Below are 60948 nucleotides of genomic sequence, written 5' to 3'. Positions count from 1 at the left end.
AGAGACGTAAGTGTCTGCCCGAGGCCACGGTGGGCGCTGACTTCGTAAAGAGCACAGCATGGGTACTTCAGTCTCCAAAAGCGGAATAGGGTGCTGTGACCTCGTGAGGTTCGAAGTGGTAGCGCAGCTGTCGGAGCTGCCTGGCTGGTGTCCACCGGGCCCGTGCCGAGAGAGGGGTGGAGCACACTGGGGCACTGTTCCGAAGGAGCCCCAGATGTAGGCCTGGTGCTAAGGCAGGCCGGGTGACAGCTGCGCTACCCAGCCTGGCGAGGGGCTCAAAGCTCTTCCTCGCTATTTACTCTGCTGGACTTAAGGGTGACGGATGCCAGCACAACCCCGTCTTGCCCTCTCTGCCTCCACTTCTAGCACCGGAGCGGGCCGGCACGCTTGCTCGCTCTCTACGGAGATCACCGCGGGCGAACCAGCAGACTGCGCCTGCGCGGCCCCACCCCTCCCCTTGCCCCGCCCCTCCCCTTTGCCCCGCCCCATCACCCCCTTACACCGCCGCTAGGGGTAGCGGCGGTGGCTGTGGCCTGAGAACTTGGCCGCTTCGAGGGCGCAGGAGCTGTTCGGAGTGGGAACTAGGGCTGGCAAGAGGGTGGGAGAGCTGGCGGGCGAGAAGGGCGGCGCCGGAGGAGGGCGGCGCGTGGCTGACTCATCCCCCTGGAAAGGCAGACTGACAGACCCAAGCCCTGGCCGAACCCGCCCGCCCCGCTTCTCTCTGCTGGGAGGCGCCCGCCCGCCCTCTCTCGGAGCTCTCCCGGCCCAAGCGCCTCAGACAAAGTTTTTCTTTTCCGAGGGACCCGAGGCGCAGCGAGTCTTCTGGAAGGGAACGGGGATCGGAAGAGGAGGCAAGCGTCGTGCGGGCCCGGGCAGTGCATGGTTCCCGGCGCTTCGGCTGCCCATCTGGAGGACATCGGGGCGGGGTCGACTGAGCCCGGCTCCTTCTTCTGGCCTTAGCCTCCCCAGCAATCGCCCTCCCGGACTGCAGCGGGGGTCCCCGCGCCCCAACCCGCCATGTCCCGGCTGCTGCCGCTGCTGAGAAGCCGGACCAGGGGCAGCCTGAGGCCGGGCCCGGCCGCCGCCTCACCTCGCCTGCCGTCCTGGTGCTGCTGCGGGCGGGGGCTTCTGGCGTTCGCGGTCCCCGGACGCTCCCCCGTCGGCCACCGGGGGCTGGGCACCCATCCCAAGAAGGAACCCATAGAGGCGCTGAACACGGCGCAGGGCGCGCGCGACTTCATCTACAGCCTGCACTCCACCGAGAGGAGCTGCTTGCTCAAGGAGCTGCACCGCTTCGAGTCCATTGCCATCGCCCAAGGTAAGGGGGGTGGGGGTGCGAGGGGTGAGCCTGGGAGGCCTGGCGCNCTGCCGTCCTGGTGCTGCTGCGGGCGGGGGCTTCTGGCGTTCGCGGTCCCCGGACGCTCCCCCGTCGGCCACCGGGGGCTGGGCACCCATCCCAAGAAGGAACCCATAGAGGCGCTGAACACGGCGCAGGGCGCGCGCGACTTCATCTACAGCCTGCACTCCACCGAGAGGAGCTGCCTGCTCAAGGAGCTGCACCGCTTCGAGTCCATTGCCATCGCCCAAGGTAAGGGGGGTGGGGGTGCGAGGGCTGAGCCTGGGAGGCCTGGCGCCCTCCTCTGCCCCGCTTGCCCTGGGATGCCTTGCAGCCCCGGAACGCCCCGCAGCCCCTCGGCCTGGGACCCTCGTGGCTGCCCCACCCGCCAGTTCCCCTTGCCCGCCTGGCCCCGCGCCTGGGACGTCCGAGGGGGTAACTTTCCGTCTCCTGAGTGTTCCGGGGGCAGGTAGGACTGGCGCCGATCGAGCCAGGCACCCAAGGCCAACGCTAGGCTGGCTGCTGGTTCTTCCCCGAGCCCCAGCCCTCATTGCCAACTGATACTGTTTTGATTTGCTGTGTGCCTCTCCTCCCCAGCCCTCTTGTCCATAAGTCCTCGATGCTTTCTCGTGAACGTGCAGCCATGCAGGTGCCATGCCTGCGTCCTCTAAAAGTGCTGCAGACCCGAGAGGCAGGAAGAAACTTTCTTGAATGGTTATGAAACGAAGGCGTATGGACACCCCTAAGAAGGAATGTTGCTTTATGGGCGGAGATGCTCTCCGCCGATTGTTTGTACGCAGCCGGGTTGTATTAATTTGAGCAAGGAAAAAGATTAGATCAAACCAGCAACTGCAGATACATACTTGTAAACCCATATAAGTTCGGTGCTTCGCTAGTTAAACTCCAGTTTTTGTTGTTTCCCCAGAGGTTGAAAGAATCAAGTAAACAAGGTTATTTTCTGCGAAACTGAGGCTCTACAAGAAAAAGCAAACTTCTGCTTGAAAGTAATCTGGAGCGGTGAAAGCAAACCTATTTTTAAGCCAACATGTTAAAATGGGATATTTTTAAAACCTGTGTAGGTCAGAATTTGAGTCCAGCTGAAAAAGCTAAAAATTCATGAAATCAAAAGGATGAAAGGAGCAAAGGATAAAATCATTCAGTCTTAAAATATTTTTACCTTTTAAATACGGTAATACAGAAAAAATACATTGTTACCATTTTATATTACATTCTGATGTGTTTGAAAATTATAAGTCTACTTCCCCCTAAAGTTTGTAGGTACCATTCTATAGATTCCTTAAGTTTAGAGCACATTGATTTGGAACATGGCCTTTGATTTGCCCCAGGGTCTCGAAGGTTTTCCTTTGACCTGTGCACAGGATGGAGGAGTTACCTGCCTCATATTAGCATGACTTACCTATACTATGGATACTGCAGGAACGTGTTAGTTGTACCTTTTAACCACTTTTCCCCCTCAGTTCAGGGAATTGTGGAGCAATTGAAAGTATTTGATGATTTGAGACATCATCTACCCACAGTGTTTTTACAGGAAAACTGTGACATTGCAGTGAGCTTGCTTATTAAATGTGTAACCATGTTATATGAAGTTCTAATTGAATGCTAGCATGTTTTGTAAGCTATGTGTACTCAGAATGTGGTTTTTAAAATATTCAGTTCTGAAAATGAGCTCCTTGAAAAACAATATAGACACTCATATGCTGAAGCATTAATTTTAGGAATCTTTCTCTTTGGGCAACACTATTTGANTTTTAACCACTTTTCCCCCTCAGTTCAGGGAATTGTGGAGCAATTGAAAGTATTTGATGATTTGAGACATCATCTACCCACAGTGTTTTTACAGGAAAACTGTGACATTGCAGTGAGCTTACTTATTAAATGTGTAACCATGTTATATGAAGTTCTAATTGAATGCTAGCATGTTTTGTAAGCTATGTGTACTCAGAATGTGGTTTTTAAAATATTCTGAAAATGAGCTCCTTGAAAAACAATATAGACACTCATATGCTGAAGCATTAATTTTAGGAATCTTTCTCTTTGGGCAACACTATTTGAAAACACATTTGACTTTTCCTAAGTAATTTCTCGGAAATGCATTATCATTGTTGCAAGACTGGAGAGCCCTATTAATATAATTTTAAGACAATTCTTGAAGAAGCACTCATGGGTAAGTTTTATGTCATACCTATTACACATTACAATAGAGATGCTGCCTACACTTTCCAATGAAGGTACTGTTTTTGCATTTAACATGGTTTTAAGTTTTTAAAATGCTAGAAAGGACCTATAAACTAGTCAGTGGAGATCAGTTAGCATCAATTATACTTAATAAGTATGTAAGTTATGTGAGAGAGAAGTTAGTAATTTGTCTTCATTCAAAATAGAGAGGCAAGGATATAGGAAGCAATGTGGTGGTCAGGTGCTTATCTCCTGTTTATAAACTAAAGATCTTCAAAGTTTAAATCAACTATTTTTGCCAATGTTGGTGACTAAATTGTTGCCCTTTGACTCAAATGACATTTAAATGATGCTACTGCTTTAATTTTTAGGACAGTCTTAGTGTTCCTTATTGTTGTCAATATCAACATGTAGTTACTATGGAGATAATGAATTCTCACCAATAAATTACCTTATTCATTAACTAAGATAAAGAGGGTTTTATTATGTTGCAAATGAATACAACTCATTCCATTGCTGAAATCAACATTTCTTTTCCCAGAAGAATGAAAAATTCCTGTTTTTTATATTGTTGCTTTTTGAATATTTTTAAATACCTGACTCGTATTATATGTGTGTCCTTAGTGCATTTTCTAATGAAATAAGTTCTGATAAAAGGTCTTTTTCTTATTTTAGGAAATCTTATGTGTTCTTGGGAAGGTTGCTTATTGATCTAATGAAGTCTTTTGGACTTGGTGGAATTTATGGAATGTTTTCATTGGAAACATTACAGGAAAAAAATCATTCATGCTTTGGTATGTCAGTGGAGTCTACTGCTGAAATTTGGTACTTTTGCCCTTATCTTTCTTATGTGTTCATCAGTAGGCATGTGATATAGTCTGTGACAAGATAATAGAATTGATTCTATTATAGAATCAGTTTATAATAGATAAGGCCTTCCTACTTTGTGGGATGTTTTATTATGTGAGTTTTCACTTACAAACTGATTTCTCGCCAATTTTAAAAAGTCAATGATGTGTTCTCAACTTACCTGTTCAACCTGATCTTTTTCCAGAAACAGTTCATATTCTCCTGATAGAACATTGTTGGTTCATTGTTTTTACAAGTAGGGCTGGCAATCAGTCATGATTACAGTTGTCTTTAATTTTAGCCAAGATTTTTAAAACAAACTTTTTAAAAATCCCCCACTTTTGTCTCCCACTTTTGCAATTATAATTTCTAACTGTTTTTAAAAACTGGTTCCAGGATCCCTGTGGATACCAAAATCTGTGGACATTCAAATCCCTTATATAAATGACATACTATTTGCATATGACCTATGCATACCATCCCTAAATACTTTAAATTCTCTCTAGATTAATTATATCTAATATCTAATATAATGTATTATATATATAATATATATATAATATCTAATCTAATATCTAATCTAATATAAATCTATATAAATTGTAAATAGTTTTTATACTGTATTGTTTAGGGAATAATAACAAGAACAAAAAGTCTGCACATCTTCAGTACAGGCGCAAACACCCTAGGCCTAACTTTTTTCCCCCGAATATTTTTGCTCTGTGGTTGGTTGAATCCCCAGATGCAGAACCCACGGATACACAGAGGGCCGAATGTATAGCAATTTGATTTTTGAAGGATGTGCAGTGGCATTACTCACTGTACTAGTTATACAGTGCTGCATTACAAATTGCCCCGTAATACAACAGCTTAAAACAAATATGTATTGTTTTATACTTTCTGAGGAGCAGGAATCCTGGAACAGCTTAGTGAGATGGTTCTGATTCAGGGTCTCTCACGAAGTCGGAAGGAAGCTTTTAGCTGGGGCTGTGGCATTTGAAGTCTGGACTGGGCCTGGGGCTGCATTCCCAGGAAAAGCCAGGAGGCGGAAGTCATTGGGGGAGCATCTTAGGGGCTGACTTCCGTACTTATTTAAGGTGTTGTAATTAATGTTTATTGGAGAATTACATAGAGAGATGAAAGTTGGCATTTGGGGAGACACAATAAAAAATTTGATTAGAAAAATAGGAGCTTCCTAGGTAATATTTATGTTAAATGTGTACTTAATGTATTTTAAAAATGGGATTCTTTTTACATATAACAAATAAGATGTATTGATATAGACAGAGCAGTTTTTTAAGTCAATGTTGGATCTTAATCAGTTTGCATTTTTTTCTTTTTCATTGTATAAGCGGTAATTGTATACATTTAGGTTTGCTTTTTACCATTTACCTTACATCCTAATAGACACATCATATAATTTTAAACTATAACCTTGTAGTTGTCCCCTTTAGTGATTATTCAAGGTAGGATGAGGAGTTTGTTTTGAAAACTTCCATATAGCATAGGGAGCCTTTGTCAAAGTGAAAGGCTGGAAGAGACGAGGCTGACGTAAAAGTGGATACCTAGAATGCTTAAAAACAAGATTCGTCATGGAGTTCTGATCTCCTGGGCATTTCGGACTTTTCAGGAGAGTATCTCCATTTTCCTCACCTTATTATCATTCAGAATTATGTGAGAAAGTAGCAACTGCTTTAAGCTATGAACTATTAACCTCTGGGATGAACTGGAGATAATTTTGGCTTTTGCGCAAATAGAGTAAGAAAGAGGGCAAGGAAAACATTTCCTACTCCAAACTAAGATATATAAGTAGGGATACTTAAGTGCCTTGGTTGAAATAGTAAAAAAGGAATAAGGGAAGTGTAGCCCTAGCTAGACGCAGCAGGAGGAGGGCAGGAAGGGCGAGAGATATCTGATAAGCTGAGTGTCTGTATCTTGGGCCTAGACGTGTTACATAGCTTTGCCATGACAAGTTATTTTACCAGAATAGAAATAAACTAATTATATCAGTATATTTTAACAAGCTTAATTCTGGATACTTTATTATTGGGTGTATTGGAGTGGCCCCTGTTACTACGGATTACTGCCAGTAGAGAACAGGTAACACAAATAAGATTTTTTCCATCATAAAATGGGTATATGCTGTTTAACAATCTTGAATAATCACTTACATATAACTTAGTATCTGGAGCTACATGCGATTTAACACAACCATTCTATTATATCTCTTGATTTTGTGGATCAGGGCTCAGCTGGATGATTCATCAGTTTCATGTGGTCTCTGTGGAAGTCACTCTGTAAACCTCAGCTGGAAGATGGACTGGTTACAGGGTCCAAGATGGCTTCACTCATGTCTGGCACTTTGGTAGAGATGGCTGGAAGGCTGGGCTCAACTGGAGTGGTTGACCAGAGTAGGCACGTGTGACCTCGCCAGCATAACAATCCTTGATGCTGTGGTACCTAGGGTAGACCAAGAGTCCCAGAGAAAATGTTCCAAGGGGCCTAGATAGAAGCTTATGGCTTTATTAGTTTCATATTGCTGTTACAACCTTATCACAGATTTAGTGGTTTAAAGAACACAAATTTATTCTCTTAGTGTTCTGGAGGTTTGGAGTCCAAAATGAGATTTAAGCAGCTAAGAGAAAAGCATCAGTAAGGTTCTGTCCTACTGGAGGCTCCATGGGAGAATCTGTTCCTTGTCTTTTTCAGCTTTTGTCCTTTGTTGGTTCCTGCCCACATCACTCTAATCTCTGCTTTTGATTGTCATACCATCCCCTTCATTGACCTTTTTTCCTCCCTCCCTCTTATGAAGACCTCAGTGATAATATTTAGGATAATGTATAATATCCTACCTGGATAATCTTACTCTCTCAAAATTCTTAATTTAGTCATACCTGCAAAGTCTCCCTTGCTGTGTAAGGTAACATATTCACAGGTTGGAGGATTAGGATGTGGACATATTTGGGGGCCATTGTTCAACTTACCACCTGACTTGTTATGACCTTGCTTTGGAAGTCCCAGAATGTCATTTCTGCTGCATGCTATTGGTTAAGCAAGTCACTAAGGCCAGTCTGGATTCAATTTGTGTTGTTTAAACCACTAAATCTGTGATAACCAGTTGTAACAGCAATATGAAACTAATAAAGCCATAAAGCTTCCCTGGATTCAAGGGAAGGAGAATTAGGAGGAGGTATTTCAGGTAGATGACCACACCTCATAGTTATAATTTGTTCTTTCTATCAGTACATTTGAAAAAATGAATCATACCTGTTAGAAATCTTGTATTACATCTTTCTCCATTAACGTGTGTACCACTAACATTAGGTTTTGGTTTGTTTTAAGCAATTTGAACATTAATTCTTGTGCTGAGTGCTAGAATGGTGATTCCTTTTGTATATTGAGATCTAAAAGGAAGATTTCTTCCTCCATATCAGTATTTCTCAACATCAGCACTTTTGACGTTTTGGGCTAGATAACTCTTTGTTGTGGGAACTGTCCCCACAGGGGCACCCTCCTACCCACCTCACCCCCAGTTCTGGAAACAAAATTATTTCCAGACATTGCAGGTGTTCTGTGGAGAAGACACGGGCTAAGGGGAAGAGGAGGAGGGTCATAAAGTTGTCCTGGTTGAGAGCCATTCCTTTCTATGAAGTGCTGTAGGCGGCTGCTGCTTCGATTCTCTGCCTCATCTCTCCTCCCTGTCAGCGTATTCTCTTTGCTTCTACCCGTTGCTTTATTTTACATTTACTTGTCTCTGGATAAGGGCAGAGGAGAAACCCCTTAAACCCCCCCCCCACTTGTCAAACTCCTCACCGCTCTATCAAATAGATGAGCCGTATTCTAAATATTAGACACTTAGAAAATATGGCTTCAATAAGTTAAACACTGCTGTAGTGTTTAATTCACCACTAATTTGGTCTTGTTCATTTCAGTAGTCACTTACTGCTAACCTTTTTACAGCAATCATGACAAGCAGATTTTTATGAACAAATTTGTGGATAAGAAAATTGAAATAATATAAAGTTTGCAACTACTTAAGAGGGCCATCCACATCTAAAGATAATGGATGATCTTGAATATTGGGAATGACCTGATATTGAACCATTAACAGTTTTAGTTTTTCCAGAAATAGTGATGAATTTGTGTAACCACACTTTTGTCTGTTTGTTTGTTGTGGGTTGGTTTTCTTTCTTCTTCTTTTTTTTTCTTTTTGGCAAGTCAGGGTAAATGTAATTGGAACAAATAGAGACTGAATCCTTAAGTGAAGCTTTTATTAGCATTTTTCTCAAGTCAGATGAATTAATTATGATGTAGATTTATAGGACTCTCCCCTTGTTTTTGACTCACAGGTTTATGTCTGTTTTAAGTTAGTGAAAACAACCACATCAGAAACAAGAAGGTAGAGCCCTGACCTGTGTGGCTCAGTTGGGCGTCATCCCGCAAAGTAAAAGATCATTGGTTTTATTCCAGGTCAGGGCACATGCCTGTGTTATGGGCCAGGTTCCCAGTTGGGGGCCTGCAAGAGGCAGCTGTTTCTCTCCCTCTCTTTCTCCCTCTCTTCCCTTCTCTCTACAAATAAAGAGTCTTAAAAAAGAAAACCAAAATGTTAGATGTGAAAATATGATAAAGTAATTACCTAAAACAATCCGGTAAATGAGAGATTGTCCAGACAAAGGACTTCACAGGTAACAAGATGTTATCCTCTTAAGCTTGGAAACCTTTACTTGGACAGCTTCTGGTGGAAGCATGTTTGAATGTACTGCACTTCTCTCTCCCTTTGTGAAAGTATAATGGGCATAATTTGGTTTCTACTAGATGTTGGAGTCCTTATGTACTGTATTTTATTACAGTGATTTGCTTTGGGGCTGCTTCTGTTTGTAGACATACTAGTCATCATGCCACGTGCCTCTGGAACACGGTGCCATTTCAGTTGGCAGGCTTTTTAGACTCTGTCATAGTAAAATGTGCTGGGCTTATAGTCCCCCTCGCCCTGCCCCCCGTGCCTTCAGACTGTTCTGCTCTGTTCTCATTCATCCCTTGTGGTTGTGGTAAACTCTTTTCTGCTGTGTAAGGAGTTCTGCTTCTTGGCATCTCTGTTGTTATTTCTAGTGTGTGCTCTTTGTCACTCTTCCATAGTGTGTGTTCTTTTTCTTTTATTCTCCTTTTGTTTTTGATCCCTCCATGCTTCTCAGTGGGATTTAGTCCTGATACACATTTCAAGGTCATAGAGACCACTACCCTCCTTTGCCCTTCCAGCTAGCTAATCGCATTGTTATTGATCTGTGACTCTTCAGAACCCACACTGAAGATCCTGTGAGTACTTCTGCTAATATCTGGATTGTGGCTGTTCAAAGGGTCATTTGACTGAGGTATTACTATGTTTGGATCTTGAAGTTCTGGGGAATTTTATATTAGAATGGTTTTCTTAGTTGGTTTAGTTTAGATTTTCCATTTTCTTTCTGGGCTTTAGGGTAGATTATTTAGTACACTGTATTATTAAAAACATTTGTACTTTAAAAAACAGCCTGGTATTTTTATAACGCAACTTCTGAATTTCTATTATAAGATGGCTCTTGTATTTTATTTATTTATTTATTTATTTTTAATTTTTAAGACTTTATTTATTTTATTTTTAGAGTGAGGGGAAGAGAAGGAGAAAGAGAGAGAGAGAAACATTAGTGTGTGGTTGTCTCTTGCATGCCCCCCACCAGGGACCTGGCCCACCACCCAGGCACGTGCTCCGACTGGGAAATGAACCCGTGACCCTTTGATTCACAGGCCAGTGCTCAACCACTGAGCCACACCAGCCAGGGCAGCAGAGTAGAGTTTTTTTAGTTTAGCTTTGTTTGACTCTAAAACCCATGTTTTTATTATTACACCTTTCTGGATATTTTTACCAGGTTTTTTTTAGCACATGCTGGGAAAAAAGGTTACACCTCAAACACTCGATGAAAGTCATGTATCTTATTGTATCTTTTGTATGTTTGTACAATATACAACAGTCAATACAAAAGCAAATGTGGTATTGCTACTTTAAAATAAGGGACATCAAAGTAAAGTCTTTGTGCAGAAAAGTTTGTAAGTTGTACGAGGAATTTGCAAAAGTCAGAAAACTAGTATTGGGGACTCTTAACTATCATAAATTTCTAACCTGTACTCTAATTTTTCTTCTTATTTTTGAATGAGTTTTATAAAAGATAGCTAACATACTCTTCATAGAAAAGCCTTCCAAACTTTGAAAATGTGTTTACTTAACAAATATTTATTACTCTTTCTATACTATAATGGACACTGTTGGGCATACATCAGAGAATTAACTTGGCATTATACTCTCATGAAGCTTACATTTTTGACGAAGGAAAGATAAAATAATTAAAGGTAGTCCTTGCAGTTAGAATGAATGGAATGACACTTACTTTAGATAAGAGAATCTGGGCAGGCCTTTGTGTAGGTACTATTTGAGCTGGAAATGAAAGACTGAGAAACCAGTCATTCGGATGCTGGGGGAAGAGCATTCTGAGAAGAAGGAAAAGCAAATACTGGGACCCTGAGATAGGAAGGGCCTTGGCAGGGTATGGGAATGGACAGAAAGCAAGTATGGGTGGCATTTAATGAGCAAAGTGGAGCGCAGAATGAGATGAGCAGGTAGACAGACGCCAGATTAGTCAGGATCTTTCTCAGTAAACTTTAGGAAAGCCACTTGAGGGTTTAAACACAAGAGTGTAATAAAGTAAAGAGCACTTTGGCTGCTAGTGGACTAATGAAGGGTGCCAATGCGTGAGCTGGGAGACCAGTTAGGAAGCTGTCACAGTGGTCCAGGCTGGGGTGATGGTGGACGAGGCTAGGTGGCTGCGGAGTCTGAGAAAAGGAGATGGATTCAGATATTTATTCAAGAGTGAGTTGATGGGATGTGCTGGTGGGTTAGAAATAGGCAGGTAGTTAAGGGGAAGAAAGTAGAACATGAGAACTTAAGGTTTTCAACTAGCGATTGAGTAAAAGATGGTCCTATCAACTGAGGGAGAAGTCTGAGGAAAAATAATTTGGGGGACAGAAATTAAAATTGTTAATTTTGGACATGTCAAGTTTAAGATACCTTTGTGAATGGACATTTCAAATAATTAGGGGTATGTTTATGTGTGTATTTATAACATAAATCTGAAACTCATAGGGGAAGTTCAGGCTGAAGCTGTTAAGTACGGGTGTCCACAATTGTCTATAGATGAAGAAGAAGGTCCAGGAGAGAACTCAGAAACACTAACGTTTATTGGAAGGGAAGAGGAAGAAGGACCAGAATTGGAAGGAGACTGAGGAGTTTCCACAAACTTCCTTTCCACAGGAAGGATAACAAGAATGGTGTGTTCCGGAAGCTAAGTGAAGAAGACGGAGAAATGATCCGATGCTTTAGATAAGTCAAGTAAGGGGAGGACCGTGGGGAAAGAGAAGGCGCATAAGATTTAATAACACAAAAGAGATTGATGTCTTTGTCGGAAGCACTTTTGTAAGAACTATGTCAGCTGAGGAGGGAGTGTCGATAGAGGAGGATTCAGCCCTTAGAGGGAGCTGTGGCTAGTAATGCTGCAGCAGCTTGGGCACCACTGAGATGATCTCTCTACTCACAGGTTAGAAGTCTGAACTTATTTAAAATACTCGTTACTAGTATATTCATTTTTTTACAGACAGTCCTGTATAGAATTCTAGTTCATTGAGAAAAATAAAATATCACAGGTAAGCATATCACACTCCTCTTTAGCAGCATTGTTAGGAAATATGCAGGCCCTTTAGCAGGTAAGATCTTTTTATTTTCTTCAGTAAGTAGCTTATAGAATCAAGAAGATGATTTGAAACTCCATTTTCCAAGTTACAGTATCTAAGAGCTGCAGGGTCACACTTTTTTCCAGGGTATAGGACTTTCATTGCTACAACTGAGATAGTCCCTGGCAAACTGGACAGTTGGCCACCCTACCTTACAGTATTTTTGACCTTCTCACAGATTAAAGCTTTTCACTCTTAGGAGAGATTGAAAAAAGGATCCAGGCACAATTTCACGTGCCCTCTGCACGACCGCTTTCCTGCTTCTGAAGGTCTGCACCAAACGGACGCTTTCTTAAGATTCTCTCTTCTACCACCTTCTGTGCCTGGTGGGGTCTCTAGTGAAAGAATCTGCAAGAAAGTGCGGACTCCCCCAGTTTCTGTGTATGCTAGTGCCTTCCCACCGGCCTGCCAGCCCGCACCCTGCCTTCACCTGTTCCCGTGCTGTCCTAGCTGTACCTTCTTAGGGTGTCTGGTTGCACTGACCCCAAGTAAGCAAGTGCTAACGTCCCCTCTGTCCTTGCAGGTGCTTGCCTCTCTTTTGATTTAGGCCAAGCTGTTTGCTCTGTGACTGCAGTTCTCTTATGGGTTGGGTTATAAATACGTCCTGAATTTGAATTTAGTTTGACTTAGTTTCATGCAAGGGTGGTAGCAGTGCTCCTTGTTGCTCTCCACATCCAACGGTGGAAACTCTGCTTCCCAAAGTTGAAAGTACATATGAAACCATCTGGGAATCTGTCTTACTGGAATGCAGGTTCTCTTTTGGCAGGTTTCTGACAGGGCCAGAGACTGCATTTCCGATGTTTCCAGTGGTTTCGATGCTTCAGGTCCAGGGACCGTGTTCTTCTGCGTAGCAAGGTTATAGAAGGTGGTTTTGTTTTGGTCTTAAGGTGGGAGAGAGGTAAGTCACAGATAAGGTCTGTCCAGAGGTATCCACCCATGCAATATGAAAAATAGAGACACTTACTGAAGAAGACACAAGATATAAGATACATTTTCCATAGGACAATGACGCCTTGGTCCCCTTCAAAGTCTGCACCTCGGGACCTCACACAGTTCTCCCAGTGTCCCTTCCACTGTTCAAAATACTCTGCAAGATCCTTTGTCAAAATTGCTATCGGCTGCCCTGTTGTATTTTCCTGAATCTCATCGATGGTCTAAAATCTCTTTCCTTTCAAAAGTGATTTTAGTTTGGAAAAAGCCAGGAGTAACAGAGTACCAAATCTGGGTGGTTGGGGAACTGAGTCACCTGGGTGATTTGATGTCCCCCCCCCAACAAATTCCGCACCAGATGTAATTCAGGGGCGGGTGATGAAGCTGCCCATAGCTGCAGCTGTCTGCGCTGTATTATCCCTTCAACTGACGAGGAGTATTGAGGTAGCACTCCTGTTCATTGTTTGGCCGGGAGGGGTGTACTCTTGATGGACAACACCTTCCCAATCAAAAAACACAGTTAACATGGTCTTGGTCTTGCTGTGACTTTGCCGTGTCTTCTTCGGGTGTGGAGAACCAGGCGACTTCTGTTGAAATGACTGGGCCTTTGTTTCTGGATCACAGCCGAGGACTGAGTTCATCTCCGTTTATGATGCTCTTGAGGAAATCTGGTTCATCAGTATGGTTTGAATCAAGTTGTTAGCAACTGCAGCACAGTGTTCCTTCTGCTCTGGTAGCAGAAGCCACAAAACGGATTTTGCTATAACATGTTTCATGCCAAACTCCTGTGTCAAAATCATGGACACAGCCGTTTTGGAATCCGCAGGTCAGCTTCTGCTTCTCCCACTGTCAGTCAGTGATCCTTGTTGACTGCGGCCCGTACACATTCACCATCCTCAGGTGTTCTGCTTGGTGCGGGCCTTCCAGAACATGGACTGCTCTCAGCAGATTCTTGACCATCTTTGAAGCTTTTGTGCCGCACTGTTATTTGTGCTGCACTCATTGCATTGTCGCCGAAAGTCCTCCGAATTATTCGAGTAGTTTCTGCAAAGGAATATTCAAGCTTAATGCGAAATTCGATGCAGATTCATTGCTCTACTCACTCAGTCATTTTGAATGTATCGGCCACACAGTACACATGCTCTCTCAACGGCACCCACCATCCCCGCTGACTAGTACAGTAAAGTCATTGTTCAGGCATGTGCATTCCAGTCCACTCTCCTTGGCTGCCAGGTTACACTGATATCACAAAACAGTTCTCGTTATGTTAACAACGGCTGGACTTTCTCTGGACAGACCTCATCGATAAGTTCGGGCATGTTTGAATTGTGAAAGGAAACAGGCAAACAGATAGGAGAGTGACAATGTAAGATGTACTTTTGGTGAGGTGGCAGAATTTTATGTTTGTGTGTGAGAAAGATCTTCTGGTTTAAAAGGCATTACCCATTTTTTTTCATCAGAGCCTTCTTAAAGACATTAGAAAAACTGTTAATAGATAACACTGATTTTATAGCTATACAATGAGAACTTTTTAGTGTAATTGTACTTTCTCCACTTAACTTTATGTTACTTTTTAAATTTTGAAATAATCTCAAATTTACAGAAAAGTTTTAAGGGTAGTACAGTAAGCCCTGCCCCCAACCTCCCCCCCACCCCCAGCCTCCAGACTTATGAGAATATGTTGCTAACACGATGCCCTGTTGTACCTGTCACGGGTTAAGTTCCTTGGGAAGCAGTCTCTGGGACATTGACTAGCATGCAAGACATTTGTCGGGGAGTGCGGTTGGAATCCTGACCTTAGGCAGAAAGGAGGGAAGCAGGTTTGGGCAGAGGTGGGAGTGAAGTGAGGCAATCTCAATGGAAGCCTCAGCTGACCCCGTTTCTAGAGACAGAATGACCCTTCAGTGTTGTCCTGGGTTGGGTTGGAAGTCTGGGCCTCTGCCTCTGTGGAAGTGAGCTATGGGACTCCTTTTCACAGAGGGGGATTGCCCCGGGCAGGGCAGGGTGCGAGCTTCGGGAGAGGCAGCATTCTTTGGCGGGGCAGCGTCCTTCAGCTGAGGCAAGCCTCCAAGGTGTGGCAGTGTCGAACTGCTGCCGTTTGAGAGGCTCCCCCTAGGCAGCCAGAGGAGCCTGGGAAGGTGATGGAAAGGGTGAAGATGTTCCGGAGGAGCTGACTCTGCTACAAACCTCACACTAAAGGACTCTCGGAGATACTGTATGACATTGAAAACACAGGGTAAAATGTGTGAGCCAACCCAGAGGCAGAAAGGAGTGTGGCAGTTCACCGGGGCCGGGGGAGGGGCCTGCTCCGTATTGTGACATGTGCTGGGAAGAGCACTGCGCTGCTGAAGCTGCTGCCTTGGATCGTTTTTTTTACGAAGAAATAATAAAACTTTAATCATCAGTGTTTCTAATATTTTAAATTATGGTATACTAAATAAACAGTTATACCAATTCAAAATTTCTTTATATTTCTAACTGTTAGTAGAGGAGTTTTTTTTTAAAAAGTTCAATGCACTGTAAAAGACACACTAGTTTTAGATGTACAGGATAATAATTTGATATTTGTATGTATTGCAAAATGATCTGATCGTGATGAGTCTGGTTAATACCTGTCACCATACATAGTTCCAGACTTTTTTTTCTTGTAAGAGGTTCTAATGTTTGAAAAAAAGTTTTAAAGGTCACAGAACAATTGCGATTTTCTCTATTTTGCACGGTTTCAGCTTGCATTGGCTTTTTAAGGGTCTCACCTCTCTGTGCGAAGTGAGGACTGCCTATACTCTAGCAGGATTCACCTCAAAATCTCACACACTTCTTATCTATGCAAATTTCATTTACTTTATTGCTTGAATACATTTTGATTTTAAAATATTTTTAGCAGGCAGATATCCCAAACCTGAGATTGCCATTGTGAAGCCCGTGAAGAAGGCGTCATCAGCAGAGGTCCCTGGTAGTTTTGGTAATAGTGCAATCTCAACAGTACCGAATGCTCCTTAGATGTGTATTGCAAGTAGCACAGCACCTATGTGACAGAACTTTGGACTTCTTGCTGGTTTGAAATAGCATGCTTTAGTTGTAATTTTTTTGCATCATTGTTTTAGATTGTCCACAGAATATTTTCTACTGTCTAATCCTAGACTCTGGATATGGTGGAATAATAATTGCATGTTTAATTAACTGAAGGATTAAATTTATGACATTACCAAAAGACAGTCATTTATATTTAATTATATTTAAATAGTGTATTTAATAACCCTGGCAAGGTACTTATAAGAAGCAACAAGGATTGTTAATTTCTTTAGGATGAATGAGTAGGAAAGAAGACCACACAGGAAAACCTTCAGAATATATATTGTAAAGAGAAACTGTGTTTAAGTAACTGAACTTCACAAAAATATATATTTTAGGAATATATTCTTGAATAATTTGAAAGTCTTATATGATTTTATTTTAAGGCCATTCATGAAAAATTTTTTTTAGATTTAATCCCCATACAGCTTGAGAGAAAGGAGAGAGGAAGGAAGGGAGGTAGATGGGTAGGTATAAAAATAACTATTTCTCTGTTCCTATTTTATTTTTTATTACTATTTAATATAGATACATTGCCTAAGAAGTATGACACAGTATATGAAAAGGAATCAGAACTTTTTTATGGACCAATTGGAATTTTAAAAGAATAAAGGGTAAATACAACTTAGTTTTCTTAGGCTTTATACAGGGAGGGAAAAAGTAGATTTACAGTTTGTATGAAGAAGACATGCAAGTTAAATAAATAATAAAACAAGAATAAACTCTATATTTTGTGTACTCATAACTGTAAACCTACTTTTGCCAACCCCTGTATATAGTGTTGAGCAAAAACCAAACTGTAAGAACTTCAGAGCACTGGAAGCATAATAGTGTGTGTCTACATGCATACATATATGTGTATGTATTAACATATGAGTACATGTCTGCAAAAACCTCCCTGTATACTTTGCCAGTTCTGATATAATTCTAAAATTAAATTTTTTAACCACAGTGTGTATGTAGAAGTTAAAAGTTTAATGCAAAGGCCTTTTGAAGAATAAAGTTTGAATTTTGAATTATTCTGAAGGTTGTTTAGTTAGCCCTCATTTTTAGGATAGTGTAGGGAAAAAAAGATATTTTTTTCCACTGGGAGGTAAGGTGCTGCTGAGCAATGGCTAAACTGATAGGAGGACTTACCAGTCAGTGATGGCCTCCCGAGACTCAGAATTCAGTTGTAGCTCTACTCACCACAGTGTGCTTCTCCATGCGTGTCTAGGTGGTGCGCCTGGTTTTACACCTGCTAGTTAGGCAGTAGACTCAGAATCGTAGAGCTAGAAGGGGAGACAGAGACCTAAATTCATTTTATGTACCATGCAAATGAGATCTTGAGGGTTTATACATTATAGTACTGTCTCTATACTTAATAAGTTAAAGAAACAAGATCTGTTTTTTAAAAGTAGTGCTGTTAGTTTAATCTTAGTCTTTTTAAGAAAGGAATAACACTGTATATAGTAATTACTTTTTTGTCTTCCTCTGGTGTGAAGGGAAGGAAGGAATATCGCCTCTGTGTTAAGATGTATATATAATTGTCCCAAGTGCACAGTTAGGCATAGAAAAGCAACCACTATTCAATAGTATGTTTGATTATCCAAAAAAACCCTCCATGAAATGACAGCTAGAAGAGACATATGAGTAAATTATTTTGCCTCTAGTGTTTACTTTTTCTTAAGTTAGAAGTAAACAATTAACAGTTTGGTGCATTAATGAGGTTAATGAAGATGGTTCATTGACCACTATCACCTTCCTCATCATTTGTGCTGGGCAACTTCTGTCCTCAACTGTTAAGCCACTGGCCCGTCTCAGCCCGGGATGGCGTAGTTGCCCTTAGGTAAGCTGGGCAGCTGTCTGGGTTGCAGAGAAGCCCCTGTGCGTGATAAGTGTCCCAGAAGGTTAATGAGGTGACAGTGTTATGGGATCTCTATAGATTCCTTTACCACATGATGCGCAGGAAACTTGAATGCTAAATAAAATTACAAAATTACACTCAATTTCTTTTTTGGGGTCTTAGAGCATATTTTAAAATAAATTTTAAAGTTGTTCTATAAATATAGTCTATTTTAAAAGACAAAACCTGTTGTTTGAAATTTACTAAGTTAAAAAGTTAAGTTCCTTGCTATTTCTATAGGGTATTTTCATTTTTCAATGTTGAGTATTAGTTTTTATATTTCTTAGAGATATTAACTCATTTATTTTAAAAAATATTGCTCTGTAGCTTCACAAACTCATTTTGGTGCATGTTTGATTTTTTGGCATTTAATATGATTTGCTTAAATTATTTTTCATACAGCATGGTTTGCACTTTAAATTTGTATTTTTTAATGCTATATGAGGTCTGTCCAGAAAGCATTCAGCCAAGTAATATGAAAAATAGAGACATTTCTTGAAGAAGATACAAAATACAAGAAACATTGAACACAGGACGATGATGCCTCAGTCCCCTTCAAAGTAGGCACCTGGGACCTCACACAGTTCTCCTAGTCACCATCAGCTGCCCCGTTGTGTTTTCCTGAATCTCATGGACAGTCTGAAATCTCTTCCCTTTTAAAGGTGATTTTATTTTGGGGAAAAGCCACAAATCACAGGGCACCAAATCTGTGGGTAGGTCTGAGTCACCTGGATGATTTGATGTTTTGCCAAAAAACTAATAGACGTGATGCGTGAGCGGGCACGTTGTTGTGATGAAGCTGCCCATCACCAGTTGCCCACAGCTGCGGCCTTCTGAGTCATCCAGATATTTCCACAGAGAAATGTTCAAGCTTCACACACAATCTGATACAGATTTGTTGCTCTATTCACTCAGTCATTTTGAATGTGGCAGCCACACTGTACATGTGCTCCCTCAACAGTGTCTACCACCCCCACTGACTAGTGCAGTGAAGTCATCAGTGTTCACACATGCACATTCCAGTCCACTCTCCTTGGCTGCCAGGTTCTATCGATGTCATGCGAACTGTTCTTGTTATATTAACAGTGCTTGGACTTTTTCTGGACAGACCTCATGTATTTATTGTAAATTTTATTTCATCCATCAGAACTTTGGTTTTATTTAAAGTCTAAATAGTTATTTACAATATTCAGAAATATAGCCCCCAAATTATTGCTTAAGTGCAGTAGTTTTATCTCTGTCCTTTTTATAACTCTCTTATTAGACTGAATAGTAATTCGTGTTGCCAAGTCTACACCTATATACTTTCTTGGGAAGCTGCTAGGGTAGGGCCTGCAGCAAATATTATTAGGTGGTCAACAGAATAGAAAGTAGATAATTGGTCACCTAAAGAGTATTTAGTTTTTTATAATTAAAGGTATAGTGTATGCATTGAACTGTTCGGTCATTCAGGGTGAGGTTGCTTTGGTACTTACTAAGTCTATTCTAAGTGATTTTGAATTTTCCCCTTGATTTGTAATCTTATATTGATGATTATGTCCATGGTAACAGACTGAAATAAGTTAGAATGTTTAGAATTATCATTGTCATGAACATGTAGTAGAAAACAAGACACTTTGTTTTTCAGATTTTTGTTTGTTTCAAGTTTGGATATATAACTTGAAAACTTGTAAAGTATGGTTACATTTAATGGAATGTTTAACAATGAAAATGACAAACTATAGCTTCTATGACACAATATACTAGGACTTGCTCTATATACCAAGGGCCTTAGTTGTGCTTTCTGGCATCACTGTACACGTTTTGTTTTATAATGGAAATTAAAATGTAGAAACGGTAGGTGTTCCATTTATATTTCTTCTATGTCAGTTGCTGAGAAGTTTTTATATTTCCAAGTGGAAATGTTTATTTAGCATTTTGTTGTTAGGTATAAACAAATTGTTGGGTTTTTTTTTTTTTTTTGCCTTTTCATGAATTGACTTTTTTATGTTTTAAACCTGGTTCTGGTAATACAGTATGCTTTGTCTTTCAGAGTACTTTATCTGATATTAATATAGTCATTCCAGCCTCTGTAAGCTTCCTGTTTCTATAGTATATCTTTCCCATCCATTTACTTTCAACCTATTAAAGTGTAATTCTTGCAGATATATATTTGGGTCTTGCTTTTTTATACATTTTGACAATCTCTGCCTTTTAATTAGAGTGTTTGGCTCATTAACATTGAATATAATTATTGATATGATTAGATACAGTTTTACTGTTTTACTATTTTGTTTCTGTTTGTCCCTGTGTTTTGTTTCTCTTTTCTCATTTCCTGTTTCTTTTGACTTAATGCGTTTTGGAATTCTCTTGAAATTATTTATTTGGCTTTTCAAGTATGTTTTCATTGCATTTTGTCTGTGTGGTTGTTCTTGGGATTACAAATATGCATTCTGAACTAGTAAGAGCTACTGTTGTACCACTTCATACATGTTGTAGAAATATTGCAACCAAATTACCACCTGGTCCGTTTGTAACCCTCTTTACCCTTTCCTCTGTGACGTCACATGTATTGTGTATTTGATGTATTACATCTGCATATGTTATAAGTGCCACTAGGCCACGTTGTAATTTTTTGCTATAAACAGGCAGGTTTACTTGAATTACTAGGTAAAACCCTGGCCAGTGTGACTCGGTTGGTTGGGACATGGTCCTGTGGACTGAGAGGTCATGGGTTCAATTCCCAGTCAGGACACATACTTAGGTTACAGGTTTGGTCCTGGTTGAGTGCATACAGGAGGCAACCAATCCATGTTTCTCTCCCTCTCTCTCTCCCTCTTTTCCCCCTCTCTAAAATCAATAAAATAAAATCTTTTAAATTACTAGGAAAAAGTACATTTTTTACATTTACCAATATTTACCACTTCTCATGCTCTTCATTCTTTTCTGAAGTTCCTACTTTCTAACTGGTTATCACCCCTCAGTCTAAAAAACTTTCTTTTGCATTTCCTGTTTTGCAGGTTGCCTGGCAACTCATCCTCATAGTTTTAGCTTATTTGTGATGTATTTTGCCTTCATTCTAGAAGAATAATTTTTCTGAATATATAATACTAGACTGACAGTTTTTTCCTTTCAGCATTTTCATATAATTGTTTTCCTGTATTTAATGTGTCATTTTTTTTCTGATTGCTTTCATGATTTTTTTTTACATTACTGGTTTTCTTCATATTTACTAGGAGTTCACTGAACTTCTTGCAGCTCTTAAAAGTTCTGTCTTCCACCAAATTTGGGAAATTTTTAGTCAGTACTCAAAAATTTGGTCCTTTCTCCTTGTCTTCTGGAATTCCAGTTACATGTGTGTTGACCTTTTGATATTTAGCCAAAGGTCGCTGAAAAATTCTGGTTCCTTATTTTTTAATCTTTGTATTTTTCAGACTGGGAAATTTTTACCAGTATATCATCGTGTTCCCTAACTTTTTCTTCTATCACCACCATTTTGATTTTAATCCTTATCAGTTCATTTTAAGTTTCAGATTATATATTTTTCAGTTCTCAAAATTAATTTGGTTCCTTTTTATAGTTTGTATTTGAGCATATTTTCATTTACATCTTGAGTATAATTTTAATTGCTACCTTAGAGTCTTCGTCTGTTCTTTCTAACATTTGAATCACTTTGGGTTGGTCCTTGTCTACTTTTATTTTTCCTGAAAATGGGTCATGTTTTCCTATTTCTTTGTGAAGTAATTTTATGTTACAGAGACTCTGGCTTCTGTTTTATTTTTTCAAGTATGAATTTTTAAAATTTGTTTTAGCAGGCAATTTATGGTTAGGTTCAGACTACAAACTGTCTCTTGGGCTGAAGCTCAAATCTTTGGTTATTTTATACTTAGCTAGGATTGGGGGGAGGTTTCCTGCGCATGTGTATTATTTATAGATCAGCCATATATTTGAATATATCTTCAAATGATCATTCACATTCAAAATGATCACTTTATAATTCAAATTATTTTGATAGATACTTTTCATAAAACATATTTTACATAAAATGTCCACTTTCTAGCAAGTGTTCCTTTCATATTTCCTCTTGTTACTTTTTAGGTTCTTTGTGAAGCAGGAGACAGAATCTGTACTTTGATTTTACATTCAACTCTGTGCCAGCGGTTTTCCTTTCTGCTCTATCTCCTTTACTTTATGTTTCTTTCTCCTAAAAAGTTACTTTTTCATTACCTTTAATTTTGTAATCCTTTTTCTGTGGTTGGGAAGAAAGATTAGGAACTTTTCTACATTATTTGCTTTGTTTCTCTTTACTGCTACACAGTATACATTTGCCTAGCCCTAACCCGTAGGAGTTACAAAGTTTCTGAAATATTTTGGTTCATATGTAGCAAAGTTGAAGAAGTGAAAGCAAGCAGGCTACATCCTCATTCTGTTGGGAAGGTCCTGCCTGTTGAATTCTTAGATGTTCCGAGATGTTCCAGTGAATTAACAGGGACTTCTGGTGGAGTCAGAACTGCAGTGGTGGTGAGAGTAACACAGCTGAGAAGTGGTTCTGGTCTGTAACCGCTGTTGCATGTTTACCTTCCCCGAAAGCTCCGTGCACCACAGTGCCATACTGCGTCCCTTGTGAAAAACCTGGGAAACTGTTTGCATACCCTCAATATAAATTTTGAGGTAATAGTGCCAGTCAAAGCATGGAGGGTATATTTTAATGAGATGTAAAATTCTACAAAAATTAGCTTATCTTTATTTGTTAACACGTCTAAAAGAGGAAAAACAAAACTTAAACTTGTATTCTTAGAACTTTGTGAGAAATACAGTAATCATTTAACTCTAGGTTTTAGTGTGTTCCGCATTGTAAAGCCATTGTGGTACTCCATGCTTTTTTAATAATGTTCACTACATTATTTTTTAATAACGCTCACAAGCTATAAACAGCTTATAAATGGTAGTTTATTTGCTTTTTGCTTTTTTAAAAACTAAATTCTTCAGTTTTTATGTTGTCATAGGTTATATATAAATATTTTAGAAAATGTACCCTTGGTTTGTGCTGTGCTTCCTTGGAAAACCTGGTCGTGTTAGATCTTTAGCGGAAAGCAGTCGTGCTGTGTGGGGTTATCGATGGAGGAAGAAGGCACCATAGGATTCTCTACTGTTTTCCCGTAGCTCGCTCTTGTACTTACACAGGTGAGGATGTGGTTGTTATTGTGAGGTTAGGTAGGTTGCTTTTTTGGTAATTATTATTAATTTTTAGATTTAATGGTAGCACTTGGAGATATTTATTTGGTATGTAGTTGGGAAAACTTTGTGTGTTTATTATGATATATATTACAAATAGTATATTGTTACTTGTTGAATAACACCCTATATTTTTAGCTCACTTTATTGTGTAGAATGTTCTATATTATCCAGTAATACAGGTTTCAAAACTCAAAATATTTAGTGTATTATCAAGGGAAATTCTTTAAGGAGCAGAACACAATCATTATGGTATTTTTAATGCATCACAATTTGAAGCATCACATTACTTCAAAAATAGTATTTTTCTATTTGTAATGGACATTTAGGCCTATTTGAATATTCTTTTTTTCCTTTGCTATCAGTGTTCATTCAAATAGAAATTTCTTAAGTCATCTAGGGTTGCCATCTTAAAGAATGGTAGCTGCATTTTTGAAGTTTTTAAAACTGTAATTAATGTAAACAGGCTTATTATACAGATGCAAGGACTTAAAAAAAAACTCCGAAAAGCGAATGATTTATTAAGGGTTATAGACTCAATGGCAGGCTCGTGCCTGAGCTCAGTTTTCTTCTCTAGCTGTGTATTTGATCCGTACCAAATGTTTTCTGTATGGATAATGTTGGCCCATTAACTGAACGATAATTTGTGAATAAACTTTGATATTTCCCCACTTTATAAATCTACTGGTATTTTCTTCATTGTAACAGAAAAAAAGAAATCATGCTACAGTAACTAATTCTTGCCCTGCACCCTTTTCTTCCCTTGTAGAAAAATTGGAAGCTCCACCACCCACCCCAGGACAACTGAGATATGGTAATGGTTCTATATTGTTCAGTATTGTGCATCTGTGTTTCAGACTTGGAATAGCTATTATCGTTCATTGATAGTACATCGGTAAATTAATTCTTTCCAGATAGAAGGGGTTATCTTATTTATTATGCCAGAGCAAAAACTTTATAAACTTGGTTTAAGACTTATCACAGTATTACAGCATTTCTAATATTGTTACCCACATTTATTATTGTTTAAATATTTTACCATCTCAAAATAGAATTATACTTGTCATAGAGATTTTCCTAATTTCCAGGAAAAAGGATATACTTACTTTAGTTTGGATTTAAGTTGGGCGATTGCCCAGCTAGAACTCCTAGGCTCAAGGCTAGGCAGGACTGCTCTCTGGTGGAGAAAACCTTTCCGCCTATGGTTCGTGGTGATGAAGAAAGTAGAGTTCATTTAACCCGGAGGAAGGGCCTTACGATGCTGCCGGCGTGCCGTCCTTGTCCTGTATGACAGGAACACGTGCTCCGAGGCTGACACTCAGCAGTGTGGAACAGTTAGGGAGCTTGGTATAGGGGCAGTGGAGGAAGAGAATTACTTATTAGTGCAGTGAGTTTTAGTAGGTTTTTAAGTTAAAGCCAAATATGAGATGTGATTTGCTGGTAACTGCTGAGTTATAGAAAAGTGTTTCCCAGAGGAAATTGAAGAAATTACAAATTGAAAGGAGATCATTACATACTAGAGAGCAAACATACAATTTTTTAAAAACATATTTAATAGTCAGTGCTTTTTTCTTTCAGAGGTAGAATATAATTTATATTAGAAATAAGTAACTGTCCCCAAATACCAAAGTAGTTTAAGAATTAAGACTTTGGATATCCTTTCCTGATTCTAATAGCTTGTATTCTTACATTCTGTATCCATAACACTCACTGTATAATACTATTATCATTTTTGGTCATATTGAAATGAACTATTTATGTGAGTGTGTTATCATAAGTGTCCTGAGGGCTGGTACAAGTCTCATTCATCTTTGTATCTCAGATGCCTAGTGGAGTAGTCAGTACGTTTATTTAACCTTTTGAAAAGTATGTTTTTCCTTTGGGTTGAAAATAAATTTTTGTAGGCCACATTTATCTAGGTATGAACATAAAAATTTGATATATTTTATAATTCAAAGTAAGAATAGCAACCTGCTTTGGTTTTATTGACCAAGTGTTTACTTACAGCAATTAATCTAATCTCAGTTTATTATTTATTTATTTGTTTTAGATTTTTAATTTATTTTTATTTAGAGGGGAAGGGAAGGAGAGAGTGAGAGAAATATCAGTGTTGGTTGCCTCTGGTGTGTCCCCTGTCAGGAACTGGCCTGCAACCTAGGCATGTGTCCTGACTGGGAATCGAACCGCTATTGTCTGGTTCGCAGGCCCGTGCTCAATCCACTGAGCTACACCAGCCAGGGCCTAATCTTAATTTAATAGCCTTAATACATAACTTTAAGATATTTGCAACTGGCCAGTTTTAGAGATGCCAACATGTTAAGTAATCCCAAAGATTTGTGGTTACTTTGTCATATTTGTATTGAGAAGACAGTTGAGAAGATGATTTGGGAGGTTTCTCTCCAGAGATATATTTAAGTGGTTTTTTCTTCACTCTAAGTCGTTTCATTCAGTACATTTAAAAAATTTCATTGTCCTCTTTTGACCTATCAAATTTGTATTATATTTTTTGGAAATCAATATTGTGTATATGTTTTGGCTACTTATAAAACTTCAAATGTTTAGTAGTTAAGCAACTAGACTTAGACAAAAAGTCAAAGAAATAAGACTAGACTCTTTAATAGAAGAATCCTGTTCATGATGTGCTATTTGATTTTTTATCATCTTTACAGGTTTTAAAATAATCTTTATAATTAAAAGATGTGCTTTTTATCTTAGACATTCTTGCTTGATAACAAGAAAAAATCTGAAATGACCTAGGATATATACTAATTTCCCTTGATCTTAGTCTCTGATAGTCATTGTGGGTAGAGGGGGTTTTTTTTGGTAGGTATTCTAGACTATTTATTAGCCTTTTCTGATTGTCTCATTATAGTAATACCAAACCTTCATCATTTCTGGATTATATTTTAATTATACTATCTGTGGGTGTTACTGCATAAAAAAAAACCCTGAAGTCACTGAAACTGAACCAGTTGGTTTACGGGACTTTATATTTTGGATATAGTATAAAACTAAGAGCTTTGGCCCTGGCTGGTGTAGCTCAGTGGATTGAGCACGGGCCTGTGAACCAAAGGATCGTGGTTCGATTCCCTGTCAGGGCACATGCCTGGATTGCCAGCCAGTTCCCAGCAAGGGACACACCAGAGGCAACCATACATTGATATTTCTCTCCCTCTCTCCTTCCCTTCTCCTCTAAAGATAAATGAATAAAAAAGAAGCAAGTTGCTCATACAAAATATTTTTAACCCCCCCCCAAAAAAAACCTAAGAGCTTTGAAGTTTATCTTTAAAAAAACCTCCTTAGTTGAACTGATACTGACTATACCTTGGCAGTTTCATAGATTAATTAGAATAAAGTCTTTTAACTATCCCTAGCTTTTAACCTGTTTCACAGTCAGCCTTCAATTCTCTCAATCTGGAATTCCCTTCCTTTCCAGATTAGTGGTCCTCAACCTACTTAGCTAGTATTTATTGAGCATCTACTATGCACTAGGCATTCTGCAATATGCTGAAGATGCAAACATGAATAGAACGAGATTTAAGTGTATGAAAATTTATAGGTATTCTTCCTAGCTACACTTCTATTGTCTCAGGTTATTCAGATTATGTACAAGACAGATGAGCTAAGGTATGCCTTTGGTAGGAAGAGGCCAAGTTATGTTTTGATATAAATACAATATTGTTTGTTTATAGTTTGTGAAAGTATTCAGGGATACTGGTGCATCATGAGGAGAAAAAAGACTTTGCACGTAGGCACCTAAAATATAGATGAGATAATCACATTTTCCTAACGTTTGTTTAAAAAAATCTTTAGTGAGCAAAAGTGACCAAATAGCTTCCCTGAAATTTGGTTCAGGGAATTTTTTATTATTTCTAATGTGGAGATGAATTTTATGATATGGGCCTAAGTATAAGAGAGAAACAGATTGATGTCAATGCCAATTAACATAGTATTCATAATATTTATTTACTTATTCTGCCATTAACTGTATGTACTTTGTGTGTGTGTTGCCAATAAGAAACAGAAAGGCCTAACACAACTGTTTTTACATGTTATGTGTTTTTACTTTTTCCCCCTCAGTATAGCTTCTACCGAGTAGCGAAACCACAGCAGGAGCAGAATCTATGGCTGTGGGGAGTGTGGAGCAAATTCCAGAGCTTATCAGATCCGTTTAGGAGGCTTTAATCATATGGTCTGTTTTGTCATTTTAAAATTATAGGAATCTTAAAATATATTTTTCTGTTTTTGATGTTTTTCAGTATTCATCCACAATGCGATACCTTTCGTAGGGTTTGGCTTTTTGGATAATGCCATTATGATTGTTGCAGTAAGTTCTATCTCTCACCCCTTCTGTTTTGAGTAAATAAAGAAACTTGTGTGCTCTAAATTTTTCTAATAATTTGCATATTGTAGCTGAAGTTTTAATTAGTATCATAATGAAGGAAGCCATTTTTTACTATATTTTATCTTAATTAGACTATAGCTCAATTTTAAAGCATCATATATATTAATCATTAAGACTTTTTGGTAAAGCATGGACAATAATAAACACATATATATTGCAATGGTCTACATTATCCTGTTCTAGTTCCAACATTCTTATTAGTAAAAAAGTATGTAAAATTTTCTGATGTTCTTTAATTGTATCAGCAGTTTATATCATATGTTATTTGATTAGTTCCTTGTTCAATTTTCCCATGCAAAAATGTTCTAAAGGGTGTTTTTATATAGTCTATCTATCCATTTAACCAGAAGATGTTCTAAATTTCAATTCAGAGCACTGTGGATATACACCTCTTCTGTCTTCTTTTCACTGTAATGTTGAAAAGAATTTTCCTTTTCTGTGGTCAATGTAAGAGTGTTCTTTAAAAGTGGTATTTAGTCTCAGGGATGGCTCATTTCTCTTTTTTACTGTTATGTGACACCTTTTGTTAATGGACCCCAGTATTGCGTTCAGATTCTAAAGTCAGAAATAAGCCCATGATTAAAATGCAACTGTTTTGAAACCACCCAGTGCTCTATCAGTTCTCTTAACGGACCCTAACTTTAATGAGATTTTGTAAACTCTAGCCCTTGTATGTGACCGGGTCCTCAATCCCGGTCCTCCCGCAAAGCTCTCCTTAGCTCCTCCTCCTGTCATTCCGCCCGCCTTTCTCCCCCACTTCCGGCCCCCCTCCTGCCCCCAATCCATCCTTAGTGGGTAGGCTAGTGAAGCTCACCTGAGCTCAGCGTTAAAAAAAACGTAGTGATTTTTGGATTCTTGAATATGAGGAAAATACATATGAGAGATGCAAAGTTTTGGGGTTGGTTTGTTTTTGGGGTTTTGGAGGTCACATGTATTACTACAAATGGAGGTAAATGGAGTATTTGGTTTCAAAATTGGGATAAGAGGATAATTTACATTGCATAGATTATAATGTTTGCTTAAAGAGTACCTAAAATTGGCTCATTCAAGAATGGTTTTCTTTGCTCTATAGTCTCATTTGTGTCCAGATTGATGGGAGTTGGTATCCAGGTAGGATAGGTATCCAGAAAGTCCAGCCTTCATCTGGCTCGGGAATCCGACAGGGTTCACGCAGCAGGGAGGGACCCCGACCCCGACACAGTCACAGAAAACACTCCAACATGTGCACAAGCTGAAGGTGTTCAGCACCCATTGGATAATTCCTTCACAGCCTAGTCTGGCAAAAGCCTCTAAAATATCTCAAAAGGCTAGTGTTCTGACTGATTTCAACATTTTCCTAATATGTATGTAAGAATCAAATTGGCCAATTTATGTATCTGTGAATGTGGAAAACTTAGCCAGTTAGAATTACACTGACTTTTCTGAAATTACTAAAATCTGAATTGGTTAGATTATTTAAATAGGTAATGTAAGACAGATCTAATTGCAATGAAAACTTTGTTATGATGAATTTATAAGCTATATTTAAGACTTGTGTTTCTTCAATACATTGTCTGAATTAAAGTCTGTGACAAATATGTGTTTTAATTTTATTTGACTCACTCAGTAATTTAGATTCTCTTTACTAACAGCTGCTAGCTTCCATGCTGCCATCTTAAAAATCTTTTTTTTTTTTACCTCAGCAGGGCAGAGCTTAGATATTCAAATGCCGAGAGACTGACCTCGCTACAGGGAAGTGCTGCCATGATATATTTTGCATAAAGAGGGGTTCAGGGAGATTTTAAAGGGAGATCAGAATTAGGGAACCGGTAGCTCTTTAGATCCCGAATAAAACCTTCACAGTGTGGTGTTATCATTTGCTCAAAAATAAATATCTAAAGTGACAGATGCTTGTGTTTAAATAGAGCTTCCAACAAAACAAACACCCACATTCTTGAGTCCAATTATTGTATTATTATTCACTACTTTGTGTGTCTCATTATTAGTGTGAGAGTGGACTATTTTTGCAGGCCCCAGATGGCCGCCTCCAATTCAGTGGTATTTGTTTTTCTAGTTTGCACTGAAATCCAGTTTCAGGGATTTATCACCAGGTTATCATTTATATAGTACTAAAATAAATATTTACATCGCTGGCTTCAATACCTGGTTGAGACTAATAGGTAGGGCAAAAATATTATCCTGTAGTAATTGCAAACCTAGTCCAGGGACAGAAGTTTTCCAGAGGCTTTATAGTACATTGCGGAGACCAAAATCCACAGACGCTGTAACTGTAGCATCTGTGCAAAGGGAAACAAGTGATCAGTACTATGACAAGAATTTTTACTTAAAACAAATACACAAACTGATTGCCCCTAACACCGGGGACGGCTGTCCGTTGTAAGACAGTGAGTTGGGAAGGTATTTGGCTCTGCTTCTCTATCATGCCGCGGACGGTCGGTATTTTCCTCTTTCTGAAGTGTACTCTCCGGGCTGCTGCTACCCTAGTTGTAGTAATAAAGACAAATTTCTATATAACTTCCAAGGATAGATTTGACCTTTATTGTTAACTGCTATTCATACTAAGCTTGTGCTTCTATAGTTTTTTTAAATTATATTTTTATGTTATGGGGATTTTTTTTTGTGGTTTAGTGGGGTTTGGGATTATTTTTCTTAAATTTAATTAGGACAGAATTTGTTAGAATTCTAGAGTAGATTAATTGTATTAGGGTGACAAACCGGGTATAACTTGAAGACAATAGTGTTTGATTTGTTTATAACTTCTAACTCATCTGTTACGTGAAATCTGAACTATGCAAAAAAGTCAAGGAGGGGATTGTCTGTTGCCTTCAAACTGACTTTGACTTTATATGAGGCTTTTTATGCTTTTAGAAGAACCTTCAGCTTCCTTAAATTTAATGAAATGATTAAGTGCTTAAATACTTTTTTAAACACATGCGTTGCACACAGATTCTTCTTGGGTCATTCCTAATGACTCATGGCTGTTAAAGACGCTGTATTTATTCTTCATACACTGCAGCTGTCAGGTGCTTCTCTTCAGTATTGAAGCTCCAGTGTTGTTTTGTTTTTGAGTCCCTCTATAAAGATACACGTCTTTATTCTTTGTGCCCGGTCTTTGTTTTTATTCTTCAGAAATCCCTTTCTTTGGGTACCTTTACAGCCTTGTAATTTTAAGTGCCCGGGAGACTTTGGTGCATCCGGTCTGTAGGAAATGGTCTTAAAGGGGTGGAACCAAAAGGCTTAGGGGAAAGAAAATTGAGGAAAGCTTAACTCAGCTTCTCTTCAGTTTCACAAATAATTGATTAACACAGTATTTCTACATACCAGATAGGGCATTCTTTTTTTTTGTCTTCCACAAATATCATTCAGATTTTAAAAGCACTTCAAGCATTAGTATTCAGGAGAACTTTCGAAAATTGTGTCCATTTATGGAAGCATTGCCCAAGGATTAGAATTGAACTAGCACTGTAGATCCTAGGATTTCTTCTTTAGTTTGTGTAATTACCCACCTGTATTTTGCCATGTGTGGAGAAATGAGATAGAAATGGAAAGTCTTAAATTCTCTTAGTAAATGAATGCAGTGGAAATACAGTGGAGCCTCATTTTTGCTGTGGCTCTATTGTATTTAATGGTATTGTCACTCATGAATGAGTCAGATTGGCTCACGACTTAAAGACTAAAGAGCTAAGTGTTATAGGGTAATTTTTGAAGTTAATGATGTTTTGGGTTCCTACAGACTGGTTTAGTCTGTTTTTTAAATTGTTTATAGCATAAGTAACAATAGTATAGATTAGCATTCAGAATTTAAAATTTAGGTGAGTTTGTTGTCGTTGTGCTGAAAGCGCTTTCAAGCAGCCTTCTCTGTGATAGGAAAACATAAACCCTAGATTCTCAATAAATTGCTTTGTATATGTGTTGCTATTTTTTATTTTTTGGAAACCTAATTTTAATAAAGAGAATATTTATGTTATTTCTGCATTAATGCATATACCTAATCATTAAATGAACCACTATATTATATGTGCATGTTTCTGCATATTTTTGTATATAATTTTGCTGCAGTAACGTGTTTGACTATTTTACCTGTTTCTATTAATGATTTACTATTCCTTTATCATCAGTAGAACTTTAATATTTTGAGATTGATTTCTTTGTGATCATTTCTCAGGGAACCCATATCGAGATGTCTATTGGAATTATTTTGGGAATTTCAACTATGGCAGGTATTTAATAATAGTAATATTATCATTGTACTGTCCGTATGTTTAAAAGCCATTTTAGTAGGTTAGGTTTAGAAGAGGATAACTTATTGGAATGAATTTACTCATAAAAGTGTCTACTAATTTGCCCTGGCCAGTGTGGCTCAGTCAGTTGGGTGTTGTCCTGCAAAGCGAAAGTTCACCAGTCAGAATCTGGTCAGGGCACGTGCCTGGGTTTACAACCTGGTCCCCAGCTGGGGCGTGTGCAAGAGCCAATGGTTAGGTGTTCCTCTCACACACCAGTGTTTCTCTCCCTCTCTTTCTCCTTCTTTTCCCCTCTCTAAAAATAAATAAAATCTTTTAAAAAATGTCTATTAGTTTATCGCCTAAATCCTATTCATTTAATTCTTAATTTTGTGTATGCAACACTCTGAGAAATTTTAGGAACTTTGTTAGTTAATGGGTAGCAATAATCTACTTTAATAACTATGTTTAAAAAAGTTTTTCTTTTAATTACTGGTTATCCTGAAACTTTTCTACCCTTTTTTTCCTCTATTAAATTATTTTCAAGTTGGGTAGGAAAATCAAAGAAGGAAATACATGATGGAAAATCTATTTTGGTTCTATCTTCATCTTTCCCCCCAGATAACACTCTATTCACGATTGTGAAATTTGGGGATGGTTCTGTGTTGTACGTATTGCGTGGGGCACATGAAGCCGATGAGTTAATGAAAGAGACATTTCTTCTTGGCTTTCTTGAATTTCAGAGCTGTGCATATAGCTTTACTGTTTTCCGGATATCTGAATTCCCTTTAACAAATATTGTCTGAAAGTTGTAACTACAAAATATTGTACATGTTTTATATTGAGTCCAAAATGAATACTGGCTGCCACGACAGAAAAAACCTGACTCCTTGATGGAGGCAGAACACTGTAATCTCAGAAGTGTGTTCTATTTTGAGTTCTTGAGATGAGAGCTGTCCAGTGAGTTACTTTGAATGCAGACAGTTGTTTCAGTTTGAGAGATGTGATAATGCTTCCAGACAAGTGATTTATTGATTACAAAGTAATGTATTATAATGATTTTAATGACTTCCATGTTGCAATTCACTTGTCATTTTCCACTTTTTTTAGCTGCTGCTTTGGGAAATCTTGTGTCAGATTTAGCTGGACTTGGGTAGGTCCATTCATTTCTTCATCTGTGCATGTGTGTACTTGCTGTCTTTCTCTTCTTCATTCTCCTATAATTAAGAAGGCTAAAAAAGAAACATTTATTTTTGTGTGTGTTTTAGAACTAAATTTTAAAATCTCTGTATCAGTAGTACTAAATCTTTGTCGGGCACCAAATATAGATGCCTAGGTTGTACCCCAGTCATACAGAATTAATATTTCTGGGGATGGGGCCCTGACATTTGTGTTTAATAATCTTCTCAAGCAATTCTGATATTAGCAAAATGTTTTCTAAAACCATCACAATGCAAGTAGAGTTAAGTATTTATATGTGTGTATTTACATACATTTCCAAGGCTGAGATAGGATTAGTAGTAAGAACTTCTATCATTATTTCAGTCCAAAGGTAAGAGATACAGCCCAAAGGTGAGGATGCTGGGAATGTTCTCTAGAGAAACTTTTACAGGGAGTAATGGCCAAAGCACACATGTATGTGTCTGGCTAGTGTTTGTCTTTTAACTTCATGCGGCAGGAACGATGAAACAAACCGAGGACTCTACTTAGAAAAGCCCAGTTCTCTCTTTCTACTTTTACACTCATTTCCAAGTGTCAAAAGGCCTGGGCTGCTTCCTGAGCCTGGGGAAGTCTGGGAAGTATAAACTGGACTAAATTGGCATTAATTACAGTGATAAATACACTGTTTTTTTACTCAGTCTTGGTTCTGTTCCTTCCTTCCCTGGCTCACTAGAGTGGGGAGTTTTGAAATGTAGACTCGGGGCCAACGGAAGTAAACTCAGCCCTGAGATGCAGGCAGACGCAGCTTTGTAAGTGCACTGCCCTGGGGTTAGGGCCAAGGCTGCGATTAAAACGGAAGTTTCTTTGCTTTAGGACCAAGGCGGAACATTTATATTCCTAGAATTTCTGGCATAGATCCGTAATGACATCACTCCTCAAACATTCCATTTCCCAGTTTCCAGCATTGAAGTTAATAATGTTACTAGAGCTGCTGCAATAGCTTTTTCTATATTTATTAGAAATAAATGATTAATAGATTTTAAGGCCACTTAGCTTTAGATTGCTTCATAAAGCAATTATTTTTGTTTATCGATAAAGATTTGGTTGGAAGACTTTATATTTGAGAACTGTTTCTTCTCTACCTTAAAAAAATTATTAACACATACCACAATTTATTGGTTCTTAGATACACATGTTTTTTTAGACTTAATATATCTGACATTGGCGGTTTTTTTCTTTTTTACAGTATATAAAATAAGATTGTATCCAATAAGTGATGGTAACTTGGAATTGATAAATACTTGAGATTGTCCTGAAAATTCTAGGCCATTTTTTCATCTATCTGATCAATTTTGGAAGTGTTTGCTTTCTGATAACAATGATTAATTTATACCATAAATGAAAAGGCTTTACTTTGAATTTAGATTAAATGCATAAATTGTAATTGTAAAAAATTTTATATACCTTGAATTGGTCTTTTTAAATTAATAGTAGAGAATAATTTCTCCAAGTCAATTAATTTACCTATGTACTAAATATAGTAATATGAAAATAGTTTTAAAGTGGATATATTTATGCACAATAAAAAATGAAAGTTTATGAAATTTTTTATAGCATTTCTAGAGTGCCAATTAATTACAGGTATAAAATTATTTTGTTTCTGTTTGTAATAATTAGCTTTCTACTGCCCGAGGATATTTTTGTGTCTCTTTAACAACCTGTGTTCTGCCCTCATGTGTTTTGAAGACTCGCAGGCTACGTTGAAGCTTTGGCTTCCAGGCTGGGCCTGTCAATCCCTGACCTCACACCAAAGCAAGTCGACATGTGGCAAACGCGGGTTAGTTCGCACTTGGTAAGTACTTCATGTGGCCATGCATTCGGGTGGCTGGGTCAAGTTCAGTCCCTTCTGAGGCAAAAATTTATTACCCTGGAGTTTTTAAACTGTCCAGGCCTTGGCAGTTTTCAGTGAAAAAGTAACTTTTTATTGACTTATTTTTTGTAAGTGTACTTGATTTTTAAAATTTCTTCATATACCTCAGTTAATCTTGAGGTATTAGTTTTATCTTAGTCATAAAGGGAATAATTAACTATAGTTCTCTTTGAGGGTGGTTTAGGTAGAGAACCAGACATTTAAACAAATTATAATTTAGTGGGACAGGTGCAGTAATAGAATTTTACCTGAGATGTAATAATAGCACAAGTAAAAGAATGAACACTTTGTGGGGAGAAATTTCTCTTGGTGAGGAGATTTCTTGGTGATTATTAGATCTAAGCTGATTTTCTTTATTATTGGTGAGATGTTTACTAGGCAAACAAGAGATCCCAAGTATGTTGACCAGCAGGTAGAAAAGCGTGTTAAAAGCAGGACGTGTTCAGAGAGGTGCAGAGATTGGGTGTTGCTGGGGTGTCGCATGCAGTGGCCGTGGGTAGAAGCGGCAGTACACACAGCACTGGAGCCGTGCCAGTGGGTCAGACACGAGAGACGTTTTCCCGTTGATGTATCACTGGTGCTAAGGAGCTTGCACCTCGCACCCAGGTGATGGAGCGCTGTTCTAAATAGGAAGGGAGGAAACTGGGTGGATCCCAGTGCCGCTGGTTAAGTCGAGAAGAGCAGGGGGCAGATGTTTGTAGGCGAGGAGGATGAGTTCTGTTTGGGGCATGTTGCATTTGAGATGCTAGTAGGACACTCAAATGGTGACACCTAGTAGGCATTTGGGTTAAAGGTCAAGACTTACGGAGGTCTGAAATAGAGAGAATGATGTTATCATTCATTCATTCAACAAATATGTGTTGTTTACTTATTGTATGCAGGTAGAGATCTAGGAGTCTTGAATATACTGGCTGGCAACACAAAATGGTTTTTTTCTGGTCAATCTTACTTTCTAGCAGCCTGAGGGGCGAGAAGGTATTTTAAAACCCCGACAGAAAAGATAATTAGTATATTAGAAGTTCACAGTGTTATGGAAATTAAAGGAAAAAGAAAGCTGGACCGAGTAAAAGGGTACAGGACGGACACAGACTGCAGCGTTACACAGGAGGGTCACTGCGGGCCTCAGTGAAAAGGCCCGCGGTGGTTAAAATCGCGTGAGAAGGTGATTGTGGAGGGCTATGGTGCTCTGCGTGCGGTGCCAGGACCAGTGGGATCAGCGTTACCTGGGAGCTTATTAGATGTGCGAATGCTTAGGCTCTGCCTTAGACCCATCTATCGCTGTATAAAAATTACATGGGAGTGTGTGTGTGTGTCCATACCTGCAATTTGTAGATAAAGCGAAGCGATAAAGTAGGTAGCTAACATCAGCCAGAGTCGTTCAGGGGTAAGGATGTTCTAACATTTTTGTCATTGGGCTTAACATTTTACTGCCTCCATTGGGACCAAGAGGTTATTTTCCTGGAGTCTTCTCATGTAAATGATAATTCTGTTTTCTTTCCATATTATAAGTAGGTCCCTCTTCTATAACAAAAACACTTCAGTTATTAAACTATTATTTATTTATGTATTTGTGTGTGTGTGTGTGTGTGTTGATAAAACTCCATAAGCATATTCCTTAGTTGTTGACTCTGCTTGTTTTGTGTTAGGGTCAAACTTCTGTTCGGTAACACGACATTTGGTGATGAACAGCCTGTAGTTGTGGTGGTTGAAGTTAGTGATCAGCCCTCTAGTTATGACATGAGCTAACTCTGAAGTTCTACAGAATATATGCCAACAATACACATGCAGCTTCTAACTGACATATGTTGCATTTAAAAACCTCATTTATAATTTCATTGTTTGAAACTCGGAAAATATTTTTTTGGCAAAACAATATCTCGGATGTACTTAAGTCCTTCGTTAACTCCAGTATACTACAATTAACTACAGGCTCTAGTATCATAAGATCTGAAAATAATACATGTAAGTCACTATTCTTAACAGTGGGAAAATATGTGTTAGGGCCTGAATCAGGAAGCCAGAAAAGGAAGTCCCATTTCTTTGCTCCTCCTCTGCCCCTTGACTTGATGCCAGTTGAGATACTGGGTTGGCGCTTGTTGGCTGACATTCCTCCAGTGCAGAGGAAGGAAGCCTTGGTTTTCATGGGTGGTAGTAGCAGACATTCGAACAGAAAGGGTGGGAAGTAGAAGGGGAGTTTGTTAGTAGTGGTCATTATATATACGGGGAAGCCAGGAATCTAAAATAGAATGTGACCTCTACAAGTATACATAAGTAACAACGTCATCTAAGGTCAAAATAAGCATCGAGGTGAGGTTTTTTCTTGTCTTCTGACATTAAAATATATGTACAATTTTTAATAAGTGTTTTCTAATTAAATATTTCTTTGATGTTATTTTTGTGGCCATATGTCCTGGTTGTGTTGAACTTTAAATATCATTTGTTCTAGAATTGTTTTTTAGCTTCTTTTTTAAAAAGACTTTATTTATTTTTGTTTGTAGAGAGAGGGGAATGGAGGGAGAAGGAGAGGGAGAGAAACATTGATGTGGGAGAGAGACATAGATGGCTTGCCTCTCACATGCCCCCAACTGGGGACCTAGCCCTCAACCCAGGAATGTGTCCCGACCAGGAATAGAACCAGCGACCTTTCAGTTCGCAGTCCGCCACTCAGTCCACTGAGTCACAGCAGCCAGGACTTTTTTATATTTAAGTTACTATGATCAAATGACATGCAGTCACAGTTGAATTTTGTAGCACATAGTAATTGTTTATAGTAAATACTTAAGCAAGGGTTCCTCTTACAGGGATAAAATAACTTTAAAAAAATGTTTTCTTTTGTTTCCTTAGGGCAAAGCTGTTGGGGTGACTATTGGCTGCATTCTAGGAATGTTCCCCTTGATTTTCTTCGGAGTAGGTGAAGAAGATGAAAAACTGGAAAAGAAAAATTAACCCTCTTACAGTATCTATAAAAAGATGTAAACTAATGTACCTCAATTATTAAATATGCTGTCACGACATTTAGGAATTAAGACAGTAACAGTGTATAGATACGGGATCAAATAATTTTAGCATGTATCATGGAAAACACTAACTTATTGTGGTTTGGTTTTCTTAGGACATCTTTTTAAAAAAAACTATTTAGTATCATTTTGTGTAAATTGTCAAAATGCCTTTTCATCAATGGCAATCAGTGTTTTATTTTTTCTTCTCTTTCTTTGTATATCCAGATACCATCTAAGTATCAGTCATTGGTGTACTGTACTGACTTGGAGTTTGCCTATTTGTTACTTAATGTGTACATGCATGAAAGCATTTTCTGTTGCTGTGTGCTGCATAGCTACGATTCAACCTGAAGATTTCTCCAAATTACTTACGATGTTTAACATCAGTTGAAGATTTTTTACTCTTTCTGGCAACATCAATTTTGTACTGTTTCACAGTAAACATTCACAGTTATATAATTTGTCATCATTTTTTACTCCCACATCTATTCCAGATGGATGTAGACTTTAAAATATTTTACGTTTTTATTACTTATTTTAATTTTCTAACCTTACTGTCTCAAGTGCCAGAGGTCAGTCAGAATGAGCAATTAATAATGTGGTCTCCCTACTTCCATAATACCATATATGTTAAGTATATTATTTTGAATTGATGTTTTTACTTCTAATTTCTCAATTTTACATAATTACATGGTGGTTTTTAACTCCTGAGAGGAAGAAAAATATTATTTTAGGGTCTTTTTAATGGTGATTGTGGAATTACAGGGAGCTAAGGGGTTTAGCATGACACTTGGAAATTAAGAGACTAAAAACATCTTTTTAGAGAAATAGAAAATGGGAACTGTCAAAAAGGTCTATGGTATAACAGGTAAAGTTGAAAGGATGTTCATAAGGTTAATGAGATGTCATTTCTATTGTTTGGGAAGGATCCCTCCCCCTACTCCGAAGTTTCTTGTCATCTGAGTCAGTGAGTCTGAGTCCTTCCGACCTAAAATCCTGGTGTTGGGTCTTGTTTAGAGAATTTTATTTCTGGATAACCTCTTTTGAGGTGAAACTAAATATTATGTATACATATGTGTATATATATACATATATATATCTTTTTGGTATATATAGTGTAATTGTCAAAAGTTACATGAGTTGAAATTCTTCTTTTTGGGGGTCTTTTTTCTTTTGGTATTTAAATCACATTCTAGGCTGAAGCTACTTATTTTCAGTCTTGTATATCTGACTTAAGTATAAGCATGTGGGAATCACAAAATTTGATTTTATGAGCACTTAAAGTTGTTACACATGCTAAAAAATTACTCTTACTTATAAGAGTAACTAAACAGATCATAGAGGAGAAAAACAAATTAAAATTACTACTTGGGACGCTGAGATTATTTATGTTGATAAATAGATGCAAAATAAAGAAAATTTCTAGGGTGGCGGTATTTACGTTCACCTTACTTTAAAATTTTATTTGCATGTATTGACTGAGCCCTTCTCAAAGGAGCTGATTTTCCCCACTAGGCAATTTGTGACAAATTCTCTTTGGTGCCCTTCAAAATAATTTAGTGCTAACCTTTAATCATGGATTTTTGAAGGAAAAAAATGAATCATACAATGTGAAAATAAATATATACTTCTTATATACAGATACATGACAGTCTCATTTGATCAAATTAGAATTATAGAGCTTGGTATCCTATTAAACAGGATGCCATACACACACCAAATTTTGTTTTTATTATTTCAGATGAGTGGACTAAAGTGCTTATTAAAATTTTTTATTTATGTTTCCATGCTCTTGTCCCTAACTTGACCTTTCTGTTTTCTGAAAAAGCATTTTATTGTGGTGCTTAAATTTTTTCTTATTAATTAAATCCCATATCCAGAAACCTTGCCTGCGAGTTGAGAAAGGGCTTTTGAGTGCTGGTTTTATTTTTCATTTTTCTGTTGAAAATAACTCAGCCCTACAAAATCTTTCAGTTTAGCTGAACAGCTATAATTATTTAAGGTGTCCAAACGTGTAACATAAAATCTTTTTATTGAAAGGTATTTTAATTTATGGACACAATGAAAATTTGCATCATTTAGGAAATGACTTTTCAAAAAATGGCACCTTTTTGTCTTTAACCTAAGATAAACATTTTTTTCATGATCTTACTCTACATTAGTATGGTGCTTTGCACAGAGTGATTTCTGAAAAATGGGTCCCTTTAAGATAATTACTTTATGGAATCTTTAGTTTGTTATTTGGCACAGAGAACCTTATTTCAGATTGAAACTGGAATTCTTGTTTCTCATACCAGCTATTTACTTACTGGGAGCACTAGAACTGGGGTTAAATGCAACGTAAGCTACTTTTTAGTACTGTTCACTTAAAATCCATGTTGTCGTGTGTTCTGATTTATTGACTGCCGGGTGCATGTAAATTGGGTGCATTTTGTTGCCACTGTATGTTAAATGGTGACCAATGTTTTTACAAAAGAGTTGAACAAAAAAGTCTTTTAAGAAATTTGGAATGTGGTTTTGATTTTGAGATTTGATTTTCTTCCTAATCTCAGAGATTCCTGGTTATCGTGTCACTAAAGGATGTGGGATTAGTAGATGCAGATTTGCTGCGGGGTTGCGGCAGCATTCCTGAGAGGGCGGAATGGAACTATTCATCACCTCATGAAATCCACACTTGCGGTGCAACATTACAGTTATGAGAAAAGAATGATTCCACATGGAGATAATTTATCTTTAAGAGGGTGTCAAAAAAAGCTTTAGAAAGATTGGCATAAATTACACTCTTGGGCATTTATATCGGTCATAGTCAAGCCTTCTATATAATAATGCCTCATTTACTCTGCTCCTTTTCTCCAGAAGGTGAGCTCTGAAGGTAATGGAAACTTATGTTTTACAACAAAAGTTTGTCCAAACCATTTCGAAGTAAATCTTTCTAATTTTAGAATTATATTTTCTTGCTGTCTTAAGAGTGTATTAAATGTAATGTAACCTTTTTCTTAGTGGCTAAGCATCATTTTCTTGGACCTGGGTATTGTGTTATAATGTAGTATCTTGGGAATCTGGATTTTATTTCTCATTTTTCTCCCCCTTTTTTTTTTGCTGCTCTCACTTCTGGCAACTGCTTTGTTTCTCTAATTTGCTGCTTCCGGCCTACTGTATGGTCTAGAAACTAGATAGCGAGTTTGACCACCAATTACTTAGGAAAGATTAATAAATTGACTATGGAGCCTGAGTGACATGGCAATGGTGATGATAAACAATGTTAGATCCCTTCTATTAAGCACTATTTGTTGCTGTGTACTGTGATGTTTTACACCCATGAGCACGTTTCATCACTTCAGTAACAGTGATGAGTTGGTGCTGTTATTATTCCTGTTTCATGCCGGGTCAGCTGAGACACGAAGAGGTTGATTTGTCCACCAGGCCACCACTAATGAGCGGGCTGGAATCGAGCTCTGCCCAAGTACAAAGCCCAAGTGCTTGACTCCTGTGCAATGGGGACATGAGTTGCATGGGCTTTGTAATGTCCCTTCTCTGGTAGGTTCCTTGTTACCTGCCCATCTGTGGAGTCACTTTCTCGTCTATAACCTAAGGGGATTGTACTTATTCTCTCAGGGTCCCTTTAACAAATCCTGTGTTTTGGTTGCATACTGTGTGCTAGGAACTGTTCAAGGCACTGAGTGAACAGCCAGAACATCCCTTGCTTCATGAAGCTTACACTGTGGGGGAGGAGAATACAGAAAAGCAAATATATACTAATGTATTTTATGCCAGGCGGTGATAAGTTCTATAGCTGTAAATGCCCAAGGAAGACAGAAAGTACCAGTGGTCATATGTGGGGGTGGGGTTATTTTTGTGTAGAGTGGTCAGGGAAACCCTGAAAGCGGTGAGAGTATCAACAATGCTGCAAATAGAAGGCAGCGTGCTAGGTTCTAGAAAGTGATGGCAAGAAAATATCCAACATGTGGAATATATTTCACTTTGGAATGCATTGACAATGTTTTTGGTTTTTTGTATTATTCATGTTTTGTGGATTAAGCTGAAAGATTAGTATTTAAATATTAAGACTAATGCCCCTGCCTATTTATGGACATCAGTATAGGGAAATGACCCGGAAGCATGGGGTGGGTACCCTGGAATTCATCAAGTCAGCAGGTGATGACCTGCTGACCATCAGCAAATCATTTAGGGTTTGTCGTGTGCTCGTAATGAAACCTTAGTAACAGGTTGCTTTTCATCCAAGCAAGAAATGCTATTGGCATATGAGTTGTAACACTGAAATTAGTTTTTTTCTCCTTCAAGGTTTTTGAAATGGAATAGTAATTAAAATAGGGACAACTTGATTTTACTTTTGACTTTGAAGTTTCAGGACTCTCCGAGTCTGCTGATCTCATGCTGCGTGTCATATGAAGCACATGGTATCATGGATTGGTTTTCATGTGATAAGTACATGAATAAAAGAATTTCGAGCATTTTTAATTCATAGAAAGATTAAAAAGTAGGCATCTGAGGGATTTTGTCATTTCTCTACAACTACAAGACAGATTTTTTTTATTTAAATGAATCAAATGTGAGATGATGACTGAAGAGGTAAACTCAAAGGAACTACTTTGCAGGGAGATGAGAATTCTCTAAAACTGTAGGGTAAAGGAATTTTTATGAGAACAGGGAAATGCATGGAGACTTGGCGTTTGCTATAAATATGAAAGCTATACATTTATATTGTGCTTTATAATTTATAAAATACACAGATGCTAGACATAAATGGGGTTTAAGGGGTAATTGAGTCAAAGAAAACTCTTATGCTTTTTATTGAGGTATACGTGACTTAGAACATTCTAGTTTCGGGTAAACAACATAATGACTCAACATTTGTATGCACTGCAAAGTGACCACACTAAGCCTATTTACTGTCTGTCACCGTACAGAGTTACCGAGGGTTTCTCTTGTGATGAGAACTTTAATAGAATTTACTTAGCATCTTTAAATTTTGCAATATAGTATTATTGATTATAGTCACAAGGCTGTGCATTACATCCAGATGACTTATTTGATGACTGGAAGTTTGTACATCTTGATCCCCTTCACCCACTCTGCCCAGTACCAAACCCACCTCCCTCTGCCAACCCTCGGTCTGTTTTCTGTAGCTATGACATTGGTTTTGTTTTGTTTGTTCTTTGTTGTGTTTTTTAGATTCCACATATAAGTGAAATCAAACAGTATTTCTTTTTCTCTGACTTATTTAACTTAATAATACCCTGAAGTTCCATCTGTGTTGTCATGAATAGGGCTAGATTTCTATTCTTTTATATGGCTGAGTAGTATTCCACTCTGTGTGTGTGTGTGTGTGTGTGTGTGTGTAAATATATCCGTACATACACACAAACCAAATCTTTATCCAGTCATCCATAGGTGGACATATCTGGGCCACTATAAACAATGCTGCAATGAACATACAGTTGCACGTACCTATCAAGGGAGTGTTTTCCTTTTCTTTGGATAATACCCAGAAGTAGAGCTGCTGGGTCGTATGGCCGTCCTACTTCTGAAATGTGAGGAATCGCCATACTGTTTTCCACAGTGGCTGCACCACTGTCTATTTCTACCAACCATACATGACTGTTCCCTTTTCTCCATATCCTCATCCAAACTGGTTACTTATTGTCTTTTTAATAATAGGCATTCTGAAGGATGTGAGGCGATATGTCATTGTGGTTTTCATTTGCATTTCCGTGATGATTAGTAATACAGAGCATCTCTCCATGTACTTATTGGCCATCTGTATGTCTTCTTTGGGAAAATGTCTATGTAGATCCTCTGCCCATTTTTTAATTGGATTTTTTGTTATTGAGTTGTATGAGTTATTTATATACTTTGAATATTAACCCTTATCAGATAGGTGATTTGCTATTTCCCCCCATTCAGTAGGTTGCCTTTTTGTTTTGTTGATGGCTTCCTTGGCTGTGAGGAAGCTTTTTAGTTTGATGTAGGCCTGTTGGTTTGTTTTTGCTGTTGCCCTGGCCTTTGAAGTCAGATCCATAAAGCCATTGCTAAAATCAGTGTCAGCAAAGCAGACAAAAGCAAATAACAACTATTGATGAGCCATTGGAATATCTTAATAATTATAGCATTTGTATAGCAAAATAGGTAAGGGCAATACATTTCTCAGTTTTATAAATGAGAAGAGATGTGACGCTGTGTAAGTAACCAGACTTTTATTTAAATACAACTCTTCTGATTCCGAATTTAGGCCCCATTTTCTTCCTTCAAATATTATAGGATTACATTATGGAGAGGGGTAGATAACTTGAGGAAGGGGTTGATAATTTTTTTAAATTTTATTTATTTATCTTTAGAGAGGAAGGGAAGGAGAGAAGGAGAGAAATATCAATGTATGGTTGCCTCTCGTGAGTCCCCTGCTGGGAACTGGCCTGCAACCCAGGCATGTGCCCTGAGTGGGAATCGAACCGCGATCATGTGGTTCACAGGCCCGTGCTCAGTCCACTGAGTTACGCCAGCCAGGGCTTTTTCTTTTTTTTTAAAAGAATATTTTATTGATTATGCTGTTACAGTTGTCCCAANGAGAGGGGGTAGATAACTTGAGGAAGGGGTTGATAATTTTTTTTAATTTTATTTATTTATCTTTAGAGAGGAAGGGAAGGAGAGAAGGAGAGAAATATCAATGTATGGTTGCCTCTCGTGAGTCCCCTGCTGGGAACTGGCCTACAGCCCAGGCATATGCCCTGAGTGGGAATCGAACCGCGATCATGTGGTTCACAGGCCCGTGCTCAGCTACGCCAGCCAGGGCTTTTTCTTTTTTTTTAAAAGAATATTTTATTGATTATGCTGTTACAGTTGTCCCAACTTTTTTCCTTTGCCCCCCTCTACCCAGTACACCCCTTCCTTCCAGCAGTCCCCCACTTAGTTCATGCCCACAGGTCATGCATGTAAGTTCTCTGGACTCTCCCTTTCCTATACTATTCTTAACTTCCCCCTGTCTATTTTCTTCCTCCCAATTATGCTTCCTGATCCCTGCGCCTTTTCCCCCTTTTTCCCCTTTTACTTTCCTGCTGCTAACCCTCCAAATGATCCCCATACTTATGATTTTGTTCCAGTTCTTATTGTTTGTCTAGTTTTTGCTTTTATTTTTTAGATTCAGTTGTTGATAGTTGTGAGTTTGTTGTCATTTTAATATTCATAGTTTTGATCTTTTTCTTTTTGTCAAATAAGCCCCTTTAATATTTCATGTAATGATGGCTTGGGGTGATGAATTCCTTTAGCTTTACATTGTCTGGGAAGCACTTTTCCTGCCCTTCCATTCTAAATGAAAGCTTTGCTGGATAGAGTAATCTTGGATATATAGGTCCTTGCTTTTCATGACTTTGAATACTTCTTTTCAGCCCCTTCTTGCCTGTTAAGTTTATTTTGAGAAATCAACTGATAGTCGTATGGGAACTCCTTTGTAGGTAATTCTCTGCTTGTCTCTTGCTGCTTGTAAGATTCTTCCTTTATCATCTTTAACTCTTGACATTTTAATTATGATGTCTTAGAGTGGGCCTTTTTGGGTCCGACTTGATCGGGACTCTGTTCTTCCTCAACTTGCGTGTCTATTTGCTTCCCCAAAGTAGGGGAGTTTCCTTTCATTATTTTTTCAGATAGATTTTCAATTTCTTGCTCTTTCTCTTCTTCTGACACCCCTGTGATGCAAATGAAGTCATCCCAGAGGTTGTTTATACTACCCTTGGTTTTTTTTTTGGATTCTTTCTTCTTCGTGAGCTGAGTGGTTGTTTTTTGCTTCCTTATGTTCCAAATCATTGATTTGACCCTCAGCTTCATCCACTTTACTGTTGTTTCTCTGTAAATTGTTCTTTATTTCAATTAGTGAATCCTTCATTTCTGACTAGATGTTTTTTATGCTACAGAGGTCCTCACTAAGTTCCTTGAGCATACTTATAATCAGTGTTTTGAACTCTGCATCTGATAGATTGCTTATCTCCATTTAGTTTAGTTCTTTTTATGGAGTTTGTATCTTTTTTTTTTCATTTGGGCCATGTTTCTTTGTCTCCTTGTTTTGGCAGCCTCTCTGTGTTTGTTTCTATATGTTAGGTAGGGCTGCTTTGACTCTGTGTCTTGGTAATGTGGCCTCATGGAGTAGGTGTCCTATAGGGTCCAGTGGCACAGCCTTCTCTGTCACCCAAGCTGGATATTCAAGGTGCGCCCTCCATGTGGGCTGAGTACACCCTCCTCTTATAGTTGAGCTTTGGCTGCTGTTGGCAGATCGATGGGAGGGATTTACCCAGGCCAGTCAGCTGCGAGGATTGGCTATGGCCACTTACCACCAACCTCCACCCTCTGTGGAGGATCACTGTGCAGGGGCCGAGTGGTGGTGCTCTGAAGTGGTCTGTAGCTGTCCACTGGGTATGTTGGCCCTGGGGTTTCCTGGGTGGTGCAGGCCAGCGTTGACCCCTCTTGTGTTTTGCCCAGGGCCACCCCGCCTGAGCAATCTGAGTTGGCTGCCACTTGTGCTGGGCTGGGAGAGGCGCAGGTGCAGCCAATCTGTGAATCTAAGCTGGCTGCTGCGAGTGCCCGGCCTGGAGTTCATTGAGGCCAGCTGCTGCTTGATAGGATTTAGGAAGTTGTGAAGCAGCGGTTTGTAAGGAAAGGTCACTGTTCACAACTTGGGTGGGGCCGTACGCTGGGTGGGGCGGAGTTTCTGGGCACCTCCAGTGCGGGTCAGACTGTTAGCCAGGTCGATGGAGTCTTAAATATGGCCCCAACCTGACTGTTCCATGGCTCTGCGGGGCAGGGCTCAGCGAAAGGGCCACGTCCTCTGCTCTCCCTGATGCCAGACACTTCGGCCTGTGCTAGTACGCCACTGGTGCCCTTCAAGCGGCTCCCCCGGCGCTGGAGGTCGAGGGAGTCTGAGTAGGTGAGTCTGTGTGTGGGTTCTTTAAGAGCAGCTGCTTGTGGCTCTAGCAGTTTCCCCCACCAATTCAATCCCTGCTGGTGTTTGCAGCCAGAAGTTGTGGGGACTTATCTCCCTGGCACTGGAAGCCTGGGCTGGGGAGCCTGATGTGGGGCTAGTCCTGTTCACTTCTGAGAGATTCTTCCCGAATTTGTATTTGCCACACGTATGTGAAAGACCTGCGCTCTCCTTGTCTGTGCCCCTCCTACCAGTCTGATGGATGTGGTTTCTTTAACTCGTAGTTGTCAGACTGCCATTCAACTCGATTTCTGACGGTTCTGAGTATTGGTGGTTCTATATTTTAGTTGTAATTTTGATGTGGTTGTGTGGAGAGGCAGGCCACGGCTGCCTCCATCGCCATCTCGACTGGAAGCTCCTTTTTCCGGGGGGGTGTTATCTTCACAGCCTGAATATTCTGGTTGTTGGTACTATGCTTTCCATGTTTATATTCCCTGGTGTAGAAAACGAAAGTGCTCAGAAGAACAATGCTTCAGGTGCTTAAAATAAACTGTCCTCACTTAGTTCAAGTAATTTCTATTTCTAAGCAGTTAGACTCAAGAGAAATAGCGTGTTGTAGAACAACTCTGCCAAGGCCCAGTCAGAGTCTTTCGTCTTTCCTGGAAAGTGCAGCCAGTGTTTGGTTCTCTGCTATTAGCAGATTACTGCTTGCGTGCCATCTGAAGTTTGGCGTGTTTTATAAACAGGCTGAAAATGCTAGGCTGGATGCCAGCTACATTCGGGTTTTATAATTATATCTTCCTGCAATGCTCTTCCCACTCAGACAACTAATAAATAGTTTAACTAATTTAAAATGCATCTTTTTTGTTTTTTTTTATGCAAAATTTGGAAATTCAAAACACAGCTCAGAAGAAAAACTGTTTTCTGCTGTCGCCCCTACCATTGCGTTTGGTGTCCAATAATGAACCAGGTTGTGAGGGGTGTTGGTCAACAGAATCGTGAGATTCGGTGTCTTCTCTGGAGGGTACCAGAGAGGTGGGCAGTCTTTGGGCGCTCTCTGCAGGCTCCGGAATTGTGTGATTCTGAGTGACCCACATCGTCCACAACGCTGCTAAGGTCTTGTAATACAAAAATTATAGTTTTTCTTACATCATTAAACATATAAAGCAATAAAGCCATTTTGACATATTCATAGTAGTTAATCCTTGCAGGAAGATGTAAGTAACCTTTTAAATAACAACAGTAAATCTCCTCAATTCAGGAAGAATATAAATGAAATATAGCGGAACATCAGCTCAGTTTGAATTCATGAGTTACATCCTCCGCGATCCTGCGACTCCCTGTGGGCACATCTCTTCTGTGATGTCTCGGCGCCACAGATGTGTCCTGTGGTGTCTCCTCCTCCTTCGTGTCCTTGGTGTTCATCACAGTTTATGTTGCAGGTTCTCCCCCTATGTGTTTTAGCATCGGTATTTTGAACTTTGGGAGGCTTGCTGGGAGAACTGTAAACTCGTTGCATGTACATGGATAGATTTAAACTCAGTCATGGTCAATGCTCCTTTTAACCTTCAGCCTCTCAGCCCCTGCGGGTGTCGGTTGCTGCTAATAGACCCAGCAGGAGGTCACACAGGAAGACCTGCCTTCTACAGCCCAAGCCCTTTGCTTTTCTGAAGCCGTGTTCATGGCATTTGTCGTTTGGAATCCAGCAGTTCCAAGTCAGTCCAGTCCTAGCTGAGGGAATTTACACAGGAGGACCAATCTCTCTAAGACTGTCCCCACTTGTAAAATTAAGACAATGACATCTCTTACAGAGTTTTGAGAATGGAGATTATGTATTTATAATGCCCGGTGAATATAGAAGGTGCTGGTAATGTGGAAGGTGCTCAGTAAATGGTTGTAGTGAAGGTACTGCTTTTTAGGACTTTCTCCTGTCTTCCATTTGGTGGTTAAATATTTGAAAGAAACTAGAAATGGTTGGAAATTTTTTCAAAAGATTTTATTTATTTATTTTTAGACAGAAGGGAAGGAAGGGAGAAAGAGAGGGGGAAAAAACACCACCGAGGAATCATTGGAAAGTGAAAACATTCCATTTTCTCTTTGGGCATTTATACTATGACTTTATTTTGTGTTAAGCATTGAAGTTTCTGTTCATTTAGACACATCTTTGATGCAGGTTGAGCCACCAAAAGATAATTCGGATCAAACACATGGCTTTGAAGTTCTTTGTTCCTAAACACCTGCCCTGAAGGGCGGTGGTGTGGAGCCTCCCAGTATTTTTCTTCCATGTTGTAAAAATCTGGTCCGGTCCTATGAAACTCCTTGTAGTTTTACTGAAATATTGTTTAAGTGGAAGTCTCAGATCTTTGGTTTCCTAGCTGTTTGATCCTCAGCAAGCTTCTTAGCTCATCTGCTAAATGTGTACTAAACATTATGAATAGCATCCCACGGGTTTGTGTTAGGGTCAAATGAGACAGTGCATGGGAGACGGCTTTGCCATGGGGGTAGCTGTTATCCTGAGTTACAATAATACTAAACATCTGTGGAGGTGAAATGTGGACTTCAGTTTAATGGAAAACTGTAGACACACCTTTTCTCAAGGGAAACAGGACGAACTACAGGTCGCTGCATTCTTCAGAATCAGTTAAGAGATGTTTAAAATCACAGCACTTATTTCTTCATGGGGCATCTATTTTAGCGGTTTTAGCCTCTCATTCTGGCTCCTCTCCTTCTCTGGACTGTGTCAACCTACCAACATGTTTTGCCTATGATGGCTGGATTGAAGGGAACTTGTCACTTACTGGGTCCCCTTTGGGGTCTGCCTGTGCAGAGGCATTGGCCACATGATTCTTTTATTAGAAGACATTTTGCTGCCTCCAGGAAAGGCCCATGGTTTACAAAAGGTGCCTGTGGCTTGAGAGCGGCCCTGCCTGGTTCTGGCGTGCAGACTTAGGAAGGCCATTGTTGCCGCGCGCCTCACCAGGTGTCCACCCCGGCTGTGTCAGCAGAACGGCTGCTCCCTTTTCTTCACCTGCCGGTTTATCTGTTTCTGGAAAAGTCAGAGCTCGAATGGGAAAAAAAGAGTCTTCTTTGTCACTCCCCTGGAAAGTAAGGGCTAACTAATCAAGGCTGACTCCTCATAGGCTGGCCTCTGAAATGCCGCGTGGAAACCAGCTGCAGCTGAGAGTTTAAGACAAAGTAACTTAGGGTACAAATCTGAAGTGGCAGTGCTCCCTGATCCAGGCGGGGGGACCCAAAAAACCTGGAGTTTGTTTATTAAAAATTGTGTATGCATTCTTACATGTTTAAACTTCAGTCACCTTCAAGTACTCTCCATTTGATACAGTACTCCCATCAAGATGGGTTTTTTTTCCCACCGCTCAAAACAGTTTCTGAACAGGTCAAATTTGATGCCTTTTAGTACTTCTGCTGTTTTTTGTTTCACCTCTTCCACATCGGCAAAATGTTCCCCTTTGAGGACTTTTTTTCATCTGGGGAAACAAAAAGTCACTCAGGGAGAGATTGGGTGACCCATTTTGTTCTTTAATTCTCATTAATGTCTTTGAGATCGGTTTTATGGATGATGAAAGGGGCTCAGAGAAATTTAAATAGTGGGTCCGAGGGTGAGAGCCAGGGTGAAATCGCATCTGCCTGGTTCCCAGGCTACGCAGCAGGCCGGCTCCTTGGAGCGCACCTCTGTGGTCTGCAGGTGGTAGGCCAGTGTCTCACTGGTGTCTGGGCCGCAGGGCTGGGTAGTGTTAGGCCAGAGCTCAGGACGCAGGCCTCCTGGTCCCCAACGTAGCCTTTTTTTCATGACCTTGCACATGGGGAAAAAAGAGGAAAGCTGGGAACATCAGTGATTTTGGCGAAAAGAGAGAGCGAGAACTCATTTTTTTTTCTTTGTTTAGATAATTTGGGAAATTCTGGATTCCTTCAGAAATCATGGTTTTTAAAAGTTATTTACCAAAACACTGAATTGTGTCATGTGGCTTTGAAACAGACTTTTCTGGGCTCTGCCCCATTTCCACAAACTGCTGTTCCCCTAACTTTGTAGCAGTTGCCACGACAGGCCCTTAATTGCTGGTCCATCCTAAAGATGCTCAAAACCACATTAGACCCATTCAGCCACTGCGGGGCCTTTACATGGAGAACTGGCCAAGAATAATAGCTGCCCATGAGGGGCTGTTCTAGGCTGAGAGTGGGCTGGTTGTATGAAAACCCAGCGGTTTTATGAATATCATCATATAAACTGGAGGTAGAAGCACAGCACCAGCAGGGCCTCAATGTGAGCAAGAGCGAGACCAGGACCTGCTGTGTCCGCAGCAGACACCCAAATGTGCTCTCCGCTCCGCCTGTGACCTGTGGGATCTTGGGCAAAGCTCTCAGCCTGGATGGGTCTGGTTTTCAATTCTACTGACATTGTCTGTGCTACGGGTGGAGGGGAGGACTGGGTGGCAGGTCAGTGAAGAAGTTACCAAGAGAAAGCTGTTAGGGAGCTAAGATTCACCTGCCATTTCCACTGGCCGGCCGTGTCATGGTTTGTCAACAGAACCTCAGGGCTGATGCCATCAGGACCAGGGCTCACAGCAGGAGCGCGGCAGCACCTGATGGAACTGAACTGCTGAATATTTATATCAACCGAGGAGCTCAAAGATGAGTCCCAACCTTGTGATGGTCACCCTTCTCCTTTGTCTTCCAGCTGTTTAAAAGTGAGCGTGCGCGCTGGCTCCAGATCACTGTTGCCGAGAGTGTGAGGTGCATTCATTTGCTGAGATGTGCAGGCTGGTTTGGGGTATCGCCTGGACGAACACTTTTCAGATATAATTAGGATTTATTTTACCATGTATTTTTTAAAAGGTGGATTTGGAAAAAAAAGAAAACAGAGTCAGTTAAAATATATATAAAGCAAACTATAAGGATATCACAAAAGTCAGGGAAGTGGTATATACATGACCACAGCATAGGATCTACACCTAGAATGTGAATTGTAACTACTCAATGGAAATGCTCAGGGCTAGATATGTTTTGGAATTCGGCATATCTTGTGCACTACTTTTTACCCCCAGAGGTGATTGGAGCAGAACTCTCAAATTAAGCATCATTATTTCTACAGTAAAACCTGAATATCCACCATAAGTGGGATAGTCTTTAAATAGACTCACATCAATTCAGATCAATTATTGCAGCCAAATGAGCTGCAAAAAACTTGTTTTTAAGAAGTGTTTGCATTTTGGAACTATAGATAAGAGATTTTTAACCTGTAGTAAAATAGGCCTAGAGAAAAAGAAGCAAACTCAAGAATCTTAGACCCGAGCCATACTTTGTAGTTTACAAAATATCTTTTGTCTCATTGTATCTGTGAGTTAGCCACCATGTATTAACAGAAGAGCAACCTGAGGTTCAGAGAGGCTGAGTGACTTAGCCAAAATCACACAACTCAGCTGGTAACCAGCTGGGCCAGGGCTAGAACCCAGGTCCTCTGTCTCCAGGTTCTGGGTCTTTTCACAGCATAGCCCACACATCATACAGTAAGTCCTGAAGAGTCAAAGTTGCAGAGGCTGAATTCTTGAACACGTTCCCTGGAGCACAGAACGGGAGGCTTCCCTCCGGAGACGGGCCTTACCAGACTCTATGAACTAATGTCCACAGGAAGGCCTCTGGAAGGGAAGGATGAGAATGGAGGGTATGACCTTGACCCTTTAATGTCGAGCTATAGATAAATTCAGGGTGGTTGGGTCATTCTCAGGCAGAGCATGCGACGCAGCCCAAATGCTTGTTGTGGCCCTCTGGTAATTCAGAGGGACTATTGCCTGTTGCTTCCAGAAATTTTAATAATAGTAAACATTTATCATACACCTGCTATATGCCAGGCACCCCTTCCCATAACATTTTGGGGTGTTATTACCACTTCCTCCCCCCAGGTAAAGAAATGGGGGTTCTGAAACCTGTCCGAGGTCCCATAGCTGGTAAGTGATTACTCAGGGTTGGGACATGAGTGTTTCTGCCTGCGGCAGCTCTCACCTAGTACCCCAGACAGGGCAGTGGCAAGAGTCCTGAGCCCAGGCTGCTGACAGACAGGCAGGCAGGACAGGTTGGCTTGGGGGGTGGAGACACAAGCACACCTTCCATGGTTGTCCTGAGGGTGGGTGGCTTCAGATGAACTCAGGGAGTGCTCTATATGCAAGTTGCAGGTGCAAACAGCCCTTTTATAACCGGGCACCAGGTTTTGCATGCCTCGAGTCCCAGAAATCCGAGTGCAAGTTGATTTAACTGCCTGATTTTGATGGCACAGCTGCCATCAGTAGGGAAATATGAGGGAACTAGCTGTATTCAGGAAACCACGGTGGATGCATATGGCTAGAATGCAGAATGAAGGCAGAGTTTGGAGAAGGACTGGGGCCAAAGGATAAAACATGAAGGGCCTTGTTGTTCTCCCTAAAGAGAGTAGGTTTTGTTCTCTAGACAATGAAGAATCATCCATTGGCTTTGAGTAGGGGAAGGACGCGGTCACATTTCCATGTGTGATGCGTGATTTGACTTGGAAATCATGGACTGCTTCCTGGAAGAGGTGTCAGTTAATCTAGGACTGAAAAGATGGACAGGATGTCAACAGCAGAGATGGCCATTCACACAGGGCAGAGCCAGCTGTGACAGCGAGGTGTGTTCAGGGTTCCCAATGATATGAATCAAGCCATTTCCATGTGGAAAGCACTTACTCTGTGCTCTACACATGCACATATATTCTCTCTTTCAGTCAGGGCAGAAGCCCTGCGAGAAAGCTCGCACGCAGCTCCTAAGACATGGAGGTGGGATCCAGACCCATTCCTGTCAGACCGCAAAGCACATCCTCATTCCACCTGACAAATTGCTTCTCCCGTGGACTTCAGTTTTGGTTCTGGGTGCAGAGTGAGGTAGAAGAACAGGGGAGGCTCAGATGGAAGCGAAAGTTAGAATCATTTTAATGAGACTTGACAGCTAAGTGGCTGTTCCAAACGTGGTGTCTGCAGACACCAATATTGCTTTCAAAATGCACCTACCCACTAACGGTCTGCATTAATCAAAATGACATTACTGTGTGCAGGAGAGGGGCATTCCCAAGGAACCAGTTTTAATTCCAGGGTTATATTCCCGGGCTTGGCTACTGTTCCTTGGCTTTGTATGTCTCCTCCTCCTCCTCCTCCTCCTCCTCCCCCTCCTCCTCCCCCTCCTTCTCCCCCTCCTCCTCCCCCTCCTTCTCCCCCTCCTCCTCCTCCCCCTCCCCCTCCTCCCTCTCCCCCTCCTCCCTNCCCCCGATCCTCCTCCTCCTCCCTCTCCTCCCCCTCCCCCTCCTCCTCCTCCTCCTCCTCCCTCTCCTCCTCCTCCTCCTCCTTCTTCTTCTTCTTCTTGAGTCCATATACTTTAAGTGAAAACAAAAATCACAGAAAGGAATTCCAGGAGCAGGCCACACTGCAGCCAGGACTTGAAGGATGCAGAAACATTCCAGACAGCTGGCCAAGACAGAGAGACTGTGGTCTGGATCCTGGGCCTGGTTTATGGGGGGCTGTGGTTGTCCATAAGACAGCTCCCTGCTCTTCTCCAGGAATTTATAAGAGGAGTCAAACATAGACCTCTGAAACAATCAGACAATTGCAGTAGATGCTGAGAGAGGGTGATGATGGGAGAAAGTGAGGCTGTCATGGATGGCAGGAGATAAAGAAGTCTCCCCAAACTTGCAGGAAAGGTATCTTGAAGCTGTGCCTTCCTGGAGCCCAGGCACTGACTGTCTCTGACCAAGGGGCCCAGCCAGGGGCAGCGTGGAAACAGGATCTTCCCTGGTGAGAACACATTCCACTAAAGCCGATTCGTTGATAGCATCAGGTCCTCCACACACCAGTAGCTCCTAAAGAACCTGGGGGTGGGGTGGGGTCACAGCTTAACATCCCAAGTGACAAAAATATTAGGAGTCAAACCTGCCTCCTCAAACCCTCTGGGGTCTTTTGAGTTAAAGTGGACTGGATGAGGAGGGGACATGTGCACCCAAAGGACCTGGGGTCACCTGTGTGCAGCCTTGGCCCAGCCTCCAACCACGTGTTTCCAGGATAAAAACAACCACAGGGACTTTAAAAAAAGGATGTCAAAATCCAAAGAGTATCACTTTTTCTGAAAAAGGACAATGATTCTGCATATGTGTCATGCTAAAGTCTGTGAATGGCCAGAACCCTCAGTGATCAGTGTACCTTTGATCCTCTTTACATGAAGATTTATTGATTTACGTCTTTGGAACATGGTGCGAGCTGGCCCGAGTCTTTCTGCCATGGAGCTCCCGGCTGCAGCTACTCCTGGCCCGACTCCCAGACCCTCCCCTTGTCTCCTTCCAAAGGCTCTGGAGTCACATCCTGTTATGTTACCTTCCTGTCCTCCCACCATTGATCATGGGAGATTTCTCTTCTCGTTGCCTCTGAGGACTAGCAGTTGGGCTCCTCTTGTTTGAAGGTTTTTCATCCTCAATTAATCACACGGGGACGCAGACAGCAGAGGGACCAAAATAACAAGCACAGGGAGGTTACAGAGTCATGGAAATCTTGGAAGTGGTGTCGCCACAGACGTTCGTGCAGGTGCTGGCAGTGCGGCTCCGTGGAAAGGGGTAGATGGCTCTGGTTGCGGGTCCTGGTGTAGCCACTACTCTACCAGCTGTTGACCGTGAGCCCGTGCACCACTCACCCCTGCAGGCCTGAGTGTTCCCTCTGGAAATGGGGACAGTAGCACCTGCCTCCTGCTGTTCTGGAGATGGGAGAGAGACATCTACGTTCAGGGCGCCATGCAGAATGGCCAGTACAAAACAGGCGCTCCATGAACAACTGTTTTTGCTGAGATAGTCATCAGAAAGACCCCTGGACTCCAGCTTTTCATCCTCATTCCTAAATGTGAGGGTCATCCCTTTCTCTGTGAGGACCACTTTTCAAGCTTCTAGGCTGTGGAGGGTATTTGCAGAAACGTGGGCATCAGCCAGTGTCTTCAGCTGCCCCACTGTCTATGGTGAGTGACTTGTAGTTCTGAGGTCATGGGATGGGGCTGTGTGGGTAAAATGTCCTCTGAGAGGAGTGCTTTGTAAGAGCAGGATAGAGGGACTAAAAGGGGGCAGCGAGCTTGAGGCTTCCCTGAGAACTCAGGTGACAGGTTTCGGTGTGGGAGTTAGGTCAGGAAGACCCACCTGTGGAAGCTGGGGGTAAACCAAGCCCTTACCTCCTGGTGATAAACCAAAGAGTCTGGGGTGATAGGAAACGAATGATGGGACCTGATCCTAAGGGACCAGGCAGGAGTCTTTGGAATCCACATGGCAGACACTTGTTCACCTGAAGGTTTGGAAAAGACCATGGAAACCAAGGTGAGAGGCTGAAGAACAGACGAAAGAAAACCCTCAAAGAGCCAGGAGCAGGCAGAGCCTTGGCAACACTGTCCAGTGGAGAGGGCCCGCTTCCCCATGGGCATGACCATTCCCACCCCTGGGGGCGGGGTGTGTCCTTTCATGTACCAACCTAATGTGCACCCCACTCCTCAGACAAGTGTGGGACTGTAACACGGATGTCCAGGAATTTGGTTTAGAGGAGAAGGCAGTCAAGAAGCGCTGACATGGGCAGCTGGGCTTGGGTGACAGATGTACTTCTCATCCCAGACCCGCACTCTGACTTGAGTCTCGCTCTCTGAGAGGTGGGACTTGCTCTGTCCTGTAAGCCCCGAGGTAGGTGCTTGTCTCTGAGACCCCACCTGGTCAGAACCCTCTGCAGCACGTTCTCGCAGTGGGGCATCCCCACAAACTCAAAGGAACGAGACCATCGCTGTTCCTAAATCAGTAAATGGATGTGGATGTACTTCGTGATTCCTAATGAAGACAGCGAGCTAAGGAGAACAGAGTTATTACTAGGTGTAAAAATGACAGGGTTATGATGAGGTGATGCTCAAACTCACGGACGGAAGGAAGAACATCAGAACCTCACATAACACCATGTCCCTTCCCTTCTCACAGATGACCCTGTAACTGGCTCGTTTTTTTCTCTCCTCGGTAATTCCCAGTGTCCAGAGGGGGCGCTGTGCAATCCAAGGAGCTGCCGTATTTATCTGCTATTCACCAGAGTCTCCTTTTTTTAACTTGGTGCCTTTTACTATTTTTCTGTTTGGAGGAAAATATCTTACTTAGAAATGTCGGCAAATCAATATTGAAATATTTATGAAGGGCATTTTAGCCACTCAGCGTGAGGCTGGGAGGGAGACAGGTTGCAGGAGGCGCCGTTTCTGCCAGGGCCGCAGCGTACAGCCATGCAGGTTGCTCACCCTGCACCCCGAGCGTGAGATTTGCACAGTAGTCCACACAATTCCCCTCTCCCCCAGGCCGTTCAGTGCAGTGCATGGTGTGTGGGGGACTCCCGCACATCCAGAGAGCTTCTGATATGGTTTGAATTTAAAGGTTACAACTGCACTGCGGGGCTCCCCACCGCCCCCACCCCCGTGCCTCAGGGTGACACATTTCGATGTGGGAACCGAAACTGGAAACTGCGAGTTCCTTTTGGTGAGTGGCTCGGCGCTCATCCATGAAAGGAGCCGCTCCAGTGAAGCGGCTAGAGATGAATGTAGGCAAGAATCTTGCCCGCGGAAGAAGCTGCAGAGTGAACGTGAAGTAACTGCCAGATTCGGCCTCACCTCTGGGAGCCAGGGTGTCTCTTCTGGAAGAATGACAGACCAGAAGAGAAGGATGCTCTCAGGCGCTGTGGCTTCCTTCCTGGCCCCTGTTGAGTGACACCATAAAAGTGACTGGCTAGAAGTAGAATTTCCCAAAGCCACCACAGGACTGAATCAGCAAGGTTTATCTCGACTCACGAGGTGGTGGTGGGAGGAGTTCCTGGGTCTTGGGAAATGAACTGTGTTAGTCAGCTTGGGCTGCCATAACAATGCTCCTTCAAACAACAGAAACTTACTTCACGCAGTTCTAGAGGCTGGAAGTCTGAGATCAAGGTGCCTATAGAGTTGCTGTCTTCTGAAGCCTCTCTCCTTGGCTTGTCGACGTCCATTTCCTCCTCGTGTCTTCACCTCTTCTCTGTGCACACACGCCCCTGGTGTCTCTTTGTGCATGGAGTTTCTCTTTTTACACGGACACCGGTCAGCTTGGGTCAGAGCCCATGCCCATGGCCTCATTCTAACTTAGTTACCTCTTTAAAGGCTCTATCTCCACGTAGTTACATTTTGAGGAACTGGAGGTTAGGGTTTCAACATATGACTCCGGGGTGCACAGTTCAGCCCATAGCATAGACCACCTGAAGCTCCGTGGGGGAAGGGGAGGTTGTACTCTGAGGGGTGGAAGATTGCCAGCAACTCGTCAGACAGAAATCTGATCAGAGATGGGTCAGGGGCTCACCGAGGGATATCGCTCCCCACCCTCTAGTCTGGGCCTTGGATCTGTGCCCAAACTGTCTGCAGCAAGGAGGTGCGACAGGCATGTGAAGAATATCACGGCAGGGCAGAGGAATACCTCCACCTTGAGGCTGTGAAACCAAAGATAAACAAATGGAAGAGAGGAGGGGAACAGCCTGTTGCATGTTGAATTTGCAAGGCTGCTGGCCCCAGAGGGCGGTCCTTCTAAGGGCCAGCCACAGAGAACCCACACCTGGCATTATCCGAGTACCAGTGTGTACCACCTCTACCGGGGTGGAGAGTTAAACTGAGGTGGCATATATTTAACCAGTGATATATGTTTAAACTGAGTTTGCTGCATTAATCCCCCTTCTCCATGGTCCTTCTCATCTGGAAAACAAAGGTCAATAATGCATACTTATTATATTGATATATTGAGTGCTAGAACTATACTAAGAGGTTATGTACTCATAGTATCTTCTTGAATTGATACAACCATTTGATGTGGATTTCCACTGAGAGCCAGGACCCAAAGTCAAACCACAAGTAGGTGTTGGCTCTAGAAGTTGCAGTCTAGCCTAGTGCATCCCATAGCCCACACATACAACCACTGGACTATGGTCTGGTACAGAAAGTTCTGGAAAGCAGGGCCTGGGGGCTGGAACTCATTCTTGTCTCTGGCTGTCCCCCTCCATGTCAGAGAAGGGCCGTTGGTGGAGACAGACCCCAAGGGAGTGTATGACGCTGCTCAGGCTCAATAAGCCAAGACTGCACTTGAAATAGTTGAAGTGCGTTGCTGCCTGCAGACAGGGTCAAGGGGATAGTGGTGGTGGGCAGGGGGGTGGGTGACGTGTTAATGGGCACCTCTTCTGTGATTCACTTTCCCTGGTCAGAGAAATTGGGTTACTTGAGAGGTTGAGAAAAGGTACATTGGTAATAAAGTTCAAAGAGATGGATTGCACTTAAATGGTCAGCGTTTTCAGTGCTAAGCAATTCCTTAAATCTTGCCTGTTTGACATTGATGGACGACCGAGGAAATGAGAATTGCAGCCCCATTCCCCCACAATGGCTTTTCTTGGATCTAAATGAACCTAAGAATGACCACTAATTAACCTTTCTCTGGAGTCTCTGCCAAGAGGCCAGCTTCTGATGGGTTTCTAGAGCTGGAAAGAGCTTAGTATGGGGATGCTGATGGCAGCTGTCCATAAGAAAGAAGGTCAGTCTTCGGCCAAACCACCCTGAATGTGCCCAATCTTTTCTGATTTTGGAAGCTAGGCAGGGTCAGCCTGGTTAGTACTTAGTACTTGAGTGGGAGAAAGAAGATCAGTCCTTATGACTTTGATTCCCAGTTCACAGAAGGGCAGGAATACAGCATGAAGGGTAGTTTCTGGGCTCCAGTAGAGGATGCTACTGCACATTTAAAGGAATGGAGAAATCAAATGTATCCAGTCACTAGATGGACCACTCTTTGAGGAGTTGGGGAGTTGAGTTGACTTGGTGATCTGTAGCTCACACATTTAATAGCAAAGATCAGTTTAAACATTTTAAGAGCTTTCCCCTATAGTATTGGAAAGAGTAGGGGTCTGTCAACCAGGAGACCTGGCTGTAAGCTCTGCTCCTTGGTCACCTGTTTATCCCAGCATGCAGCAGGCATACAGCAGGCATGTGACATGAGTGGATAAACCCCTGAGCTACATGTGAGACACTGAGTAATTTGACATATTTATCTACCTCAGTTTTCTCATTTTAAAGTTACATAAGACCTCTGGGCCTCTCAGCAATGTAGTGAAGAGCAGATGAGACAATAGAGAATAAAGAAAAAATAATCACTTAACATGTGTCAGCTCTTACAACGTGACGGGCACTTTGCTAAGTATTGACATAGTTCATGTTTTTTTATTTCTAAAAATGGTTTTATAGATCTATGGCAAAGCTCCAAAGCATGTCTAATTATTTTTCATTCTTCTTGCTCCAGTCTCGTTCAAGCCCTTTTCAGTGGGGCTTTCTTCCCCACCCCTTCCCCAGAAAGGTTCAAGGTCCCCAGGGACTCCACATCACCATGCCAGTCTGCGCTCATCCTTTATACTTCCCTCTCCAGCATTTGCTCCAGTTGGTCACTCTCTGGAGCCAGTGGCTGCCACTACGACCCCATACCCCCCACCCCCATACCCCACCCACCACCAGCCCACCCTCAGTTTCCCCCATTCTAAGTGGGGAAGACCTGTCAGCGGGCAGTGGTGTCCCTTCCCCAGATCTATGGGTGGGGGCTGCTCAACCCCCCATCCCACCTCACTTTCCACACAGACTTCATTGTAGGCAAGAGCACCTCTCTGCCCAACTGTTCACTACATTTCTGGGGAAGTGGGAAGGCTTGCCTTTACAAGCCTAGCCCAGGCCCCTGCTTGACAGGTGAGAAACCAAGGCCCCAGGCCATGCAACTAGCTAATGGTAGGGCCAGGACTGGGCCCCCAGCCTCTCACCCCTGGCCCATTGCTCCAGAAAGCAACATCTCCTATAAGAAAAAATACAAATACTATAGCCATCTAGAAACCAAGGCAACAAAACTTGGCTTTCACACTGGCACTCCAACTTTCAACTCATTTGGAATTGAAAGTAAAGGTTGAAACCTGCCTGGAA

At 40.8% G+C, this 60948-nt stretch overlaps 1 protein-coding gene across 4 annotated transcripts; it reads left to right on the top strand.

The window, feature by feature from the left end:
- Nucleotides 1-500: 500 nt before the first annotated feature.
- On the top strand, nt 501-38390 carry TMEM65 (transmembrane protein 65). 4 transcript variants are annotated; one of them, XM_037048488.1, is made up of 9 exons: nt 501-1106; nt 1377-1588; nt 16008-16085; nt 24064-24108; nt 27554-27621; nt 31865-31919; nt 33030-33072; nt 34827-34932; nt 37855-38390. In XM_037048488.1, the coding sequence occupies exons 1-9, from the start codon at nt 1018-1020 to the stop codon at nt 37954-37956; spliced, it is 798 nt and encodes a 265-aa protein (XP_036904383.1). In that variant the 5' UTR covers nt 501-1017; the 3' UTR covers nt 37957-38390. The 4 variants fall into 4 exon arrangements, with proteins under 4 accessions (XP_036904383.1, XP_036904382.1, XP_036904385.1 ...); XM_037048487.1 differs by having other exon boundaries at nt 16005-16085; XM_037048490.1 differs by lacking the exon at nt 1377-1588 and having other exon boundaries at nt 501-1318; nt 16005-16085.
- Nucleotides 38391-60948: the final 22558 nt, after the last annotated feature.

This window comes from Sturnira hondurensis, unplaced genomic scaffold (genome assembly GCF_014824575.4).
Source record: "Sturnira hondurensis isolate 20B ecotype Veracruz unplaced genomic scaffold, ASM1482457v3 Scaffold0006413, whole genome shotgun sequence".
NCBI classification, from domain to species: Eukaryota; Metazoa; Chordata; class Mammalia; order Chiroptera; family Phyllostomidae; genus Sturnira; species Sturnira hondurensis.
Note: the sequence above shows the minus strand (reverse complement) of the source record. Positions and strands in the feature narration are given on the sequence as shown.

Bases quoted from the DNA above. Each gene is read 5' to 3' on its own strand.
- TMEM65 (XM_037048487.1), top strand. From the start codon at position 1,018: ATGTCCCGGCTGCTGCCGCTGCTGAGAAGCCGGACCAGGGGCAGCCTG. The intron at 16,086-24,063 runs GTAATAGTGCAA...CTTCCCTTGTAG, and splicing joins AGAGGTCCCTGGTAGTTTTG to AAAAATTGGAAGCTCCACCA. The intron at 34,933-37,854 runs GTAAGTACTTCA...TTGTTTCCTTAG, and splicing joins CGCGGGTTAGTTCGCACTTG to GGCAAAGCTGTTGGGGTGAC.